At 40.1% G+C, this 67632-nt stretch overlaps 3 protein-coding genes and 1 long non-coding RNA gene across 13 annotated transcripts; 2 read left to right on the top strand and 2 right to left on the bottom strand.

The window, feature by feature from the left end:
- Nucleotides 1–21421: 21421 nt before the first annotated feature.
- LOC112193279 (zinc finger CCCH domain-containing protein 14) lies at nucleotides 21422–24736 on the bottom strand. The gene is made up of 3 exons (XM_024333354.2): nucleotides 24405–24736; nucleotides 23691–23751; nucleotides 21422–22445 (listed from the first exon to the last, which is right to left on the bottom strand). The coding sequence occupies exons 1-3, from the start codon at nucleotides 24481–24483 to the stop codon at nucleotides 21677–21679; spliced, it is 909 nt and encodes a 302-aa protein (XP_024189122.1). The 5' UTR covers nucleotides 24484–24736; the 3' UTR covers nucleotides 21422–21676.
- A 6020-nt stretch (nucleotides 24737–30756) lies between these two features.
- On the top strand, nucleotides 30757–35505 carry LOC112191350 (enoyl-[acyl-carrier-protein] reductase [NADH] 1, chloroplastic). Its single transcript, XM_024330665.2, has 13 exons — nucleotides 30757–30918; nucleotides 31441–31752; nucleotides 32350–32459; nucleotides 32600–32655; nucleotides 32790–32874; nucleotides 32960–33007; nucleotides 33596–33670; nucleotides 33754–33865; nucleotides 33965–34016; nucleotides 34097–34148; nucleotides 34273–34330; nucleotides 34784–34882; nucleotides 35105–35505. The coding sequence occupies exons 2-13, from the start codon at nucleotides 31476–31478 to the stop codon at nucleotides 35254–35256; spliced, it is 1176 nt and encodes a 391-aa protein (XP_024186433.1). The 5' UTR covers nucleotides 30757–30918; nucleotides 31441–31475; the 3' UTR covers nucleotides 35257–35505.
- A 459-nt stretch (nucleotides 35506–35964) lies between these two features.
- Nucleotides 35965–38156, bottom strand: LOC112194917 (non-structural maintenance of chromosomes element 4 homolog A). Its single transcript, XM_024335169.2, has 7 exons — nucleotides 37974–38156; nucleotides 37685–37765; nucleotides 37315–37549; nucleotides 37117–37207; nucleotides 36702–36918; nucleotides 36523–36614; nucleotides 35965–36421 (listed from the first exon to the last, which is right to left on the bottom strand). The coding sequence occupies exons 1-7, from the start codon at nucleotides 38113–38115 to the stop codon at nucleotides 36155–36157; spliced, it is 1125 nt and encodes a 374-aa protein (XP_024190937.1). The 5' UTR covers nucleotides 38116–38156; the 3' UTR covers nucleotides 35965–36154.
- A 2363-nt stretch (nucleotides 38157–40519) lies between these two features.
- On the top strand, nucleotides 40520–45517 carry LOC112194943. Of its 10 annotated transcripts, none has more exons than XR_005808484.1 (10): nucleotides 40520–40922; nucleotides 41002–41829; nucleotides 41929–41995; nucleotides 42190–42248; nucleotides 42328–42388; nucleotides 43066–43210; nucleotides 44046–44182; nucleotides 44712–44826; nucleotides 44943–45115; nucleotides 45288–45517. It is a non-coding gene; the product is annotated as an uncharacterized LOC112194943 (long non-coding RNA). The 10 variants fall into 10 exon arrangements; XR_002934211.2 differs by having other exon boundaries at nucleotides 40521–40922; nucleotides 42190–42251; XR_005808483.1 differs by having other exon boundaries at nucleotides 41912–41995; nucleotides 42190–42388.
- The last annotated feature ends 22115 nt before the right edge of the window (nucleotides 45518–67632 follow it).

Below are 67632 nucleotides of genomic sequence, written 5' to 3' on the forward strand. Positions count from 1 at the left end.
CTCTACTGTACACTCCACACATGATATTATCACTTGCAAATGTTAAGCCAAGGACTCAAATGGAACACTAAGCCAAAACTATTACAAAAGAATAAAGAATAAAAGAACTAGAACCTTGAATTTAACATGCATTTATATACACTTATTATATGAGTATAATATATGTATATATCAATGCAACAAGTAACATTCATCCATATATATATATAAAGAAGACAGAGCGTGTGTCTTCGGTAACCATCCCAAAACATAAAACAAAAATATGTAATATATATTGAGAAGAACAACATAGTTTAATTTAGGGGGGTGAAATTGGCACCCTAAAAATTGCAAACTACACCCCATTTCAATTTTTTAATAATATTTCATCTCAAATCTTTTTGCACTTCCTAAAATACCCTCAAAAATCAGATTTTCTTTTTCTTCTTTTTGGGTCTTTCCCCCCCCCCCCCCCCCCCCCCCTCTCTCTCTCTCTCTCACTCGTTCTCTTCTCCAAAATCATGACAAGCTTTCCTCTTCTCTCTTTCTTCTCCAATGTGGCTCAGTTGATAGGGCTCGACGCCGTGAAGCTGATCGAAATGATAGTTAAGGCGGCGGCCACGATGAGAATGCACAAGAAGAACTGCAAGCAATTTGCGCAGCATCGAAGCTGATCGGGAATTTATTGGAGCAACTCAAGATCTCGAAGCTCAAGAGGTATCCGGAGACTCGAGAGCCGTTGGAGTAGCTGGAGGAGGCTCTGAGGAGGTTATAAATATTGGTCAACAACTGTCAAGACCGGAGCTATTTGTATATACTTGCAATGGGATGTAATGGAGGATCGGAGATGGCATGAGTAAGAACTTGTGGGTTGCATCGGAGCCTTGTAGATAACACAGCAGCGGGTGCTAATTCTTCAAGATTCACGAGTTGGGTTGCTTTTGGATTGCCTCCAGGACCCTCATAATTCGTAGTCTCTTATCTTTTTTCTTGTTTTATTTTCAGAGCACTGAGACATTTTCACATTCTTGCTAATGGTGATTGGTGGAATGAGTTTGATTCAGTAATGGTTTTGGTGGGGTTTGTGGAGTTTTCTGAGTGATGGGTTTTAGTGTTTGTAGGTTGCTATGAAGTGGGTAGTGCTTGGAATTTTATATATGTTGTTTATATTGTTGCTCTTGGTTGGTTTCTTTTGTGGGTTGAGGAGTTCAGTTCTGTAATTTTTTTTTGTTCTTGTTCTTGCAGAAAATTGGAGGTTTCTTTTTCAGTTTTTTGGGAGTTGGATATTGATGCCTGTTTAGTGTTGTGTTGTTCTGTGGAAGTAGTATTTTCCAGCTTTTGATGCTGAGAATTGACAGCTGAAGTTCTGTTTTTGATGAACTGGGCATTGGATTTTGGTTCAAGTTTGAGTTTTTTGTAATCAAAGGGTGTTTGATTAATTGGTTCAAAGGTTTTTTGTTGTCTCCCCAATTTTGGCTTTATGGAAGTTTATGGTTATGGGGTATTGAGGCTTGAAATAAAGAGGAGCGTGTGTGGTGGTATTAAGTTAGGCTCTCTTTGTTAGAAGGGATAGTGGATATGGATTTGTGGGTTGTCGCAGGCTCGCAGCAGCTGCCGGTGCTGGATACTTGACCAAGTATTGGGAGAAACTTTCGAGGGAGAGGGATAAGGATGACTTGTTAAATGTTTCTTTTGGGGATGCAAATCTTGAGAAACCTGATGCCCAGAGATTGTCGGAAATTAGCCGAAGAGTTATTGCAGAAACAAAAATGCAGAGTTCAAATTCACCATCGACCAATCATGGTAAGGTTGATGATGAGGACGTGATGATGTATTGGGAACCAATAATTGAGATGCAAGATGAGGAAGAGGTCGGCCAATTTGGTCGGAGATGGCTGGGTTTTGTCTGGAGAAGAAAGAGAGGAGGAAGAGTTGTCGTGATTTTGGAGAAGAGAATGAGAGAGAGAGAGAGAGAGAGAGAGAGAGAGGGAAGAAAAGACTAAAAAAGAAGAAAAAGAAAATCTGATTTTTGAGGGTATTTTAGGAAGTGCAAAAAGACTTGAGATGAAATATTATTAAAAATTGAAATGGGGTGTGGTTTGTAATTTTAAGGGTGTCAATTTCACCCCCCTTAATTTACTATGAGTAAATAACAGTAAGTGCACACTAGTAACTATTCATCCTTGTTATTGAGAAGAACAACATACACACAGGAAAGCCATCAGGTAATCGGGTATAGACTATATAGAAAATGACGGAAGACTAAGAATTGAAGATTAAGTAAAACAAGCAGTCAATAGTAGACTACAAGCAATTGACATTAACTTAAGGAGCTACAATCTTCATGGAATGCAAATTGATTGGTAAACTCTAGTTTCTTCTCTGACCAATATCAACATTGATGAATTAATTTGAACATTTGAATGCTACAGGGATTCTCAGTTTCTCACCCTCGATGACGCGATTGGGATTCTCACCGAAGATAAGTATCTGGCGCTGGTGGCTCTCGCTCAAGCAATGACACTTGACGCCGTTCTCGTCGCGGCACTGCTTCTGGCACGTATGGCAGTCCCACCGGAGCTTCTGGAGTCCCCTTGGCTTGGATACGGCTCGCAATTGCCTTGGGCGTAAGAAAGTCATTCTTCCCCATGGTGATGGTTCACGGAGATTGGGATTGGATTTTGGTTTGGGGGAAATTGGGAATGGAAATCTTAACCCTAGGATTGGATTTTTAGGGGAAAGTGAAAACCACAATTTTTGAAGGTTTTTTTTTTTTTTTGATAATTAAGCAGTTTTTGGAGTTTATCACATAGGACGTGAGGCAGAAAAGATGTGATTGAGGAGGTGAAGTGAGAAAAGATAGGTGTTTTATTTTTTTTATTTATTAAAAATATATAGTGAGAGACTTATCCGTCTCTATTAGTAAAAATTTGATAAACTAGCGCTAAATATATTCTAGGCTACAAAAATTTTAATTTGGCGCCAAATCAATTAGAGAGGATCCATTCTGTCTTTATTAGTATTAGAGACAAAATTTTATTCGTCTCTCTTAATATTAGAGACACACAATAAAAATTTGTCTCCAATAAAAACAGTAGAGACAGTTTTATTAATTTGTCTCTGGGCTTCGTCTCTAAAGCCTATATTTGGTATAGTGTTTTTATTTGGCCAATGATTTGTGAAAAAATATTAACTTATATTAAAAGTAATTTGATTGAGTTGGAAATCGAACCCAATTTTTTAAATTAACTTCTATTAAAAATAGGGGTCTTGACCCCTAGCCCAATTTTTGAGAAAAACTCTCACTCAGCCCACCAATAGATTAAAATTCTCATTTACCCCATTAAAGCACGAAATGTCACTTTAGGGCTCCGAGGAATTAAGAAATTATATACACTGCCACTTCATCTCCCCCCCCCGAAAAAAAATCTTCCTTTCTCTCTCCCTTCTCTCCGGTGCTTAGATGTCGACATCTGAGCCTCAAAGATACCTACCGCAAGCGCAGGTGAGACCAAAATGGAAGCAGAGTCTCTTCCCTTTCATCGTTAGAACCTAGTTTATGCTTGTAGATCCGTATGAAATTTTGCTTGGAAAATGGAGGAATTGGCCACACCAATGCTGCCGTGACTAAGAAGAGAACACTCAAATATCCAAAATTCAATCAATTTGAAATGCCCAAAACTGAAATTTGCATAAACGAGTCAAATTTGATGGGTGTGGACAATGTCAAAATAGGTGCTAATTCTATGTTAAAGCTGGATAAATGTTGACTATTGGAGTAGTGTTACAGTGAATGTGCAGGGTAGAGAATTAATGATGGACGGTGGTGTGAAAGAGACGCCTAATGATGAATAAATTGGGACTGAGGTGCTTTAATTTGATCACAAGTTCACTATCTTTTTTTTCTTTTCTTTTTTTGGAGAAGAAATTTGATTAACAGGGCAGAGCCCAACAGCAAGCCTAGCAAAAGTTGAAAGATCGAAGTACAGAAAAAGTAAGCTAGGACCCCCATCTTAGTCCAGACGGAAAGACAAAAATGAGGCCAACAGCTCAAAAATAGACAGAACTCCAAGAGTTCCGATTACAAATCATTATCGTGAGGACAGGGCAGCCCATCATTCCTGAGGACAGAAGAGAGAGACGGTGGTGGCGTTTCCGCCCATCTGTTAAGACCCAACGTCCTTGTTCCAAGCATGGCTGCTTCGTGAGCAGCGCAATTTGCTTCCCGAGGAATCCATTCCCAAGTTACTTGATCGAAAAACCTCTTCCTCCATTTAATTTCATCAATGATCTGATAAATCCTCCAGTTCTTGCATGTGCCATTTGAGTTTAGATCTGAGATTACTGCTAGGGAGTCTGATTGAATGCTAATGCTTTTCAGGTTCAATTCAGCCGCAAAATCCATACCCAACAAGACAGCCCGGGCTTCTGCCATTTCCACATAACACGAACGCGAGCCGAAGGACCCTCCTCCAACTACCATCCCCTTATGGTCCCGGATCACTACTCCCAAGACACCCAAATTAGGATCACTCCAAGAAGCATCATAGTTCATTACCAAAACACCTGGAGGAGGAGGAGCCCAGAGCAGGGTGTTATCACTTGCTCGAATTGCTTTACTGGAAGACAAAGCTTCCAAGAATTCCAGAGCCGAGCTCATGCTTTGGTTAATTGTAAGGCAGGGGGATGGAATACCGTGTTGGTAGACGAAGTTACACCTGGTCTTCCAGATCGTCTAGCAGATAAAGCTAATGAAGGTTAGAACCCAGTTCCTTTCCTCCATATTTTTATGAGAACTAGCAATATCAGATAGCCAAACATCCAATGTTGTGATACATTGTTTATCTATCTTCAGGCCCAAAGAGGTCCCGAACCAAACAAGATCCACCCATAGGCACAACAGGAGCGTGTGCTCAATTGATTCCTCTTCTTCCCCACAAATTGGGCAAACTGTGTTTCCGGCTAGCTTTCTTCTAAAAAGATTTAAGAAAGTGGGGACTACTTAGTTCAAAGCTTTCCATAGGAACATCTTTATCTTTGAAAGTGTAGCAATCTTCCATAACAGCTTCCAACGCTTTGTGTCAACGGAGTGGGAAGATCCACTTAACTTCGGACCAAGATCTGTAACCAATTTCTAAGTGAATCCAATGGTAGCCAGTCTTCACCAAATACACTCCATCTTTTGTTAAGTTCTAGATAAATTTGTCCCTCCCACCTCCTCGACCAATAGGGATGGCTAGGATCCTGTTAACTTTAGAAGGTTGAATTAGGTGAAGGATACTGTCTAGGTTCCAGGAACGGGTATCCTAGTCAATGATTTCATCAACTATGATGGGAGCATTGCTAGGAATAGCACGGGTGGTTAAGATAAGACCCAGTACAGGGGTCCGACAATTACTTGGTAGAGGAAGCCAATAATCGGTCCAAATATTAATCGTAGAGCCAGTGATGACTTGCCAACAGCAATTCTGAGTGATGAAGTCCCTAGCTTCTAATATACTTGACCAGCCCCAAGAGGCCCTGTAGCCTTTTGTAGCCACCGCAAAGTCACAATTTGGGTAGTACCGTGCTTTGAGGACTTTAGCCCATAGGGAGTCTAGATCCTAGATTAGCCGCCAAGCCTGTTTAGCTATGAAGGCAAGATTAAAGTGATGGAGGTTTCGGAAACCCAGTCCCCCCGCCTCTTTAGGTCTCCCTAATTGATCCCAACTTTTCCAATGCAATTTATTACCAAACTCCGAAGTTCCCCACCAAAAGTTACCCAGGGTTGCATTAATATCTTCACAAACTCCTTTAGGAAATCTGAAACAAGTCATAGGATACATAGGGACTGCCATCGCAACTGATTTCACTAGAACTTCTTTCCCGGCTTGGGTAAGAGTCTTCTGTTTCCACTCGTCTATCTTGTTTGCCACCCTTTCCTTAACAAAGGCCAGAGCCTCACTCTTTGACCTTCCCCAAAAGGTGGGGAGACCAAGGTAAGTCCCAGGGTTGACCTTGACATCTACTTTCAGGAGGTGGCACATCAATCTTTGCATTTGGTCTGGAGTGTTGGGCGAGAAGTATATGGTGATTTTTCAAGGCTGATTAGTTGACCTGAAATTACACAATATTCCTTGAGAAGAAAAGCAAGCTGCCAACAATTTTGGAGATAAGCCTTCATAAAGAATAAAGAATCATCTGCAAAGAAAAGATGAGATAGAGTAGGGCATGATCTAGCCAATTTGATTCCAGTGATGCTACCTTCACAAATGGACCGACAGAGTCTTAAGGAGAGGACCTCGCTGACAATAAGAAAAGGGAAATCGGTCCAAACAGTACCTGAACTATTGCTCCTTATAATTTCGGTACCTCATGTTTTGAAAATATCAGAACGGTATCTGAGATTCTAATCCCGACCGAACTTTGGTACCTAGAGCCGTTAGCTCCGTAACGGCGTTTGTCAGCTGGCAATTTTTGAAGGACAAATTAGTCATTTTGTATCTTAATTGATTTTTTTTATCTATGCATTTTTCCCCCTCTCTCTCTCACAAGTCGTCGCCTCAGCCACCGCCTTTTCCTATTCCACTTTCTCTCTCTCATCCACTCTCTCAGCCTAAACACTTAGTATTGTTGGACTTCGATTTTCTCTCGCTGCACAACCTCACCAAACCAGTTGTGGGTCTCTCCTTCTTCTTCTTACCTTGATATAAAGCCAAAGCCTTTGAAGCCCCGCTTCATCTTCTTCAAACCCAATTCAAGAACCTCTCTGTTCTCTCTGAATTTCTGTAACTTTGGGCGCCAAATTTTCCTGTCTTGGCGACCACTCTCACTGGAACCACCAATTGGAAAACTGTGGAAATGATACATCCCCTGATTAATTAAACCCAGCTCCCAGATTCTAAGAAACAAATCTAAGCAATCATCCTCATTAAATTCATGAAATTCCTAATGTTTAAGCAAAACCCGATTGAAATCGAACCAAACCCATTACAAATTTACAATAGACCCAAGATTCAGAGAAATATTGAAACTTTCATAAACAAAGTCCTAGAGGCAGCCGACGTTCCGGCCACGACAATCACGCCGTTGTCACCCATTCTCTTTTTACGTTCATAAAGAGGGTTTTGGAGAATGAATTTCAACAAGAACAAATCGCTGCACCCAGAAACGAAATCCAACGCAAAACCCTAGAAGGAGGAATAAACTGAAAAAAGGTTGAGGCTTTGTGGGTCTTTCTCTTATTGTCACACGCGCAATGTGGTTTGCACAGAAGTTTATCAGAAAGCAACAAAGAAATTGGCCGCTTTGTTTCTCTTTATGAGCAAATGAGAACAAGGCTCAAGAAGAACAGAGCATAAGAATTGTTCAAGAAAAAATGCCAGAGACCCAATGGAAAAACAAGAATCCAAAATAGAATGGGGTCTGTGTGTGTCTGTGACTCGGAAACTGTTGACGAAAATGGGGTTTCTTTCTATAGAGAGAGAGGAGGATGAGGAATGGGATTCTTCTTCACTATCAAAATTCTTCTTTTGCATTCACTGAAAAAAAAATTATATGAAGAAGAACAATTATGAAATGTACCAAAAAGAAAAAGGGTAAATTGGTCATTTTAAGTTCAAAATTGCCAGTTGGCAGACGCTGTTACAGAGCTAACGGCTCTAGGTACCAAAGTTCGGTCGGGATCAGAATATCAGGTACCGTTTTGATATTTCAAAACATGAGGTACCGAAATATATAAGGAGCAATAGTTTAGGTACTGTTTGGACCAATTTTCCTAAAGGTAGGTGGAGAGCGGGTCCCCTCGACGAAGTCCCCTACTTGGGTAGAAAAAGCCACCTGGATTCCCATTTAGGACAATAGAAAAAGAGACAGTTGTAACACAGGCCATGATTAGATTTATCCACCCATTAGCGAAGCTAAAACTATAAAGGGCAGCCCTCAGGAAGTCCCATTCAACCTTGTCATAGGCCTTATTCATATCAAGCTTCAGCCCAAACTCATGATTACCCCCCCCCCCCCTTTTCAAGCGGAGAGATAGTGAAAAGCTTCATGGGCTAACATAATATTGTCTTGGATTAATCTTTCCGAGACGAAAGCATTTTGGTTAGGAGAGATGATCTGGGACAACATGAGTTTAAGGCGATTAGTGAGGAGTTTGGAAAGGATTTTATAGGAATTATTGCAAAGACTTATTGGGCGAAAGTGTGAGATCTTCTCTGGGTTAGGGATTTTTGGAATTAGGAGTATGTGGGTTTGGTTTTGATTGATACTTTGGACCCTAGTCTGTCCAGCAAGGAAATCAGCAGAAGCCTCAGTCACAATCTCATTGACTACTTTCCAATATTTCTGGTAGAAAAGCCTGGGGAAACCATCTGGGCCTGGGGCTTTTAGGGCCCCTAACTGAAAGCTGCAGTTTTAATCTCCTCCAATGTGAACATGCCAACAACCCAGCATTCATATCGCTTGTTATAACAGCTTCCACACCCCTAAGTACTTCTCCCCAAGGTCTCGGTCCAAAACCTTTAATGATGTGTTGGAACTGATTTTTGAATTCAGCTCGAATTTGGGCTTCACCTATAACCCAAACATTTGAGTCATTCTGGATCCTTAGAATATGGTTCCTTTGCCTCCTTTTAATGGTTGAAAGATGCAAGAAGCGAGAATTTGAGTCACTCGTAGTTAGCCAACTAACGCGGGATCTTTGGTGCCAATACTTTTCCTCCCTCAACCAAAGAGCTCCAAGTTTGCTAGTTAATTCCTTTTGTTTGTTAGAAGAGCTGAAGGGGGAGGACTGTTGTAGTTCCTCGAGTTTTATTAGACAAGCACTAATCTCACTCTTATTGCAGTTTGGAAACCGTCTCTTGCTCCAAGATTGTAGATTGTTCCTGCAAGCAATAAGGTTGGCTTTCCATTAAAACAGGCTAGGATTATTACCTTGAGGTTTCCAGCAATCCTTGATAATCTGGAGCGATTCAGCCTCATCCACCCAAGAGGTTTCAAACTTGAAAGAGGCTTTGCATTTGGTCAGAGTAGGTTCTGAGTTAAAGAATAAGGGGCAGTGATCTGACCCAACCCGGGTGAGGTGGGTGAGGCATGTATAGGGCCAAGTTAAAATCCAACATTCATATACTAAGCTTCAGTCTAAACGTTCCTGAAGGGACACCACACCTTCTTCCCTTCTGACCCATGTAAACCTTTGGCCCATGAATCCCGAGTCTAAAAGAGAATTAGAGGAGATGAAGTTTCTTAGAAAGACACTATGACCAGGATACCAAGAAGAACCACCCTCCCTTTCATGAAGGTTGGCTAACTCATTTAGGTTGCCAATTACTAGCCAAGGGATCTCATCCCTATGATTTTGATTGTACCAAGATTCCCAAAAAGCATCCTTGTTTGCCCCATAAGGGGGGCCATACATCCATGTGACCCGAACCAACGTGTTAGAACCTGGGAATAGAATACTTGTATCAATGAAGTTTGTTGAAAATTCTGTAACATCCACCATGTAACCAGGTTTCAACCAAAGGGTAAGGCCCCTAGCAGTATTAATAGGAGCAACATTATAGCCTTTGCTGAACCCAAGTTGACGTCGAACTCGATCAACAAAAAAATTGCACTTGTGTGTTTCAGACAAAAAGATAAAATTAGGATCATGAGAGCGCGTTACCTCCCTCAGGGTTTGAACTGTCAAGGACTGACCCAAACCTTGACAGTTCCAGGAGATGCAATTCATTGATCGGGTGCAGCTGCACTCGGCCAGCCGCCACAGCCGTGGAGGGGGGTTAGGTCCTCCATTCCATCAGTTGCACTATCCAGTTGTTTGGTTTCTAAAACTTTCTCCAGTGGATGGGAATCAGAGGTCATGTTTTCGGTCTCCACTAGTATTCCGGTGGATGAACGGACCTTCACACTATCATCGGCTCCGCGGCCTTTTCCTCGTCCCCTGCGGCCTCGACCTCTTCCCCTACCACCATTAGTAGATAAGCGAAGTCCGAGGCTATGTACCACCTTGGTTCGTTTTGTGACTACTTTGGGCTCCCCACAGTGTTCTTGAACATTCTTGTGCCTTCTTTTTCTTTTAACCTTTGAGGGTTGTGTGATATCCACCTCTAACTGACTTTCTGTCATGTTTATAGGCTCAATTTCTATCAGGCTGGCAATTTTGGCTTTAGGACAGCTGGCTACTATCTCATCATAGTTATCTAACTTTGCTGGCACTGGGAAATGTGGGTTGGCATTATAAAACTCAATTTTGTTCTTGAAGGCCCAAGGTGGGATACATTCTGGGTCGACCCACGAGCCCTTATTTAAACTCAGCCCTCCCAAGGCTCGAGTAACACTACCATTCCTGAAAAAAGTCCCATGTGCATCCAGATTCCAAAGTTTAGGCCTATTCAGAGGAATTCTTGGGCGTTAGAGCCTCTTTAGCGAAATAGACATGACCCTGAGTGACCAAGAAGGGCCAGATTGACAGAGTTCTGAGGATCCATCACCATCAGGAATTGAATTGTGTGCTAAGGAAGCCCTGTCACAATCATAAGCCCCCAAATTCCTAGAATTCAAACTCTGGTCAACTCTTCCCCCCTGTTAACGTTAGAATCCGAGGGGACTCTAGTTAGCTATAAATAAAGAGAGAGAGAGAGAGAGAGAGAGATTGACACAAGATGTATAGTGGTTCGCCTCCGCATGAGCGGGAGACTACGTCCACTTGAAAGCTATACTAGTGTGTCGAGCCTTGCGGCCTAACAAGATTACAAGAGATGTAATGAATGTGTTGAGTTGTGGGAGGAGGCATTCCTTTTATAGATGAAGGAATGCTTCTCATTTACTTGTTCTTCGATGTGGGACAAGCAAAGTTACTATTCTAGTCTATTTAACATGTAGAAAGCTATGTTATGGGGGCATCTTGGCAAGGGCGGAAAGGTGGCTTCCCGGTGGCGGATTTGCGACTTCCGGATACCGCCGCGTAGCCTGAACATAGGGCTACACGATGCATGTCTCGGTTGGGCCTTGCCATGTCTTGTGGATGTCCCAAAGTAGGTGTTACTTATGCTTGGTGATGTAGTAAATACTCCATATTATTGGAGGTATGTACAAGTCCCCGAAGTCCCCGAGTAAGAGTAGCTTCTTGGTTGGGGAGTTCAAATCATGAAGTCATCAAGCATAAGTAACCGGGCGGTACGGAGCCCATACAAGTCCCCGAACTTCGTAAGCAAGAAGGGACTCGTTTAATCCTGCACAATGAGACAAAAAACACGCATATGTAGAATGCTTGTTGTATTGGTTACCGTTCGTATTAATGGAATGCGAAAAGAATTCGATTTGTAGCGGATCAACAAATGGCAGAAGAATTCAATATTCCATTAATGTGTATGAACATGTAAAATATTGGTAGTTGTATATGTGGATCTTATGGCCATATAACACGCACAATAGATAGTGGCAAATGTAATGGGTGTCCATATAAATTTGTGGGAGTAGTCCCGGTGACATCGTATGAAGCGTTTGTGAACTTGGGGCTTAAGTAAAACATGTTGGACATGATCGAGCAAGTTGGGTTGTTCGAGCAAGTTGGGTGTGGTTGAGTGTGTAGGCGCTGTGCGAGCATGCGAGGCGTGGCCCAAGCGCAAGTCGTGGCCATACTCGATACCCAAGCGAGTCGTAACCCGAGCAAGTCGTTTATCCGAGCATGTTTAATTAAGTCGTAAGTGTCACAAGCTTCTAGATGCATGTCACAAGTAATTGAATTTAAGCATGTATGTGTGTAGCATGTACTTGTAGTAAAGTTGCTAATAACATTTTGTAGGCATGCTTAAGGGTCATGGAAGCATGTAAATGCATATCAAATGTGATATATTGTGGGCATGGCATTGGCATGCTAATAGCTCTAATTGCAAGAGCGTAAAAGATAAGACATAGTTACTTATCTTATGCCGATTTGGAGCGAGCGGGAGTTGAAATTGATGTAAGTACCCAAATCATGTTGGAGTTGTCCAAGCATGACGCTCCATTGTTCCGGCGAAGCACCTTAGTAGAAGGGTGATGATTTCGCTAATTGAAGATGTGATCGGTGATTATGTCTCCTTAAAACAAAATAGGTGATTAATAAGTTTATTTGTAAAATCAACACCGCAAATGAAATAACCATATAGCATAAGTGTGATGAGTGGATACATAGCGGCAATGAGTATGCTCATAAAATAATGTAAAGATGGAGCATGTAAACTCAATATAATTGTCAATCGGACATATAGGCAAACCAATGTTCTCTATCGATAATGCCATGTGCCAAGATGTATAGCCGGATCCGGGGGCGTATAGTTGAAGTCAACCATGTATATAATCTTGGAGATAAGGAATTTAGTCAAAGCACCAGCATGCCATCATATTACATGGACACATGTAGCATAATTATGAATATCCAATTAACAAGCCTTGCATGTGGCCGACACAAGGATAAGGTGAAAGCATGGCAATCTGCATGCATGACCATGCTTAATTGATCACAACGGAAACACGTACATGTCTCTATAGTTGCATGCTATCGTGGGCTTGTAACTGCCGTGTAATTATAGGCATGTAAGGACAAGCTAGAGAATAGTGCAGTGTGTATAGATTATAATCAATCAGGGATATTGATTAAAAGAAATAAGCTTATCTGGTTGGTTGGGGCGTCAACTGAGAGCTGGTGAACTGACGAAAGTCCAGCGTCAAGTTTCGACGAGTTGATGAGGTCCTCTGGCCGTCCAGCGTCAAGCCCCAAACGTCCAAGAGCTGACGTAGCGGAGGAGAGACTCAGCTGTGAATCTCGACGCTGATGCCTAGCGGAGGAGAAGCGCAGTGGAGGGTGGTCGTTGCTGGTGGGGCCTGGTAGTTGGCGGAAACTCCGAGCTCAGCGGAGACTCGACGGAATTGGAGTTTAGCGGAGCCTTGAGCTCAGCGGAAGCTTTTGGCTAGCGGAGCGGAGCTATCCGGTTGTGAACTTGCAGCGGAGCTCGACGGTGAAGTTCGGCGGTGAACTTCTAGAGGTGCAGCTCGGCGGTGAAGTCCCGGCGGTACATCCCGGCGGTGTCCTCTTGGCGGAGGAAGCCCAGCGGCGATGGTTGGCGAAGGAGCAGTTTGGCTAGCGGAAGTTTTGCTCCTAGCGGTGGTGGTGCTCGGCGGAGGTTTTGCCGCTGAGATTTGCTAGCGGGAGATGGCGGTGGATTGCTCTGCAGATGGTACACCAAAGATTGTACAGTGTGGCGGAAGATTTTCCGTTGGAGGTTGGCTAGCGATCCTCTCCGGCGGAGGATGGCCTACTGGCGGTTGCAGTAGAGCTTGCTGGCGGTGCTTTAGCGGAGCGGAGGAAGTTGGGATTGCAGCTGACAGAAGGCATGAGCGCTGAACACAGAGCTTGGACGCTGACTCGTGCCGCTAGTACTGGCGGAGCTGCAGTTGGGCGGTGGCCTGCAGTAGGTAGGGCTGTGCCTAGCAGAGGATGACGCCCGGCGGTGATTTGTCTGGCGGATGTTGCGTTCACCAGGAGCCTGGCGGAGACCACGGAGCTCAGTGGGGAACTGGAGCTCGGCAGAGACTCGCTTGGCGGAGGTGGCTATCGGTAGTCCTGGAACTCAGCGGAATCATGCCCAGCGGTTGCCGGAGCCAGTGTTATCACCGGTGTAGCCTGCCCAGTTGTGACAGCTCCGCAAACAAACTTGCAGTGGTTTGAGCCAGCGGAAATGTTGCGCGGCGGAGGCTCTGGCAGTGGTTTGGCGGAGATGGGTGGGCCTGGCGGAGATGGTGCCACTGGTGGGTGGAGCTGGGCGGAGCAGAAAAGTGATCCGGCTGAGTAGTTGGCCAAGCAGAGGCGGTGTTGAGAAGGAAAGTCGGGCGGAGCTGTTCCCAGCGGAGCACCGGAGCTGCAGAGCTCGGGGCTGGTGAGCGGAAGTCCCCAGCGTGGGGTAGTGCAGCGGAGGTTGCTGCAGTTGGCAGTTGTGCTACGGTGACCGCTGACGATACTGAGCGGAGGATACCTCCGCTGATCCGTGGAGCGGAGCGGAGCTATGGCCATGGTGGTTCCTGTCGGCGGTGCCACCAGAAGCAAGGCCAAAGGCTGGTGGTGCCTCATGGTGTGCTTGGCGGAGGTTTGGGCCAGCGGAGGAGATTTTGCTCAGCGGAGGAGCAAGTGCAGCAGCGTACCGGAGCTGAGGTGATGAATGCAAATGGAATGGGTGCCCAGAGGAGATCTCTGGGTGTCCAGAGTATCCTAGCAAGAATATTTTTCAAATTTTTTTTTTTTTTTTTTTTTTTTTTTTAGAGGTTCAGCGTTGACCAATATGGTCAGCGTTGACCAAGCCTTGATGTGCGTTGACCGACTCCACCGGGCGTTGACCAGCCATGTTGGGCGTTGACCGACTCCGCTGGGCGTTGACCGGACCCAATTTGATGTTGAATGAGCGTCGACTCGACATTTTCGGGTCAAAGTTCGTGGTAGGTGACGAAGCCTTTGTGTGTCGGCTTCCCACAGACGGCGCCAATGTTAACGTTAGAATCCGAGGGGACTCTAGTTAGCTATAAATAAAGAGAGAGAGAGAGAGAGAGAGAGAGATTGACACAAGATGTATAGTGGTTCGCCTCCGCATGAGCAGGAGACTACGTCCACTTGAAAGCTATACTAGTGTGTCGAGCCTTGCGGCCTAACAAGATTACAAGAGATGTAATGAATGTGTTGAGTTGTGGGAGGAGGCATTCCTTTTATAGATGAAGGAATGCTTCTCATTTACTTGTTCTTCGATGTGGGACAAGCAAAGTTACTATTCTAGTCTATTTAACATGTAGAAAGCTATGTTATGGGGGCATCTTGGCAAGGGCGGAAAGGTGGCTTCCCGGTGGCGGATTTGCGACTTCCGGATACCGCCGCGTAGCCTGAACATAGGGCTACACGATGCATGTCTCGGTTGGGCCTTGCCATGTCTTGTGGATGTCCCAAAGTAGGTGTTACTTATGCTTGGTGATGTAGTAAATACTCCATATTATTGGAGGTATGTACACCCCCTTACTCCAGCCAAAAAAACCGGTTGTCAAAGCGTAGGGAAACTCCGGGGGAAAGCTGGTTTGGTAAAGGCTGGTTTTTGAGGTGGTTCAGCTATTAGAGATGTATCATACCTTACACCTAGGGAGATCAAGATTGGATTGATCGTGTATCTGCAGGGGGAAATCATATGCCCAAGGCGACCATACTTGAAGCAAAAATTTCTGAGATTTTCATATTGCAAATGGATCTTTGAAGAGCTTAAGTTAGCTCTGGCGAGTTGGATGAACGTTGCCAGTGGTTTGCTGGTATCAAAATCCACTCTCAATCTGAGATACCCTCTATTACCGAGTAAGGCTGGGTCTTCAACCTCAATTACTTATCCCAGCAAAGCTCCCAACCTCCTACCATTGTTGATATTAAGTTGTTGTAAGGGGACTCCGTGGGCTTGGATCCAGTAGGAGGCTCTATTGGTCACTATATCATCAATGGATTGATAACCAGGCCAATGTCGTATTGTAAAGCATAAACCTTTAACAATCCATGGACTGTCCTCCAGGAGTTTGGAAGCTAACTTCTCCAAACCAACAGTTAAATAGAAGGTGTTTTTCTTGTCCGTCACAATGCGTATATGGCCAAGAGTCTTCCAAATACCCATTAGAGTAGCCTTAACTCCTTCAACTCCAAGTTCCTCATCAGCAATGAGGATACCCAAAGGCTGACACCCTCTTCAATGTCTACAAAGTCAGCATTGTCCTCAAAACATACTGACATTGCCTCTATAATCCCTTCATCCTCGAAAGGGATGTCAGGCTGAGGTGAGGAAGATGAGGCCATTAGTTGAATAGAGATACTAGCTAAGCGGGAGAGACAAAGCTCTAGAAAAGTCCACAAAGTGGGTTAATTCCTAACTCAGAAGAGTAGGTAAGAGATAATAAAGGCTGTGAGAAAATTAGGGGAAGAATGAATACTAAGAATAAAAGTACTCTGTAAAAGCATAATGACCAGTACCAGGATGTTGATGGGTGATATCCTTTCACAGGGACAAGGACGCATCTCTTTTGTAGGCTCCAAACTCCATTGGAGAGAAGCCAAAGCTTAGAGAAAGGTTGCTCACCTTCCTGAACAGAAGGGGCTCATCCCTTCCATTCAATCTTTCCCAGACAAACCAGAGGTGATACCTAGAAAGACTTTAGACATTGAATGCTTCATTCTTTCCAGTGCTGCCTAACTAGCCAATGCAATGTTTCATTCTTGAATCCCTTTGGACAAGGGCGTCTATGTTGAATCGGGAAAAGCCAACTACCTGTGTGGCGTCATTAAGTGACAGGTACAAATTGTTTGGCAAGCGAAAGAAGAGATTGGTGTCCAGAAGATGTGCTATGATGGCTATCATTTGAGTTCACTATCATATGAACCAGAAAATCAGTTTGTACATCAACATCTAAACTTTTGCCAGAAAATGGGGTGGATTTGGGTGTTCATGAATAAAGCTCATATCACAAGTTCACTATCAAATGAGCTTTATTCATGAACACCTAAATCAATACCAAATCCACCCCATTTTCTGGCAAAAATTGAGATGTTGATGTACAAACTCATTTATTATAGTTGATTTCACATTGCAAAATGGAGCTGGCTTTGGCTTTGGGACAAAAATGGAGGTCACAATCTTCAAGCCCAGCACAGTGTGATAGGTGAGGAAATTTAAAAGGATTTTAGCCAAAATGGAAAAAGAACAAAGTGGCCCAAAGGGTTGATAGAGAATAGGGAAAAAGACTCAACCTTTCTGTCTTTCTTGAATGAAAGAGTTAGGCAAAAGCTAAGCAAAAAGTACAATAGTAGTAAATTGCTTCCATGTTCATCAATACTCGGTTTTTGAAATCGACCATTTTGCTTCACATGGCTTTTGCCTATATTTATTAGACTAGATAGTCCTTGTTTGCTTTCAATTGTGCACTATACATATGTTGCAGATTAACGTTTGGTATACTCTTAAACAGTGACAGCGAACAAAGTAAGATTCGAGCAGAATTATGAAATCTATTTCTTTTTTATCCTCACGATCATATAATTTATTGGTGATCGAGTAGTTTATTGACTCTTAGTAAAACAAAAAATCATTTTAATGAAAGGAAAATATAAGTTAGTGATTACTCACCCTTAACAAGACTTTTATTATAATGAAGAAGATATTGAAAAAACCCTAAGGCAGCGCTCTGTGTGCAGCCGCCCAACCCTAGCAAACTGAGCGATGTACGTCTCTCCCCTTACGATCTTCGTACTGCCAACATGTCCAACATCGACGCCATCACCTCCTCCTTTGCTGCGTCGCTGGCGCTTGCTAGCAGCGACGTCATTGATGTTTCCCACACATCCGGTGGAATCCAATGACCGGCCAAGCAGTCTTTTCTCTTGGCACGTCCTCTGGTCAAGAAGCCGGTCGCCTTGAATGATCGAAAACGCGTTCTCCGGCGAGTATGGGTCCTGGATAAGGACTTTAAGATTCAAGAACGAGCACCAGATCGTTTCGTTCTGGCTTTTGATCTGAGGAAGGATCGAAATAAGGTTCTGAAGGGTGGACCTTGGAGGTTCCACCAAGCCCCGATCGTTTTTCAGGAATATGATGGTGTTGCGCCTATTGAGGACATTGCTTTGACCCTACTCTTCTTCTGGGTTCGCATCAACAACATCCCACCGCTGTTTGAAGAGCCTGACATGATTCGAAGCATTACTTCGGTGGCTGGTAAGTTCCTTGAACTGGATGATAAGCTTTTTGCGAATCAAGGCAAGGTTCGAGTGCATGTGGCTCATGATATTTCGAAACCTTTTTTTCTGAAGAAACCCCTAAGACTTGCATCTGGGGTTGAAGCTGAAATTTCTTATTTTTTTGAGAACTTGGTGGGAAAGTGTGATCATTGTAATCTGATTTATCATGAGGGTGATCATTGTCCTTTGCTTGGGCGTCATACTACACCGTATATGGGTGATCAGAGGATAGACATTGTTGGTCCTTCGTTGGGTTTTGCTGCTAACAAGTTTGTTGACGGAACCTTTCGTTTTCAAGGTGTGTAAACACCAATTCTCCCAAATATTTGCAGGTCACTCTTCCAACCCATGGAAGCAAGCAAACCACGCAAGCCTATTATACTGCGTGCAAGAGACCTCACTCTCTCTGAGACTGACGAGGAAGTCCACCAACCTTTGGCATTGGCAGTGATTGCAGCCCGGGATACTCATGTACCAAACTCTGGGCCGACAACTCTGGATGAGTGTTTGGAGCCTGAGAAGGAGTCACCATCTAAACCAGCAGAGAGCACTGAAAGCCTGAAAACTTCTGAAAACACAGGTATACCTGCAGAGGTGGAGGCAGTGGCCACGGAGAATAGGGGTGACAAGCGTCAACTACCTCCCTCTCCTACAAAATCTCCCCAAAAGCTCAAGTTCCTGCTACTGGAGCTATTCAAACCTCTCCTCCCCGAGGTTCAAGCCAAGAAACAAAAGATGCCAATGTTCACTAGCAGGTTCTCTGCTCGGTCCATAGGGATGGTTGCAGTGCCTGACAATATTCTAGTACCCAAAGAGCTGGTCTCTGCGCACTCTGAAGCAAAAAAGAAAAGAGGAAGGCCATTAGGGGCAAAGAATAAGAACCCTCCAAAATCGAAGAAGGTGACTGATGCACAAGAGACTTGCTTTGCTTATCTTTCTAAGCCTCCTAGCCCAACTTAGGGGTCGTCAACGAGCCGGGCCCTTAGGGGTTGTCAATGGGCTGGGCCGGGCCGGGCCTTGCTATATTTTTAAATAATTGCGGGCCGGGCTTTATTAAAAATCAAAGGATCCAAGCCCGTCCATATAAAGTGGGCCTTGCGGGCTTTTTCGGGCCGGGCCGGGCTTGGCCTTGCGGGTTTTTTTGGACCGGGCCTTGCGGGCTTTATTTATAAATAAATATTTAAAGACACAAGTTTTTTTTTTTTAATCAAGGTTTGGAAATTCAATGGATAATGATCAAATACAACCAAAGATAACAATCTATATAACTATATTGTACCAAAAAAAATCTATATTTATATATAGATACTAATTTATTGATAAATAAATTTTTAAAGACACTAATTTTTTATAAATCTATATTTATATATCATACACTCCAAAGAGCAACCCCTATCAATTCAAAGAAAATGTAAAAACTGACCGTTGGATGAGTTTATTACAATAAATTATGAGTGTGGTAAAAAATTTAGCCAATTTCACCATATTTTCGAATCCGATCGGATTGGTCAACCGCATTCACTTATATGTTTTATTGGTTGACCGATGGCGTGGCAACCGCGAAACGTGCTTATTTTTTCACATCACGTTTGTATATATTCAATCGATGGATGTGCGTGGACATAAGATAAAAAAAATTAATTTTAATTACAAACACATTAGACTATACCAATTTTATTCCTAAAGTTGTATGACTTATACATTGCATTTAAATTGTTTAAGTTCATTCTAAAGCAACCATGAAGTGGAAAATGAATTCAAAGAAACCAACCGCTCGATGGAGAGATTGTAATGTTTTATGGTGGTTGTAGAAAATCCAGCCAATTTGGTTCTCGTTTCGAATTCGATCAACTAGGTCAAACATAGTTACTCTTATAAACCTATATTTATATATCATACACTCCAAAGAGCAACCCCTATCAATTCAAAGAAAATGTAAAAACCGACCGTTGGATGAGTTTATTACATACATATATATATATATATATATAAATATATAACACACACACACACACACACACATATATATATATAAACACACACACAAATATATATATATGTGTGTGTGTGTGTATATATATTTATAAACACACACACACACACACACACACATATATATATATATATATATATATCTATATCTATATATATATATATATGTGTTATATATATATATATATATATATATAGATATAACACACATATATATAAACACACACATAAATATATATCTATATGTGTGTATATATATATATATATATATCTCTATCTATATATATATATATATATATTTATAAACACACACATATCTACATATATATATATATATATATATATATATATATATATAAACACACACACACACTATATATATATATATATAATATTTTACGGGCCGGGCCTAGCAGGCTTTTACGGACTGGGCCTAGCGGGCCTTTGGCGGGCCGGGCCTACGGGCCGGGTTTTTTGCTGGCTTTTTACCGACCGGCCCACTACCCACCGAGGCGGGCTTTTTAACTGGCCGGGCCGAGCTTTTAGCCCTCAGGGCCGGCGGGCCTCCATTGGCCCACGTGATCCGCAGGCTTTTTGATGAGGCCTAGCCCAACTGTTAAGGGCAAGGAGCAAATTTAATTTTTGTTATTTTCTTCTAAACTTTGCCTAATTACTATGCGCTAGTTTTCATAGTTCTTAGGCTCGCTTTTGAATAAGTGAGCACTGGTTGTCTAATGGGTGGTGCTAGCATACCACGTCCTAAACTTGTCCTTGGTATGGCAAGGGAAGGTATGTATCCGTGCCATTCTGGCTTGAGCATGAATGAAATTGATATTTGGTTCAAAAAAAAAAACAAGACTTTTATTGAGAGTCAATAAAACTTTAATAATGGGCCAATAAAAGTTTACTGATCCTCAAAAAAACATTTATTGGTGTTAATAAACCTCCTAAAACTTTTAAAATCAAGAACATCTTCATTTTCAATGATCATTGACCCTCAATATAACTTTTATTGAGAATATTTAGTATGAAGGGGTTGGTTTGCATGTTGTAGTCGCAAATTTTAACAGTAAAGTTATTATCTTTTATTGAGAATATTTAGTATGAAGGGGTTGGTCTGCAACACAGAATATGTGTTCTCAAGTTTTAATAGTAAAGTTACCATTACAAGTCAATCCCCCCCCCCCCCCCCCCCCCCCCCCCCCCCAAATATATATGCTTGTGATACAGCCCCGTTCCCCTGGTCAGCCCCCCAAATAATCCCTGGTCGCTTCTGACCAGGGGAACGGGACTCGCTTGTGATATCTTGCGAGTTGATAACACATGCCAAATGCCAGCCCTTCTAGTGAGTCGATCTCACTCTTCCTTATTTGTCAAGAACCCTCAGAGCAACCGCAACCTTGTCAGTAGTAACAATCATTTACATACAAGCATAAGGTCGCAACCTCATTTAAGGTGTTGCATCAGCTGCTGTTCTATTTGACAAACATACCATTGGCTTCTTTTATTCACCGTTCCGTTGCTGGCTTGGTTGATCTGCAAACACAGTTTTGGGGATGGTTGGCTCTTGTTTCTCAATTCTCAACAAATACTTTCATCAATAGCAAAGTTGCTTTCTTCCTTTTCAAGTTAAAAATTCAATAATTGTAATCCAAGGACAGTACTCACTTTCTGCAAGTCTCAATCAAATTAATTACTTACCAGTTTTAGACAAATAATTCACGAAATCCAGTTTAACATAAGCAACATTTAATCACATTTAGATAGCAAAATTATGCCTACAGGCTACCATACCAATAAAGGATGCGAAATGCCGAAAAGAAAAAACTCTTGATATCATAATCTTGTTAGTTCCACTAGGTTGCGCAATGCACAGCTGACAAATCAAAATAGCTCTTCCACTAATACAAGATTGATTGCAAGGAAAACCTGAACGAGCCCTTACACTCCAGGCTTGCGCAATTCAGCAGCTCCATGTGCAAAGTGGCATCTTTCTCCAAAGGTGCAAGTCCCTTTTGCAAAATTATCGCATAGCTTTGTCCTATAGTTGCTTCCTGGAGGAGCGGGGGCTCCGGGGCCTCCTCTTCCAGGGGTTTTGTTAGGGCCAGACATCAAGACGCTCTGAATTAGCTCTCTCACCAAGGCACTAGCTTGCTGAATCTGTTCAAAGGTTCCCTCGAGTTCAATGTTCCTGAGATTGGGATCTGACTCATGGTCCCGAATTGCAAGTTTGGCTCCTGTCTGGTGACAAATGTGCTTTGAATTTACACCACCCTTCCCAATAATGGCCCCTGCAAGTGAAGCATCTACACTGATCTTCGCAGTAGATGAAGCACCAAAACTAGATGCCGGCCCTTGCAGGGGTGCATGCCCTGGCTCCATCCAATTACCCATACGGCCTGGAGCAGGTGCCACGGCACGGGGATCATCATGGTCATATGACTGAGAAACGGGCTTGCCAAGTTCCCTCTCACCATGTGCAAAATGGCATTTGTCACCAAATTTGCAGCCTTCGGCAGAATTATATTTATTGCATAAGCGGGTTTTAACAGAAGGTGCACTGGAACCATTTGAATGGGATGGTGGGCCTGCAAAGTTTCTAGATGATTGAGGAGGAGGTGCAAGATTCATCACCTGAGCCACAGCATTGTAGCCACCAGGCACATAGTGCAGGAAGTGGCAACTTTCACCAAAAGGACAGCCGGCGGTGCTGAAAACAGAATCACAGAGCACTCCAATCAGATCACTTATGCAATTCAAATTACCGTCTACACAGGCATAAATACTCGGGAATTAAGGTATTACAACAAATGTTTCTATTTCACAACCAGTTTTAGACCATTGTAGATAGTTAGCTGAATAAGAATTAGCAGCAATTAGGGATACAAAAGATAAACTGTCAATAAAATGTAAAGAATCTCGCATATTCACACCCTCTTTCATACATACAAAAAACTCCTCAGCCACTGCATGGCAATGAGAACTCAATATAATATCAAACAAGCAAAAAATCTGCAGGATCTTACTTCTAATATAGATGATTGCCCTGAGAAGTAAAGGAAAATATATGGCAAAGGAACTGATCATGTCAACATTATATATGTTTCAGAGATGTCCTGGTCCAGACTGATGTGAGTTGCAGTCCTGGACCCGAATGCTATTTAGGTGTTGTTTCATCTATTGGCAATATACAAAATTTGTATCTAATTTCATAGAATATTGTTTCACTGGTACTAGACAAATACACCTATCAGATAGTTAACTGAGTGCCTACTACTGAGAAGACAAGCAGTCAATGATAGAGGAGAGACAAAAATTTATAAGACCACAGAGAGCCCAAAAACCATATGAGGCAAAATGAAAGAATTTACTGAACGTAGATCTAGTTTTGAAAGCTTAGTCTTTTCCCAAACAACACTGTACCTGAAAATTTTATTTGGGATTTAAAACATTGCTAAGAAGAGATCACATTGAAATTAACTTGCACCAATGGTTTTTACAATTATTTCTCTTAAACAGAAATTGTGAGGGGAATTAACTTAGAACTTTCCAACAGAAGAATGATAGAACAGGTTTGACAATACAGTTGGGACAAATTACCGGTATAATTGATCTAAAGCTTGAACATTAATTTATCACCACAGTTAAATATAAGTTGCATGTCAGGCTCAATCTCAATTTCATTGTAATACCATTACTACCGAATGTACAAAAGCATTTGCTTATCCTTGTAGTTATTACTAACTATTAGAATACATGCAAAATCTTCGACTTCATCAAACCAAAGCAAAGTCTGTACCTGTATAACAGCTTTAAAGTTCCAGTTCATTAGTACAGTTTGCAAGATATTATTTTGTTACAGTTGCAGGTTACACTCTTTAGTGAACTTACAAACACCTTAAACTTGTAAAAGATAAAGTTGATAATATTTATTTAGACAGGCAAAGATTTGAACCTGAAAAACTTGGTGCATGGCTTCGATTTGCTTCCTACACCAGTTGATAAGGAGTCCAGTTCTGTTACAAAACATTAATTACTTTTTCTCAGTTAAACTCTCTCTTGATCCTTAATCCAGTTAACTCGTTAATAGTTTGGAGAGAAAAAATATTAACTTGCTTCCAGTATAATACTACTCCAAATAGTATAACTTCAATATGCTTTTACATTAACTATGCAACCAACAAATTTCAAATGCTATTCCCGCTGAGCCCAACACGATTAAAGTTTTTTAACACCTTCCCCAACAAGACAGCCAGAGCACACAGAAGTACTTCCAACTACATATTTAATTGGTTGATTCGGCGCAAGAAAGTAGAAAATCACATCGTAAACTCCAACGGATTCGCATAATCACATGAAAACTCCAAGATCACGACAATTCAATAGCAGACCATGATGGGCAAATACCAATACTAAACTTGACCCATAACTACGAAGCAGATAAAATTACACATTCAAAATCAAATAAACCCCAAGTTTTAAAAAGGAAGAATCTAATCCTAGGGAGTCTATGAATCGAAACTGTCAAACAGCACAGAAAAGTAAACAGAACATACAAAAATAGTTCAAAAATCCCCAGATAAACTAAAATTTGAAGTAAATTAACAGAATTTAAAAATAAAAAAAAAAAAAAAAAAAAAAGTGAAAGAGCAGAGAGCAGAGAGCGAACCTTGCTTGTTCTTCTTGAAGCCTCCATTAGCATGAAAGCCACCAGCTTCGTTCCTCCCTCGTTTACGAGTATCCATCATTCGAGAACACAGATCGAGATCCGAAACGAGCTCAACCAACTCAAAACGACGACGAATGGTATCGCGGAAACAATAGAGGAATCGCTATTCACTCCGATTTTGAAACCCTAAGGAAGAAGAAGTTGGAAAGAGAAGAAACTAACTCCAGCCCAAACCCTAACCCTAGAAGAGGAACAAGGGTTTTGGAAGAGAGAGAGAGAGAGAGAGAGAGAGAGAGCAGCTTCGAAAACGAGAGTGGGAAAGTCCAGAACCGCAGCCTCTGGGTTATTAATATTATTATATTAATGGCATAATGCGTCGTAATAATTAACACAAAAAAATATTGTTTTTTTTGTGGTGAAAATAATTGAGGATTTTAAAATTTTGTTGTTACGAAAGCTAACAAGTCGCCGCCTCTCGGTTTTGCTTTGCTGGCCTGGACCGCCATGACATAAGCTCGAGTACAGTCTTTGGTTTTTCATTTTTTACGTGAACAAATACTTGAAATTTCAAATATATTTACTTTTGATCACTTGTGTATAACGTCATTTTTTCTGACCTAATTCTTTTCAAAGTTACTTTCTTTTTACTGTTTTTTTTTTTTTTAAATAATTGTCTCCAGAACTTTCATTAATAAAAATACAGCCAGAATTATCGTTACATATCATTCCGCTACCATCTACAGATAGACAAGAAGTTGTAATGAATAAGACATCACAGTGATATATTTCATTTGACGTATCATGCTCACTTATTCAAAGCTATTCCACTATAAACATGTAACATAGTAATAGACTAGTAATAGAAAACTAACTAAAAATGGGTATAGAACCCCAAAAGTCATTATGGACCCAAGAAAGCCAAGCCCAAAATTCGCCTTTAATGTTCCAGGCCTGATCAAGAGCTAGGCTCAGAATTGAGCTTGAAAACAGCCCAATTGCATAACCCTTGGCCAATAAAAGAGCCCGACTCCACAAAGCACTTATATCAGTTTTGGACGCCCATAGCCTAATTAATTTATGTACCCAAGCTGGATTGGGCCTCCAATTGGGTTTGGGTCTCCAAATTAATTTGGGCACCCCGTCTCTTGCACCAACATCGGTATCGACTACCACGTCCGCCACTCCTTGCACACGAGCATCAACCACGCCGACCACCTTCTGCACACTTGCACTTCTGAGCGTCAAGACGCTTGCCTTCCTCCTCTAGGCATTGGGAGCGCAACTTGGATTTGAGCGGAGCAACAATGCTACCAGGTTGCTCGCCTTCACGCCTTCAGACCAGACCATCGCTACTCCTTTATACTAGATCACAACCTCCATTGCAAATTTGACTCCAAATCTTATAAGCAGATCACTGCTTCCAATTAGGCCGTCACCATCATCCTCTGTAACTTGCCACTAGCGTCGTGACCCTTGAACGGAACCCACGCCAAGCGACAGCCCAACAGCAGCCAAGTTGTTCCCACGTTTGCGCCGTCACACAACAATGCACCTTCATCTGCCTCAACAAATTCCAATCCCCGCCACTCATGGGTCAAAGCACCGATGCCAGCCATCTGTGATCCTACATCGAGCCCAGAGTTAGGAGGCAATCTAGACGAGGAAATCAGGTTAATTGCCACCATGGATGTAGCGGTTAGCAACAAACAAAAAAACATCTTCGTTGCCGTGATTTTCGCCAGCCCAAACAATCAGAGCTCGAGCACCGCCGCTACAAACAACGACAATAGGGGTCGAATCCGGTGAAAGTAGATAGCATCTATGAAATGGGTCAAAGAAAGGGCAGAAGATCCCTGCGTGAGGAAGTCGGCCAGAGCCGTTATGTGCACGTTAGTGTTAGCGTGAGGAAACATGCTGCCAGAGAGAATAGGGTTTTCATCATATTCTTGAAGTCGTGCTTCCTTTGATAGACGAAATTGGTGGTTTTATAAAACGAACTGTAGCCTTTCTTTTTATTGTTTAACAAACAAGAAAGAAAAGAAATTTGAAAAGAATATTATGCTTTTCTAAACAAGCACAAATTAAATAAATATTTTTTTGACTAGTCTCAAAATAATCAAAATTCTGATCAAGATAAAAAAATTAATGTAACTAATAAAGTTACATAAAGTTATAAATCTAATTTTTTTATATTTGCATTATTTACAAAAATACTACTATGTCAAAAAAGCTAATGTCATTCTCTAGAACACCTTCTATTTTTATTTTTTTTTTCTGAATAAAAGAATACCTTCTATTATTCTCTCCAAAACTGCAAACATCTCCAAAAAGTTATCGCCCTCGAACCTATAAACTATTGCCCAAACCAAAAGTTACTGACCCTAAACATAAAAGCTAGTGCCCATACCCAAAAGTTACCAACCCGGAGCTTCACGCTCTTGCCTTCATGGCATCCCCAAACTCTAACGCTCTTGCCTTTCCGGCAACCTTGAGCTTCACGCTCTTGCCTTCTCGGCATCCCCGAGCTCTAAAGCTCTTGCCTTCCCGGCAACCCCGAGCTCTAACGCTCTTGCCTTCCCAACAACCCCAAGCTTTACACTCATGTCTCCTCGGCATAATATATATTAATGAAACATTGAATTCTTCTACCATTTGTCGTTTGCAACAATTGAATTCTTTTCACTTTCACAACCCATTAATACGAGCGAAAACCGAACTAACACAAATGTTTGCATATTCATTGTTCATGAGTTACAAATTCTTGCCTTCAAGGTACTCATGCAACTTACACCTCACAGACGAAACCTCGCCAACTCGACCTCGTTCATCTTCTTGCGCACATCACGCATTTATGCATCATATGCACTTCATATGCTCATTTGTTGTATGCTCACAGAACCATGTGCATTCTCAAGCTCATAACTAATCATACTCGGCACCATTCACATATATACATCATCATGTATCATGTTGTTAGACCATAATTTACATAGATATGCATTCCCCTAAATATTGAATTTGACTTGTTTTTTAGTCTATTTTAGCTTTCACTAAACCATTTTCTTATTTATCTAAGAATATTCCAAGAGTGAAGGAAATATCAATTTTGGGCTTTGAAGTGGAGAATTGGAACTAGAAAGAATGATGGTCAAATGTAGAGCAAAATGTTAAATTCCAAATTTTGGCGAACCACCACAAATTACGGCCCACCACCACTCATGGTGGTGCCATGTATTTTTCGGCTATATTCATGGAAGAGCAAGGAGGAGTAATAACATTGTACCTATTCCATTACATCCATGCATTCATCATCATTCTATCACAACCAAATCCCAAACCTTTTAGTTCAAAACTAACTCCATCCATTTTCTCTTTTTTCTACATCATCTCAACTTTCCATACTACCCAAAAGTCCACCATCATCATCACCCAAAAATCTTCCATGATTTAGGGTGTAATCACCATCTTTTCTCCATCATTACCTATCCTAACCTACATCATCACTCCCATACTCTTTTTCCTTGATTTTGGAATCTATTACCACTCTCATACTCCACCTTCATGCTTCTTACAACGCTATGACTATTATCTTTGTCTTCTAATCACCATTTCACACATCTTTCCATCTATTTAAGCACATTTTCTCACAAGGAAGAATACATCACCCATACCACCCCATTACATATTCTTTCTCTCTCAATCTCCTGCACAAAACCTCCATATCCACCTCCCAAAATCCAAACTCATATTATCCATACTACTCTATCTCCTCCATCACCACCACCATTTTCTTATCCTTTACTTCCATTAACACCACCACTACTACATCATTTCTCTACTCTCTTTTCTATCATCATTTTCTCCATCTACTCCACCTATTCACACAATACATAATACAAGTTTCACTATCTTTTATCATCAAATCTTCAAGAGCAAGAAGGAGAGGGAATCACCACCACCATCACTACCAAGACGTGAGCTTGGGGACCATCCAACACACCACTAAGCCAACTCTATCCCCTTTACATTAGATTATATTTTAGTGTTTGATTTGATTATGAAGTTAGTATATGTAATTATGAGTGAGTAGTACTTTATTGTATGGATTGATGTTATAATATTATGTGATGCAATTTTCTTTAATATGCCTACATGCTAGTTCAAGAGTTGAATGTATATGCTTAGACTTTACCACTTTGAGTATGTGTGTTTGCTATATCATGATATAATGTTTAGAGCTTGATAATCTTTGAATGTTAAAGCATGAAAGCACACAAGGTGTGTATGTAGGGGTTGTGAATTACAATCAATTAGAGTTAAGATTGGTTGGTTTGCATGATTTCTTCATATCCAAACTTTATGCACTTTGGGTAATGCACTAGATACTTAACCGAATTGAAATGCATGGCTTAAGTAGTTAAGTATTTCACTTGAGAGGTTGCTTGATTTCACAAAAGGAGCATGTCGCTTGTTATATCCGAAAGGGATGCAAAGAGAGAAATTTGTTAATTAATTTGGCATCATTCATATTGAATTGCATTGATACTTGCAAGGGAGGTTAATGGTAGACAATCTAAATAATAACTTTCATCCATTTGATCACTAGTTTAGTTTAGAATAATTTAGTTTACATATGAGCATCTAGTTGTTTTCAATCAAACACCAAAATCAACTCACTACTCCATCTTACACATACTCCCCATGAGCCTAGATTTCCTAGTGATTCTATGTTCGTGATTGTACATTTGCATATTTTAGCTTTCCTTAAGTTCACACCTAGCTAGCGAAAGGAATCCAATCCTCATGAGTTCGACTACCTTTCTTAAATCCTTACACTATTACTTATACGCCTTATACTTGAGGGTGATTATTTGGCTAACACATGCACCTCGTACATTCATACATGCTAATGCATATCAGTACAACTCACATACATTACCCAATACAACAAGCATTCTACATGAGCATGCTTTTGTACATACCTCCACTAATATGGAGGATTTGCTACATCAACAAGCATAAGTAACACCCTCCTAGTGGGCCCACAAGCCATGGTGGAACTCAACCGCGATATGCATCCCATAACCCGACGTCCAAGCTACACCGTGATTGTCGGAAGTGGCCAAGACCTCGCCGGGAAGCCACCTTCCTGGCTTTGCCAAGTTGTCGTTACAATATGGCTTCCTAGACTAGAATAGTTGTTTTCATTGGAAAATATGTAAAGGAGAGTAGCTCCATTCCTTACAAAAAGGACCCATCCTCCCACTTGGAGACCATCCCATTACATCCTCATATACTTGGGCCGCGAGGCCCAACACACGTAGTTAAACATTTCAAGTGGATGTACTCGAGAGATGAACCACTATACTTCTTGTGTCACTCTTCCCTCTCTCTCTTTCTTTAACGTTAACTAAAGCCTTCGATTTCTAACGTTAACAGCTTCTATCTTTGTTTTGCAGGTTAAATAGACCTTTCTTGCTTACGGAGTTTGGGGACTTGTAGGGGCTGGGTACCGCCCAGACGTCATTTATGCTTGATAACATCATGTTTATAACTCTCCAACCAATAAGCTCCTCTTACTTAGGGACTTCGGGACTTGTAGATACTTCCACTACCATAGCTTATTCTCTAGTTATATCACCAAGCATAAGCAACACCCTTTTTGTGGGCCCACAAGCCATAGTGGGGCCCGACCGCAATATACATCTCATACCCTGACACCCAAGCTACCATGTGGTAGTCGAAAGCCGCCAAGAGCTTGCCAGGAAGCTACCTCTTCGGGCTTGCCAAGATGCCTCTATGGTAAGCTTTCTACACTAGAATAAGGACTTTGTGTTCCACATAGAAGAAAATGTATAGGAAGGACCATTCCCTATAAAATGAGACTCTTTCCCACTTACTCCACACTCCATTACATCCTCATGTAATCCTATTGGGCCGCAAGGCCCAAACACTAGTTAAATATTTCAAGTGGCCTAAAGCGGGAGACGAACCACTAGACATCGTGTTTCTCACTCTCTCTTACTCTTTCTCTCTCTCTCTCTCTAATGCTAAATAAGACCCCTCGGTCGACAACGTTAACACATTATTTGCCAAAAAGTGAAAAATAAAGTGACAGCAATGGACCAGAAAAACTTCCCGGCTCATGGAGAATTGGACCTGGACTTCTCAACTTCTCGGTCAAGAAATTCCTAGTGTTTTTCTCTCAAGACACCCCATGGGAATGGGGCATATTAGAGCTGAACCCTTCCAATCAAGTCCAAAAGGCCCAGTTAAGCACAAGGGCAAACACGTCATTACACAGGGGCGCCAAAAGCAACGAACAGATCAACGCTCTGTTTCGGCATTTACAAAGTTTGCCAACACCGACTGACCAACCCTCCAACAAACCAAAAGCCTCAGGCTTTGGTTTCATCGAACCCCCACACAAAACCACACTCCCTCACATTTATATAAAAACCCCTCACTGCAACCCTTCCTTCTTTGCTCTCTCAAACACTATCAGACTTCGAAGGTACGTCTCCGATCTCCTAGGTGAAAATGTATGCATGCATCTCATTCATTTCTGAGCTCTGATCCGGCTCTTCTGATTGCAATCCCATGTTGTTACTGGGTTCCATGTTTGTGTTTCCAAGTTGTCTGATTTACTTGCTTTTCAGAAAAAAAGGCTTTTGTAGTGAGATTGATTCAGATTGCTCGAATGTGGGTCTACTCATTTGGTCACTTTAGTGTTTAGTGTTACTTATTAATGTGAGCCCAGCAATTTCTTTATTAGTTTTCTGGTTCCTTGTGATTATTTATTTGGTACAGTTAATGTTTCACTCATTTGAAGATTTAATCAAGTAAAGGTTAAATCTTGAGACTCATGTTCAGTGGTCTTACAATCCAGACTAGACCAGTAACTATTTGATTGCCAGTTACGAAACTATTCGCAATTTTATTGGGTTTTTTAGTGAAATTAGTTCTATTTACTGGAGTGTAGTGGTTAATACGTATGTTGCTTGCTTATGTGTAAAAGTGCTTTTCAATCTTGCAGAGTTTTGTTTTGGTTTCTGGTGATCTGTATCGAAAATGGCCACTACTGCAGCTCCTGGTTCACACATGGCAGCAATTAAGCCTTCCATATCTTCTTCCCGAAGAACATACATGTCATGTACTGCCAATTTCGGTGCTAACAGTGAAGTGGCGGTTTCTAAGGGGCTTAGAAGCTCTTCCCACATCTCATCAAGGCAACCATTCTTCCCGAGCATCCAATCAGGCCCTGCGAAGTCTGTAAAGGTTATCACAAGAGCGATGTCAGCAGCAGCTGAGAACACTCCATTGCCTGGATTGCCTATTGATTTGAGAGGTCTAGCATCTTTCTTATTGCAATTATGTTCTAAGTGTGCGTTTTTCTTTGTTTTTATTGACTTCACACCAATGATGACACACAAATATAAGCTACAGGAGTTATAAGGGTTTGCAGTTACATTCAAACTAGAAAACCAGCATCCTTGTAACCTCATTTTGACTGAGATTAAAGAAATAGCGTTCAGATTGTGATCTTGCCATATCTAGGATACTTGTATGTACCTAAACAAGCAAGTGGATTCAAACCATAAAGGCAAATATGAACTAAAAGTTATTCAAAATGAGTCAGAGATATATTTTTGAAATTTTTTGAGCATGGTTCTTGTCGTCATCCTCAGTGATAATTGATTTTCCTACAATGGTGAGGTCAACAAAGAGCTACAGATGCAGTTTGTATCTTTTGAATTTTATGTCCAGACAATGAAGAGAATTATTGCTCTAAATCAAGAAGATAGCATACGGTATTTGACTACGTTTTGAAAGATGGCTGAATGTACTGTGTTTCTGATGTTGGTTCCCTGAGTCGATAAATTGATAATTGTCCACAAGAAGAATGTAGGACTGCTGTATCTAACAATGGGACAGCTGTTTGCAGGAAAGAGAGCATTCATTGCTGGTGTGGCTGATGATAATGGATATGGATGGGCAATAGCAAAACAACTTGCTGCTGCTGGTGCTGAAATTCTTCTTGGTACATGGGTGCCGGTATGCAAATTGATCTAATCCAGTTCTCTGGTTTCCTGTTGAAATAAATAAATAAATAATAAATCTAATCCAGTTTTCAGTTGTGGAGCTTTAGTTTCTGAAAAGTTGTATAGTTTTTCATGAATTCTTATTCCTCATAGGCACTTAACATTTTCGAGTCCAGTTTAAGGCGTGGGAAGTTTGATGAATCACGCATGTAAGAGCTCTATTTTCTCTTTCCAGAGTTTCATGCAACTCTATCGATGTTTTCTAAGTATTTATACTTTTCTATTATTGCTAAGTATTTTTTTCTCCTTTTTGTTCTTTTTTTTTTTTTTTTTTTGTCTTTAGATTGCCCGACGGTTCTTTGATGGAAATTACAAAAGTCTATCCATTGGATGCAGTTTTTGACAATCCTGATGATGTTCCTGAAGATGTACAAACTCTCCTGCTTTAGTTTCTGAAGTATGAATAATGTCTAATTATACTTGTAGTGATGTTCATATTGTGGTTCTATGCAGATAAAATCAAACAAACGCTACTTGGGGTCCTCAAAGTGGACGGTTAAGGTACATCTTCCGTTGACCATATTACTGTTCAATTGTAGTTATCAACTTGGATATCGAGTTACTGAACATGACTACAGTAGTCACAAATGACGCCAAAAAAAAAAAACAGAGCAAGAGTCACGAATGACTAAATTTTTAGCTTTAGTGTGAGTCCATGACATTCAGATAAAGAAGTAAGCGGGGGCTCCTACCTCCCTCTCCCAGATAAAGAATTTGCAAACAACATATAATTTTGACATATTTCATGTGATTTAACAATTTTCAACACCTTGGACTCCCCAAAGATATACTGATAGTTTTTCTTATATAGCACCTCCACCCTTGGTTACATGGCCATTAGTTTGGTTGGCTAAATATTTCTAGATGTCTCTGGTAATTGAACTTCATGGTGAATGGCTTGTTTGATATATGTGTAGCTTATTCGCAAATCTATGTTTTCAGGTGTTTCTTGTCACTGAACTTTGTCGGCTATGTATTCTTGAATTATTGAGCTTATTTGCTGTTTTATAATGTCTAGGTTTCTAGATGATGGATTAAGAAACTCGTCCAGCTAGCAAAGTTAACTTATTCTTTAAAACTGTTTTGCAGGAGGTTGCTGAATCTGTTAAGGAGGATTTTGGCAGCATTGATATCCTAGTCCATTCCCTGGCTAATGGACCAGAGGTGAACGCTTCTTCACATTCTTTTGTTTCGCAATATTGTTTAAGATCTTCATGGTACTTAGACAGTTAATGTATCATGCACAGGTTGTCAAACCTCTTATGGAAACATCAAGATATGGATATCTTGCAGCTATCTCTGCATCAAGCTACTCGTTTATTTCTTTACTCCAGCATTTTGCTCCAATAATGAACCCAGGCATGTTTTTTCCCTACCTCCTTTTTCCAAGAATCTCGTGACATTCGAGCAAGTGTTGTTAGATAGCCTATAATCTAAGGATCAATGTTAACATGACAGGTGGTGCGTCAATCTCTCTGACATACATTGCTTCTGAGAGGATCATTCCCGGGTATGTATCTACTTGCATTGCAACTATCAGTGGGCAGCATTCTCAAAATAAATTTTGATGTTTGACTAGTGTATTTGCAGATATGGTGGAGGTATGAGCTCAGCGAAGGCTGCTCTAGAGAGTGACACACGTGTGAGTCATTTAATTGGTTTTATTTTACTTAGTTATGTTTAAATTGATCTTTTCTAGATATTTTAAAAATAAAAATAAAAACTTTTTTGTGATGAAATGTGCTGCATTTCTATGCTTGATTTAGGTGCTGGCCTTTGAAGCTGGGAGAAAACACAGACTCAGAGTCAACACAATATCTGCAGGTACTTCGATAAATTATTTTTACAGAATCAGTCTGACACTCTTCTTGCCAACATGAACATTACCATCTTGTGGCTTAAGCTTATGACAGTAATTGTTTTGATGTCAAAAGATCAATATGATGCCGATATGATATTGATGAAGTTACTAGGAGCCTTCATCTTGGATCAATGTCAATTTAACTATCGTATTTTTTTAACATCTCCCCCATCCTATTCTGTGGGTGATGTGTTTCATAGAGATAAGCAGACATCTTCTGGATAAGCTGTTCTAATGAAAGCATCTTATTTAAAGATTCTTATCAACATCTCTTGGAAGAGATGGGGTGCACTTCTTGTATGCTGTGGCTGATGCTTTTCACAGAGATAGTCATTTTCTGGACAAACTGATGATTAAATGCTACACAATTCTCTGTGTCAAATTTATTATACTCATGTTCTCTTTCCTTAATGCAGGCCCATTAAGAAGTCGTGCTGCAAAAGCTATTGGTTTTATCGATATGATGATTGATTACTCATCAGCCAATGCTCCCTTACCGAAAGAGTTGTCTGCTGGTAAGTATTCAAGTACACAACTTGTTCAAGGATCATGATATCTTTAGCGTATGATCACTTGTCGACTAGTTAGCCCAGAATTAATGCATAATTGCAATTTGCAAGAAAACCAGATGCTGGCAAATCCATTTCATTTTTTCATTCTCCATTTGATTTTACCTGGTAACTTAGGTAAGCTCTCTTTCTCTGACCTTATATAACTTTATACATGCATGGAAACAGAGGAGGTGGGGAACGTTGCTGCCTTCCTTGCATCACCATTGGCATCAGCAATCACCGGCAGTGTTGTATACGTCGACAATGGTCTAAATGCAATGGGTGTGGGAGTTGACAGCCCGATTTTTGAAAACCTTGAGCTTCCAAAAGAAGCCTAGTGCTATGCTCTATAGACTATAGAGGTTGAGATAATAACAAGGATTGCATTATTGTAGTGCTGTGCTTTCTATCAAGTATTGAGGTTAAGTGTAGGTCAATCTGTACTGTGGAACAATTTTCTCATCTTTTTAGTTAGAATCCATTTTTGCTCTTTGAATTTTGTATCATGTATCCAGAATAACATCATAAGACAGTTATCGTTTTTAATGTAATCGCAATTCAGGCCCGACTCAAAGCCAACGTGAAGATATGCAATGAAACTTGCACTATCAGCTGATGGTTTATATTCTTGTTAAAGAAGCTCGTCATGGGCAGGCATGGGAGCTGCAACTCTTGTCAGTCTAATCTAATGCCCCTACTTCATGACCTCCATCATAGTGTACTCCAGGTCACCTGGTAGACTTACGGTTAACCACATTAGGATCCAAAACTTGGTAAAACATGAATTCACTGAGCCACATGGCGAATGAGATAACATTTGGCCATTTAGATAATTCTCCTACGTTCACCCGACTCCTTCAAATACAGTATTGGGCAGTACCGCTTGTGGAAATTCAATATCCACCTGGGCTGAATCTAATAAAGGTGAAACCAAAGATTGCATTAAATCCTAACTATTTTCAGTACAAGCATCAACTAAAAAAACAGAGAAATCGGACAGGAGGAAGGACAGAGTCCTAGTGAGTCTTTATATATGCATGAACAAAAATAGTGCATAAAATTCTGACTAATACCCTAAAGGACTTGTAGTTAGAGCAAATTTTACAACTAATATAATTGTATTTTCATACAGCAAGTCCTTGATGTCAGCTAAGTGACTGCTAGTTGTAACTTGAAAACCAAAGTTTCTAGATGCTAGAAAACAGTAAGTATATATACAACATCCATGGTAAAACTTCATATCAGTTTACGCTTCCCTTTACGAGTGGCAGAAGCGCTTGCAGCATAATCACATTCAGCGCTGTCTTCAGCAATTGATCTGCTGCTACTATCAGTCCCAACGTGCTGCTCCCTTATAACCAAGCCTCTGTTCCTTGAGAACTTCCTAATTGGTGTTGTACCTGTTGTTGCTTGAGGTTCTTCCAGTTGCGAATTGTTTGATACATGGTCAGCTGACCTATGTGGCATCAGCTCCTCCCCATTCCCAACAACTTCTTTCATTAACTGAGCATTCCGAAAAAAGCAGCGGTTAAGTAAAGGGAAATCCTTCTTTACTGATCAATCAAGACTATTATAAACATTCAATCAATAAAATCTTCAAGTACCTTCCAGTCCTTGAAATCAAATCTGAAGATTAAGTGGCAGTAAGTAACAGCGCCTGAGGCAATTGCTTCGGCAGCAGGAGCATTCCTTGGCGCTGACATACCAAACACAGAGAAAAACTACATGAATGACCAAATGAAACATAGAAGCAAGTAAGAGCATTTGCAAAGTACGAACTTACACACTAGATGATGGCCTTCCTCGTTCACTTTTATTTCGACTCGCCCATCTTTAACAAGAAACGATAGGGCAAACACATTTTCCACTGTCTGTGAAAAAGAATTTCCATTCAAAACTAGATATTCAAGCCTGACCCTTCTCTTTTTCTTCAAAATATTAAACATAGTTGCCACATTTTTAACAGTCTCTGTTTCCTCTTCTACAACAGCATCACCAAGCTGCACACAAAGTTACAGTAAACTTTAGCTAAATGCTCCAAGTGCCCCGAAAAAACAGTACATAATCCAACTTATTGAAATGTTAATGATTCAGCGCAATAGATAAGTAAAGATGCTGCAATCTTTCTGGTAAGTGAGCAAAATGCAATCTTGTTCTGAAGACACAGTATAACTTTAACTTCAACTTAAGTCTCTCACCTCTTTAGGGGTATCATTGTCTGTAGGATTCCCACGTTTTTGACGTTGATAAACCTTTCGTTGCTTCACAACAGCATTCATTGGCCCAATCCTGAATGAATAGAAAACCATACAAGTAAGCATTCAACGAATTCAGAACAGATGGAACATGACCAAAAAAATAAATAAATAACATGAAAACAATTCCATCGTTATTACATAGTGCAGCATCGAGGGCTTCTCTGGAAAACATGCGATACCGCATTCCCAATGTCCCTCCAAGATATAGAGCTGCTGCCATTACCACTCGGTTTCCTGAAGTCACTAAGAATACAGTTGACGAAACCCGAAGCTGTAATTCCTTCCTTGTTATGTGCCAGTACAGAGGTCATCAGGGTGCTTGCAATATCCAAAAGCGCCTCCGCATCCGCGACTTGCTCTCTTGGCTTTGTTACTGTAATGCATTGCAATTAAACCATGCCACCATTCAATTAAGCATCAAACGGATACAAAATTACTTTACACACAACTGTGCTATATCATAAAAGGAAGATCAAAACCAATATCTATGACAAACAAGTAGAAGTACCCAGCTGGTGCAAGCTCTCCACTTCCTTAATGATCGAATTGAACTTCTCCGAATCTGCTCTTGTGAGATCCTCTCTTTCATCTTCAAAGAAAGAACATCAAACTCAGTTTCTTCTTAGTTTCATTACTTCAACTCTAAGAAAATTGACCCAAATTCTCTTTAGCCTTTATTCTCATGTGATACAAACTAATCATCATACAATAACTCAAACCCCAAACTAGTGTGTGAAGCCAAACATGAAACACATACAAGTAGCTAGATAGCAAGAGAAGTAAGAGATTGAAGATACCGTAGAGGATGGTCTTGACAGTGTGGTAGCGTGATCGGAGTACTCTAGGGTCAGCCACCGCCGGCGTCGCGTGATCAGTTTCGTGCGTTTCATCTCCTCCGCTACTAGTACTAGTAGCACAACCCAATACGCGTTTCACCATCCCTACAACAACTTGGGAAACTTCTCCGGTAAGGTATATATATTCTCGGTGATTTTTTTAGGTTTCTAATTTCGAGGAATATATATGTATGTTACTAGGAGACGCTATTGGAATCGTACAGGGCAAGACTCGGGAATTTGAAGAGTTGTTTCCCTCTTCCACTTCTTCTATCCGATAGACGGCTCAGATTTCGTGACATTATTATTTCGATATTAAATGGCCAAAGAAAAGACTCCTAGATTGCAATCGACGCCATTCCGGCTTTAAGCATTCATATGTCGCGAGGGTTGGTCTTAATTTATGCGAAACCATTATTTTTCAGATTGAACATCTTATTCCTTTACATTTTTTTTTTTGGGTCAAATTTGTCGATAAAAAAAGTAACTAAAATCTAAATATAGGGAATTATGGATATGTTGCTCCAAATCTCCAATCACACTCAAAATATTCGGAAATCATAATTGATTATTGTAATATATTTATTGACCCATGGGCCATGGCCATCAATTTACGACGGCAATAGAGGTCTAGAGGTAGGTATGTGATCAATCCTTGCCTTAGGAGCGATCTTTACCTCTGGGTTCAAGCTACAATCATCAACTATCCTGGGAGGTATTTTTGGGCTCAAAATTACCAACAACGGTCTTTGTTCTAGCAGGATTTAACTTTGTTTCTTTCCTTGAAATGTGTCAAAAGACATTGAACTTCGCAACATCATTTTTTTGTCGAAACTATGAGGTTCATGAGGTTATATTAACGAGTTAGTAACACCTACACCCAGTTAGTATTCTGATCGAGGTCCATGAGGCTATTTCCAATAAAGTCAAACTAATCATTCTTCGCAGGCGCACGAACCCGAAGACCCTTCAAATCTGCTGGCCACAAAGTAGTGGGAGTTGTGACTCGAATGCTAGACGTGAGAATTCCATGCATGTTAGGCTTCTCGACCAACCGTACCACACCAGGTGATTGAAATATATTAATTTATTGAGGGTTGACCTCGTACGTATATGAGTAAATTAATATTTGGCACATTCATTTTTTTTTTGGTAATGTGACACATCCGTCAGAATGAGAGAAAATTTGACATATTATTTACACTTACCACATAGACATTTGACTGAAATTTGACATATTTATTTTGATGGATTGCTTGGAGATGCTATAAGGCCTCATTTGGTTCACCAAAAGGAAATCAATTCATTAGGAAATTCTATGAAAAAGGAAAACAAACTTTCCACTAACTTTCATTTCCACTGTTTGGAAAACTTGGGAAAGCAAAGAGAAAATATATGTTTGTTTCCATTCTAGTGTTAGGTTTGTGTAAGGAAACAAACAAAATCATACTACTATTCCATTTATATCCTCATATATTAAAATATATAGTTACACAAATCTCATAAACTTTTAACGGTGGCTGCTGTCAACGGTGGTTGATGCACCGGTGCAAGTGGACTCGGATGTAGGAACCAGTTTGCCGGTGGGTTCGGTGGCTGTAGAGGAGTCTGGGGTCTTGCCGGATGGAGATGGGCTGCTTGCAGTGGTTAGGTAGCATGGTACGGAGGCGGAGCTGGGTTACCCATCTCCGGTGTCGCTGGTCCCCTTGGCGTCCCTGAGTTTTTCGGTGGCAAACCCTAATTTTGAATTAGGGTTGACCAATGGGCCTGGTTTGACCAAGGTGGGGGTTAGTGGACTGGCTGTTGGGCCATTTGGGCCTAAAGGCGGGGGCTGCTTTTCATTTTGACACCGATATAAGGTTTTGGGTGTGCGACGGCTCCGCGAGGAGGATTGGGTTGAGAATGGGAAACGTCTTAAGCTTGCTGATGGCTTGATTGAGGTCCCTGGGAAGGTTCCAAAGACAAAAGGGCTGACCTTGGGGGAGTAGAAACAAACCTAAGCCTGCACCTGCGTCAAAGGTTGTGGACCCAACTAAGGAGGGGTTGGAGAAGAACAGCCTATCTCGAGAAGATTAGGGTTGCAGTCCTACATTTTCCCTGGTGAAGCTGATGCTGTGATGTCACTACACCAAAAGTTGGCTTTTACTGCGCGAAATTTACGGCGCACAAAAAAGCACGCCGTAAATGACATATATTTACGGCACACATTTGATGTGCGCCGTAAATGTATATAAATGTATATACATTTACGGCGCACATGTATTGCACGCCGTAAAACTCATGGGTGTTTAGTCTTTTACAGCTCACATTTTTTGCGCGCCATAAATGTTACAATACAATTACGGCGCACATCTCTTGCATGCCGTAAATATATATACACATTTACAGCACTCATTTTTTGCATGCCGTAAAAGGCATGTATGTTAAGTTTTTTACGGCATGCGTCAAGAGCACGCCTTAAATGCCATAGCCCGCCCATTTTATTAGCTAAAAGTTGAAATTCCCTCCGGACTTTTTATTAGTCTCAAACTCCATTTTCAGTCCTCTTCTTATTCTATCACTTAGAAGTTAGAAGCCGACCTTTTCTTTTCTCATCTCCCCTTTCCCTCTTCCTCTACCTCACTCTCTTCCCCACTGCCGATCCTCACTCTCTTCCCCACTCCCCACTGCCGATCCTCCCCACTCATCATCTTTGCCGTTCCATTCCGCCGTCCCCTCCTCCACTGCTTTCGTCGAACACCTTCTGCCCGAGCAGGAGGAGGATTGGGACTTGAACAATATGGCGCAGAGCGACGCTTTCTATCTCTAGATCCACCGAAAGCCCAAGAGATATTCAGAAGTCCGATGCCGACACAAGGACCGATGATGCTTCTGGTCGATGACGGTGACGAGGAGTAGCGATGTGAGCTCGTCGGTATCGTAAGCCCTCTTTCCATTCATCTGAAAACCCTAAGTCCAACCAATCAAACCAATTGTTTTGGATTTGTAGGTGTGAGCATCGGAAAGGCAGGGTATCACCAAGGAGGCGACGGATTGAAGTTGCATTGAATTTGAGCTTTTTTGGAATTGTTTTAGTTGCATTGGATTGAAGTTGATTGCGATTCTGTTTCAATTAAGTACATTACACAGTTCGATTTGAGCGGCGACAATAGGGGGACGCCTTTGAAGTTCACTGTCAGTAGAGGTGAGGGAGTTCATTGACAGTAGGGCGACGATAGGCCCTTGTTCTTCAGATTCTCTAAAGCCAACCCCAGTTGCACAGAGATCCTGTACCACCACCACCACCAGGACCCTCCTTCTCTCTCTCTCTCTCTCTCTCTCTCTCTCTCTCTCTCTCTCTCTCTAAGTAAAGATTGGTATTTTACATGTAATCCTCTAAATTCTGAAATCAAAATCTCATCTTTATGATATCTTCACCTGTTTTTTTATTTTCCCAATTTTCTGGGCCACCACCCAGATCGCTTAGCTATCTCTGTTTCAATTTGTATATGCTCATCTATTCCGTTTGTTGTTTTCTGTGGTTGGATCTTGGATTCGGATTCGGATTCAAAACCCATTCTTGTTTATGATTAGATGTTTTTGTATATAATTTGTATCAATGATTCTGGTGTGAGAAATATTCGTTGTCTATTGCACCAATCGGTCTTTCTTTACTCATTGGTTTTTGGATTTCTCAACCTTCTCCTTCATTTGCTAGCTTCACCATTGTATCAGTTGTCTGCTATTTCCTTGCTAATGGCTTCATAGCCATTCTGATTTTGATATCCCAGTTCGCCTTTTATGGGGCTGCTCTGCTACATATTTTCATCAAGAAAAGGTCAGTAAGCTTGCTTTATTGCTCTTTATACAAAATTCGATAAAAGATTACGTGTTTACTAGTGCCAATAATGGAATGATAGGAATTATTTTTTTGCAGGTTTCAATTTGGGGGAAAAACTTCTCAATGGTTTGTGAATATAGCCTCTGTTTTCTGTTCATGGAAGGTAAACTTTATCTTGTAGTACAATATCATCATTACCAGCTCAAGCATTTTTATGAACTGGTGTCTTGCACATGTAGCTATTAGAAACTGTGTTTGAATGTCTTTATATCGCTGTGTTTGGTGATTTTGTGCACTTCCAATTTTAAAAGATTATACCCCCCTTTGACTATTACTTCCCCTTTTTGTTTCCTTCAGTTCTTGAAAAAGGTTGAAATGCTGACTCATGAACTTTGACACGACTCTTTTATGAACAGGTGGTAAGGGTTGTAAGAGCTAATCCACTAATGCTTACAGCACTTGCTGCAATTACTTTGGCATGCTTGGTTCATCCAGGTTTGGGTCTACTTGTTCTCTTGCTCTCTCATGCTTTGTGCTGTCATACTGCTCTTTGCAGGTATGTCCCAACTTCGATTGCCATGTGGACTTGGACGAGTTATAAATATATTTTCTGTCCATTTATTGTATTCTTATTTTATATAAGTTTTTATTATTGTTTCTTGTTGATGCATAAAATTGTAAACTTCATGAGTCATTTCCTACAGTATCTGGAAAAAAAAAATGATCCTAAAAGAATATCAGCTTGTTATTCTTTTGCTTCATCCCTTTGAAAATGTTAATCTTATTTTGTTTACAATATGTCATGTCATCTCCATACCATTCATGTGCAGGCTACAAAATTTGTTCATCTAGTCTCCCTGTATTCGACAAATACTATGTTAATTTGCATACTAATCCAGTTGTGTACCTTCTGCGCTATCCCTATAGTTGCTAAATTTGGTGCAATTATAAGAAAGTAAGATTAAGTTGCCCTGGTAATGAATTACTATATTACACGGGAAACTTAAATCTTACATGGTTGCCTCTCCTTGTTTCTGTTTTACTTGAACAATTTAGCTAATCAGTTTTAAGTACTCTGTGCACCTGTTTTATATGACTGAACTATGGCTTTGTAACAGTTATGTGTTATCTACATATGCTCTATCAAGTCCATTCCAAATAATGTAATTTATTCTGAGATTTGCAAAATTGGTGCTGGTATTTTTTCTCACATTTGGTTCTCTTGGAATATAGAATAATGGAGTGCGAGAAGCAGCTTAGCATACTTTATCAAAAACAAGGTCGTGCGACCCAGTTTCCAAGTAAAGCTGCTCGTGACAAATGGCTTCAAAAGGAAATTGATGATCTTGAACGAGTTCTTTCTTCAAATTTGGCACAGGTATGACCTACTTTTGGAGTATTTTGTGTGCCATATATGTCATATCATGGTGTTGCTCATGACATATGAGTATATGGTGGTTTATGTATTGCATAATCACAACGGCAGATATATTATGCCACTCAGAGCCAATTGAGGAGTTCCTCAGAAAAATTACTTTAATTTATTTTTAAATTGTTTCTTTTGTTTTTCATTTTAAATTGTTAATCTTATCTCAAAACTTTCTTCAAGCATGCTGGCTGTAATGGAAGTCAATTTAAGTTAACCGATTATGGGATTCAGATCATAAATCTGAAAATTTGATTGAACCAATAAATTAATTTCATATAAATAAGTACAGATTCGGAGCAAACTGTACACATGGCTACAATTATAAATAAGTACAATTACTTTCATATAAAAGATGCATAGGCATATGAACCAAACCACAGTCTTATTCCTAGTATTTAGAAACAATCGTGTTTCTCTTAGTATTTAAAAAATTTATTACTATAATACTACTGCAGATGCAAAGAAAGCTAACCTGGAGGGATCCACTTTGAAGTACTAATTACCCTAAAAAGTCTGTGTGTTAATTTACTACTTTGCAATCATGATCTGTATTGTTTGTTAAAATGGTGGATAAACTTTAACTTATGGTTTTTGCCTATTTCCTTTTTGTTCATCTTTGAGCTATATTTCACTGGCACAAATTAAATGCAAACAAATACTTTTTCTAGGTTCAGGTTTGGTTGTGGTTTTTGTTGATATTGTACTTTTTCTAGGGTCAGGTTTGGTTGTGGTTTGTGTTGATATTGCTTTTCATTAAGCTACTTGGTCTTTTTCATGTGACAAGCTTCTTTGAATGAGAGAAGAGGTTGATGCGGAATGAATGAGTTAAGTCAGAAGATTCTGGGAGGATTGCAGAGGCTAGGACACTAAATCAGTAGACAATGATTTACAATATTCAGCTAGTATTAAGTACCTTATAAGGTGAGCATGTCATTTGCTTTTACAAGGATATCTTTTGTTAATAATGTGCTCTCTTTGATGTTTCATATTACTTCTTTTCAAATGTAAGGATTTTGTAATATTTGTCCTCTTGAAGTTTTTAGATGTTTCTCATAGTCCTGTTCATCTTTCTTAAATTTGGAGAACTTTAAAATTTTGAGGGAATTGGGATAGAGGCGTATCCTATATTTATTAGTATTTAGGTAAATATCCTTTGTGATAGACTATTCTATCTATATATTCTTTCTAGTGTCTGTTGATTGCTTTCTTTTGTTTGTCATTTTCATGTTTGGTTTTTATGTTTCTTCAAGGTTGGCTGTCAATACAATTCTATCAAGTCCATCTATTAATTTATTGTTTTGATATTCATTGAAATATGCACTAGTATAGCTTTCAGATTATCTTTGTAGTGAAATCAGGATCTATGTTATTTTGTTCTTTTCAAGAAGCAGCTAGAGCAATTGACTCATTGCAAAATTCATGTTGCTATTTTGCATTCTGTTATCCAAAGAGGGCATGGCCAACCATTTCAGATCCAGTGCTATATATTGGCAGGGATTGCTTCTGCTATGGCAGGGTTGAGTGCACCATCTTGCTGGGATATACTGTGCAATAGTTACACTCAAGTGAGGATCATTTCTGACTCTTTTAGCAACCTTATGAATTGTCACTTTATATTTTGTTTTGTCTAAAGTAGTGTAATATGTGTAATGTGAGAAATCTAACTTTTACCAACTAATAGCCATAGGTCGGAACGATTAAAGAGAGCCCAATCTGAGAAATCATCACTTCTGGAAAAAGCTGAGGAACTTGCAGATCAATTGGCAGTGGATATCCTCATTTTGTCAAAGTGATGCTTCCATCAAATGTTGCTGTAGGCTTCTAGCTTCAACACGTCCAGGTGCTTAGAGAAGGGTAAATTCAAACTTGTATTGCATTTCAGTTGCTCATTGTTCTACATTTATTGGCAGTTAAAATCTATAATAATTGAATATGAACTTCAGTTTATTGAATGTGAACTTGTACTACATAAGATCTTTGAATCTGATATAGTTGAAATACATGTTCACCATTTTTTTCTTTATAGGATGAGCTTGTTGCCAGCTTTACCTTCAACCCGTTGCTGAAAGCATGGATAAATGAATGGCTTCAGTGGTGTGATATTAAGTCTTACAAATTTGATTTTGTACTCATCTTATTGAGTTAAGTGTAAGAAATATGTAGTGGCATCTGTTAGGGATGAAAATTTTATGAAGTGTTTCTTTTACATCCAGCTTCTTATATATATGATATGAGCCTATGAGGGTAATATGAATATGATATTTGAGCAATATAATTTTTTTTTTGTTTGAAAAGACCTCATTTACGGCGCGCATAGTGCGCCTTAAATAGGAATTCAGTCACTCTTTTACGGCGTGCAGGGGTATGCCTTAAATAGGAGGTCTTTTACGGCGTGCAACATGGGCAGTAAATGACCTTAATAACACTTGTAGAACCACTTTTACGGCGCGCTAATTGTTCTTTTATGACGCATTTTTGCGCGCCGTTAAAGACATGTGGTCTTTTACGGCGCGAGCTTTTACAGCGTGTTTTTGTGCGCCGTAAATAGGCTTTTACGGCATACATGGTGGGCCGTAAAAGACCATTTTTGGTGTAGTGTGTTGCAAAGATGTACACCATATGGGTCTTAAGCGTCAATGATTCATACCAGTTGCTTTGCTTGGGGTTATGTAGGTCTGCGTTTTCTTTTTCTTTTTTTTCCTTTAAATAATCCCTTCACCTTGTTCTGCCCTCTGTTTGGGTTAGATAGGTGTAGACGTGCATTTGTTTTCTAGTTAGGTTTTTTCTGTTTAAGCTTTATGATTATCTGCGTTTCGCAGTCTACTTTGAGCACTGATTTGTATTAGGAGGAATCTCGTATCCCTCTAGATTGACGGAGAGTCGTCGTTGATATTTATTTAATGGAACCTGATTCCGTTTCCCTCAACAAAAAAAAAAAAAAAAACTCATAAACTTTTAAAATAAAATGGTCAATAATAATTTTCAACAAGGATATAATCGTATTTATACTATGTAATTAATGCAGGAAGGTGGAAGGGAATAACATCATAAGACAGTTATTGTTTTTAGGGAAAAATGCACAAACAGTGTCCGGACACTGTGAGGACTGTCAAAATGATACCTGAACTTACAAAGTTATCAATGTGATACCTTGACTCATTTTTTCGTATCAACATAGTACCTACGACCAAATTCCATCACGGAACTGTTAAATTTTGCACGTGCCACGCACGTGAGTCACTTAATGAAGGCAAAAAGACTGATTTACCCTCAAAAGTTTTTTTTTTCTTTTTTTCTTTATTTATTTCTTTTTTGTTTCCTTCTTTATTTCTTTCTTTCTTTCTTTCTTCTTCTTCTGTTTTTGGTTTCTTCTTCGGAGTTCTTCCCCTGATTTGAATCATCAAGATTCAAATCATCTCAGTAGCAGGCCATTCCGGCTACATCATGGCCTTGAAGAACACTGGCGCCGCTGTGAGCCCCGGAAAAGTTTTTCGAGCTTAAATGAAATAGTTCGCTAATTGACTTATCGATTTCGATAAAAGTTAAAGTACTCGAGAATATTTTCAGAAAATTTCATGAAGTGAAATCTTCAATTTAGAAGTTGGATAATGAAGTACACGTCACGACGAGTTCGTGGAAATTTTAGGAGAATTTTTCGGTGACCCGAGCTTTTTAACTATTTTCCGAAGTTGAGGAATTTTAGAAATTAAATTAAGAAATTAGGAAACAGATGGCGTGATCCTAGCCATCCACCGACTCCACCTCTTGATCCTAGCCGTTCATCCTTAATTGGGTCAGTCTATTTATCTATGTGTGCTCTGTTGGGAGATCCAAATGGATCGAGAGAGAGGAGAGAATCAGAGTTCTCTCTCTGACCCGAAACGAAACCCAGAAACCGGCAACAGGGTCCGACCGGCGCTACTTCGTCCGGCCACCGATCGACGACGGACGACCACCATCTTCTTTGCCTCTTCGTCGCCTATAGCCTGATGCTCTTAGATCGTCCATGCACCTGACAAGAACGAAGAGCAGACAGTGAAGGTCCAAGCTTTCGCCGGCGATCTCTGCAAGTTTTCGGCCACCATTCAAGGCGCATTCGGTATGGAAATTCATCCCTTCGTCATAATATACACGATTTGATACTTAGTTTTCGGATTGGAGTAAGTTCTGATGAATTGGGTTTCTGGATTCCTCTCGGTTCCGGCTCTGCTTCGACGCAGGCGACTTCTCTGGCCTCTCTTGGTTCGCTCTTCATTTCGTCTCCACTTGTTGATGCTTGTCGTTCTAAACTGAAGCTAAATTCCAAAGAACTGTTAGCTGGTGTTGGATTCCCAGTTCGTCATCATCCCTGTTCAATCGAGCTTGCTCGAAGTAGCTTTTGAAGGTATATTTCAACTCTTGAACCAAGTTTTGATCTTGGTATGATACTTGGAGGTTAGATGAACTGAATGGGTCGTTTGGCTGAGATTGTATTACGCTTGTTCTAAGTTTGGTTGCTCAAGGTTGGTTTTGAAAATGAGTGGATAACCTGTTGTTGTGGCCTTGAAATGGATAGTTGGTTGTTTGAATGTGTATAAGCTCGATTGCATGTGCAGAATGGGTTGTGTGTCGATGTGAATGGATTATGACTATCATGTTTGATTGTGGTTGTTGTTATTTAGGTGATAACAGTTTAGAATTTATGAATTGGTTGTGGAAAAATCAAAAATGTGGTGAAGCTATAAAGCTTGGGTGTCCATAGTAAATTCCGTGGAATTACTATGCGGCAAAACGGTTAAGTAAATTCGAGATCTTTGGTTTGCTTGTGTATTTCGTGGTTTGATAATAAGTAAGGAAAGAAATTAATGTTTATACATGCATTGGGTGGCCTTAGTAATCGGGTGCACTCAATATATGTTTGGTCGATAACGTAACTTCAAGTCAATGTTCGATAATTTAGGTAATTATCGAGTCTACCTCGATTGGTCAAACATGGTCAAAGTGGTCAACCCTTGGTCAACTCCTGATCACACCAGGAAAAGTTGGTTTGGATGATATATTAATCGTTGAGATTTCGTTTAACTGTCCAAAAGTTATTAACTATCGAAAAGTCGGAATCTAGGACTCCAGTTACCCGAGGAACAGAAGGTTCGCAACTCTCGGAGTACGTGAGAGAAAGCATCGAAATCCAGGTAGGGATTTAGGACTCTCCTCAATTAGTTGTTTTCTTATATCTTGTGTTAAAATGATGCATGATGGGTGGTACGGTTTGGTTATGTTAAAATGCAATGCATACTAACCAAATTGTGAGAGATGTGATGGCTTGAGAGCGAAAGGGGCACTGACTTCCTTGGGTTCGATCCCCTAAACCTCCGGAGGGTTAGCTATACCGGTCGTCCGAGTATCTGCAATCACGGACTCGGTACGCGTGTGTAGCTAGGTAGTGGACGTTCTCGCTACGCTTACCTGGTGATAAATTAAATTGAGGTAAGGTCGTGCAGTGGGTCTATGGGACCGGTCATCAGGTAACACTTGGAATTGGTGCCGTGTTTATTCAAACATCATGCATCGGTTTTCACGTTGAAAAACATTAAAGTTTGTCATTCATTTTAAATACTTGGTTTAAGCCTATTTTCATACTAGAGCTCCAAAATTTATTTATTGGTTTCAAGCCTAGTCAAGTTAGAGTTCCTGTTGAGTAGCGAGGACGAAAGCTCACCCCTACAACAGTATGAATGCAGGTACTGTGCACTGGTGACGGGACATTAGCGGACGGAGTTTGGTGTGCATAACAAGTTCGGTAAACCCTTGTCTGGAGTTGTGCTAAATCTTATTGCTCAAACTTCGTGCTTCGGAGCTTGTTGTTATCTAGCCTCGGGTTAAACTCAGTTGGATTCTCTTTCATTGAAATCCGTACCCCGTGTGCGTCTTTATCCAAGTTCTGAACAAACAAAATAGTTGCTAGCAATTCAAGTTTTCACCTCAAAAATAATTGTAGCTTCCGCTGTGTTTTACAAAAAGTTTTTCAAACAAAATGCCTAGCGGTTCTCTAGGACATAAATCGAGTGTTCGGTTTATGTTTTAGAGACTCGCGGCACTGTGACGTGCTTAAGCTGGTGAGGTGCAGCTTGGGGCGTTACAGCCGCCTTAAGCGATTACGGCCACGGTGAATCACAGCAGACACCTCCTCACCCTGCTTCGCCTGTCGAACTGCTCGTTCAAGTTCACCCCCGCCGCCGCCGCCGCCGACGACTTAGCCACCACCACTCTCGTTCTCTCCTCCGACCCCCTTGTATACACCATTGATCAGAAACGTAGACCCCGCCAGCCCTCCACTCTCAAATCACAACTCCAATCCTACCCCGCCATTCTCTCCGTCACTCCCGACATGCAACACCACCTCCACACCATCAACACCACATGAACAACCTCTCCGTCATTCCCGACATACAACACCACCTCTATCATTCCCGACATGAACAACCACACATACAAAAACTCAACAACCCATCCATCAAATTATAAGATCCAATTCAAACTCAAATCACCCAGAAAACTCATCAAACGAAACACAGCACACATTGGGCAAGCATATATTCAATAATTTCCAATCAATTTGAGTACCTTCTAGAGCTGATTGTATCTGACATCGTCGAGATGCTTGGAACAAAACCCATTGGGCGAAGAGAGAGTGTAAATGGGTGAAGCCCCATCACTGAATTGGTCGTCCCTCTGAGCTAAGCTAGGGATTTTGGGTTCAATCAGAGGCAATTGTAGGCCAGAGAATTGAGAGTGAAGTCGGAGGCCAACGATGCGAACGAAGGTCTGGAAAACGAGGATGCAGGGGGTTAGGTTGCCCATTGCTGAAGAGGACGAGGGTGAAGAACAAGAGGACCATGAGGAATAAAAAGGGTTTCGCCGGAGATCGAGAAAGGAAATGGGCTCGATGGGCACGGCGGTGGTGTTGGTTGAACTGATCGACTGGTGTGGTCTGGTGTTGGTTGCGGTGGTGTTGGCGAGGAGAGAAGGAGAGTGAGAGGAGAGAGAGAAGGAGAGTGAGAGTGAGAGGAGAGAGAGAGAGAGAGAAGAAATAAGAAATTTCTTCTGTTTTTTTTTTTAATAAAAATGTGTAAAAAGACAATTTTACCCTTAAATTTAACGGTTCCGTGACGGAATTTGGTCGTAGGTACTATGTTGATACGAAAAAATGAGTCTAGGTATCACATTGATAACTTTGTAAGTTCAGGTATCATTTTGACAGTCTCACAGTGTCCGGACACTGTTGGTGCATTTTTCCCTTGTTTTTAATGTAATCGCAATTCAGGCCCGACTCAAAGCCAACGTGAAGATATGCAATGAAACTTGCACCATCAGCTGATGGTTTATATTCTTGTTAAAGAAGCTCGTCATGGGCAAGCATGGGAGCTGCAACTCTTGTCAATCTAATCTAATACCCTTACTTCATGACCACCATCATAGTGTACTCCTGGTCACCTGGTAGACTTACGGTTAACCACATTAGGATCCAAAACTTGGTAAACATGAATTCACTGAGCCACAAGGCGACTGAGATAACATTTGGCCATTTAGATAATTCTCCTAGTTTCACCCAACTTCTTCAAATACAGTATTGTGGAACTTCCATATCCACCTGGGTTGAATCTAAGAAAGGTGAAACCAAGGATTGTATTAAATTCTAACTATTTTCAGTACAAGCATCAACTAAAAGAAAAAACAGAGATATCGGACCAGACAAAGTCCTAGTCAGTCTTTATATGCATGAACAAAAATAGTGCATAAAATTCTGACTAATACCTAAAGGACTTGTAGTTAAGAGCAAATTGTACAACTAATATTAATTGTTTCAAAAAAAAAAAATCTGAATTAAAATCAGAATTTTCTTTTTCTTGTTACAGATTATACATATCACCATAGAAATAATACTGATATGTAAGATTGAATAACAAGCTAATTGAGAATCAATATTTTCACTACAAACCTCAATATATTCAGTAAATGTTATTATTCATATCAACTACATCCAAAGAGTATCAAAATTAAAATGAAAAGTTGTACAAACTGTGCAAAAGGCCAACCCTCTCCGTGTTTCCAATACCTGCCAAAGAACCAACAGACATAATTGATCCTAATATCAAACAAAGGATTTCATCCACCAAGTAAAAATAGAAGGTAATAAGCTATAAGGAGTGTTGGATTGATTTATAATAGAACCAAACATCATGAAAATATTTTTAATGACGTTTTCATAACGCCATGGCCTATTGTCATTCTTGACACTTACAACGTTTTCATGATGTTTGAAAAACGTCATAAGAGTGATGACAGTTTAAAAAAGTCATCAAATAGTAAGACTTACAATGACATTTCGAAAACGTCATAAATTTGAGACTAAATTTTGATCAATGACGTTTCCATTAGAAAACGTCATAGAAAGGGTATTTAATGACGTTTTTGAGCAAATGTCATCTAAATATTGTCATTAAATGTCATATTTGTAGTAGTGACACTTACATTAGAAAACTAATCAAGCAATAATAAATTAAACAGGTATAGAACTCAAGGGACATTATATATTGTTTGAGAGCCTGCACTAATAAAGCTAACGAGAATCAATCACTTCTAACAAAAATATAAATTTTAATTAATTATATTCTTTCGTTTTGGTTCTTTTTTCTTTCTTTCTGAGTTTTCTTAAATACCTATGCAAATGCATCAAAACTTCAAAACCATCGATTCAATGGTTTAATCGATTTGAATTGCATCGGTTTAATTCAATTTAGTGCAGTTTGTCAGTTCTAAGTTTCAAGAGTACACCCTGAATATATATATATATATATATATATATATATATATTGGAGGCAATATTAAAATTCTTCACCTCAGACCGTTAAACCAAATAATCATTACATATTAATAGAGAAAACCACTAATAATTAATATTAAAAATATTAGTAACCCCCACAAAGAAATAAATAAAAGATATTTTAATTTTAAATCATAAAATTTCCAATCCAAGTAAATTAATATTTTGACCAAATTTCAAAACATTGAAATTCATAACTTGACCTTCAAACAAATTTTTAACTTTTTAGAGACCAATACGACCAGAAAACCCTAGCAAAGGAAAACGTAAATAGGGAGTCGCTCTTGTCCGGCTGCGCGCCCTCACGGCATCGTCGTCGGACGAGATAAAAGGGACCTAGTGTCCGGGTGTAAGCGGTCCGGTGGGAGAAGCATTTGTGGGGGGTTGACGGCGCTCTCCAAATCGCTGGGATCTTCTGACGGCAAAGGGCATCGATGGTTGGTGAGCGTGCAGGTGGGGTCGTTCTATCCTACAGCGGCGCGTGGACGGCGTTGTGGGTGGAGGGATCGGAGGCTTCCTGGCGGTGGTGACTGGGTGGCGTTGTTGGGTTCCTCTGGTGTCCGACCCGATCAAGTTGTTTCGATCGGGTTTGGGCCGTTTTGCTCAGATATGGGGAGGGGTGGCCCAGCTTGCCGGAATGATGGGGGGGATGGAGGGTCAGATAGTGCCTGGACGTCGTCAAGTTGGCGGTGAATCTGGAAGTGCGACAACGATAACAGGGATTCTAGGTTCAAGGTGGTGGAAACTAGATGTGTAGCAGGGATTAGCTTTTGCTCGGTGCAAACTAGCTGGTGGATTTGTGTTTCGATCCAATCGGATCGTGACGCAAATCCATTGGAGATTGGGGTTTCAATTTCTGCGGCAACGGTGGTCGAAGGAGGGTGGATGGCAATAGGTTGTTGGGCGGTGGGTATGGCGGCCCGCAGCATGGATGGGGGTTGGGCCGAGTTTAATGTTTGTTGGGCTCTTGATGGTGGACAATTTTTACTAGTTTTTAGGGTTTGGTTTCTTTTGTTTTGTTTTTGAGCAATAAGTCACTTTCAAGGTTTTGTTTTACATATTAGCTGTTGGGTCGGGGGCACTGCAATTTTGGCTTAGACAATCTTCTATTCGGCGGTCTAGAGGTCGGTCCTGTTCTAGAGTTGGGTCAGCAGCGGTGGCGAAAATGTCTGGCGGTGGCATACTGTCATAGACAATCATCCTTAGCCTTCTAGTGGGATTGTTCATGTTGATTTCGGGTGGAGGTGATGGCGACTTGGAGCATGTGTGGATTGACGTTGTTGACATTTAGGTGGCAATGGTCTTGGGTTTAATTTAGTCTCAGGTCTGACGGTCCAGCTTTTCACTTTGGTTGGGTTCAAAGTCACAACGAGTGTAGACTTGGTCGATCAAAGGCAGGTCAGGAGGACTCTGGGTGGCGAGTTAGTGTTGACAAAGTTATGTGTCAACGATTCACTGCTCCTGCGCATATTGTTTTTGTCTTTTAATTGTAGTGCAAGTTCTAAGTCTGTAGTTGAGTCGGAACCTTTTTTTGGCTCCGTCAGTCAGTCATTTTTGGAGTTCCAGTGTGAAGTCCAGTGGTCATTTCTATGTATGAGATGTTGCCAAAACTCATTGTATCCAGTTCATTATTAATAAAGTTTATTATTGATAAAAAATAAAAAAAATTGTTGACAAAAGTAGTAAACAAAGGACGTCCTATATCTAAAATCTCTATATTAGTAATTGGCTCTGATTTATTTGGTTATATTGGGCGTAAACCATACTCCATCTAAAAGATTCTCACAATTCAACGAACCATGGCAGGTGAAGAATTTTCCGCAATAAAGTCCAAGAAAAGCATCATCTATGGTTGTCGTAAATGACTTCAACTTTGATAGTGAGGTGCTGTCACTGCTGTGTAAGGCGACGAAGACTACTTCGTCTTCAGCAACATCATTCGTCTCCGAGTTGACCCAAACAGGATAACAACCACTTTTATCATCCATCTTTAACGCACGAAATTTCCTGCCGGGCCACCAGAGCCGCCAAACCAGAAAAAACTCACCTTTGGAGGACCAGAAAAATGATGGTCTATAAATGATGCACCGCGGCTCCTCTGAAGGGATTCCAGCTAATATTGCCTTTTCCCTATAAGCAATAATTTTCTCACATCTGCCTTTGCCTTGACATTGATTTAACGGATCTAAAACTGGAACAGAAACAAGAACAAGAACAACAAGTATATAATGATTCACACCAGCCTGTTGTAATACGTATAACTTGCCATCCTCATGAAATTTAACGCGGAGTATATGATATTTTTTCCCTTCCCAAGGACATGATTCATGACTACTTGGCCTGCAAAACACCAAATCACTATCTACAATTGCAACAATGCAATCAGAACATCTTGGATCTGAAGAGGCCGAGGAGCTCCGTGGGATGATTCCGGTCAGCTGGGGAAGCTTAATACGATCACCTGTCATTGGGTTCAAGAAATAATTGATGGACGTCCTAGCAGAGTGAATCATATTCTTTTTCTTTTTCGATGTCCATTCAGACATTATCAACCAGCCATCAATAGAGCCCGAGCAACGTATCTTATCACTACGTGAAGCATCCAACTTATTATTTTCTCTTCGAAACTTGAGGTCGTAGTCTGTGTCTTCACTTGGACTGTAGATATTATAATTCACAGTTTCTGAGTCTAGAAACACACTCGACTTCAAGAGCCATGGAAGTCGCGTTACTCGTTGAAACCATTGTGATGATACACTTCTCCAAGAAGGACACACAGCAGCGAATCTGATTGAATCGACTAGGGTTAGACGCTTCACAATCATTTCAATCAATTCATCAGGAAGATCCTTGGACCACCTGTTGAGGTCATCGATTGGGCGTGGTCTGGAACTCATACTCGATAAAAAAAAACAGAGGGAGAGAGACAGAGAGAAACCACGATACGAGAGCACGGAAGAGAAGAGGTGGAGATAGAGATGCAGGCCTGTTATTTATAGGCTTCAAACTCCTAATCATATAAGTGACGTAATTGAAACAGGTGTATAAGGGAGAAATATGTTGTCTAATAAAAATAGAATTCAACGAGAGTTTGATCGGTGTCAAATACAAAACAATGCCGCGTTTATCGGAGAACCGAAAAGAATAGTTTCGTTTTCTAAGAGTCGCCGTCTGCGTTTCAATTCTAAGAGTGTTGTAAGTGAAACAGATGTATAAAATGAATTTGATAACAAGAGGCGAGATTGTCATCGGCGTCCATCGGAAGACCGCAGATCTGCCACAGCCCCCTTCAATTTCTGTCCGATTGTTTGTGCAGCAGGCGGCGCTGAAGAAGGAACAGCTATTGGGCTTTGAGAACAAGTCCAAATCGAGGTCACTGAATACCAGAGGGGAGGTTCTCCAAGTGAATTTTGTTATAAGTCCCCGGCAAGGTGACTACCTTCGCCCTTATTCTCTATTCAATTCAAATTCCAAACCTTTAAGCTTCTGGGGTGGGTCGTCGCAATTGTTGCTACTATTATATATACGATTTGTGTGTATGAAATGAGTACAAAGAACCTTGCTTTGTTATGACATTTAAATCAATCGCGTAATTGTTTACAATATATTTGAAATCATTTTTCATATATATATGCAGCCTATCAGCGGTTTTGGCGTGGCTAAAGTTTTGGAATCTGGGGATGCAAAGTTTAAGCAAGGCGACTTGGTTTGGGGAATGACTGGCTGGGAAGAGTATAGTCTCATCACTTCCATTCAGTATTTGTTTTAAGATTCCCACCACCGAATCGGTGGCACCCCTATTATACTGGAATTCTTGGTATATATCCCTGCTACCCCTATTATTTCAATTGCTATTACTACCACTTTCTAATTCTTCTTCTGCAAAATTGCCTCTGCTTGAAACAAAAAGTTGGTGCATTATCTTTGTATGTCACTCATTGTATTTATGCTGAATGGTGAGACTAGTGAATCTAGGGTGAAACAGGATAAGTCGGTCAGCTATGAGTAGAGAAGAGGCAGTGACAAATAATTACATGAATGCTGTAAAATATGATGCAGTAAACATGTAAAATGTTTTGTCATTAATGAATTCAATTTCTGATAGCTTTCAGTTCTCCTTACAGTTTTATGTCCATGCATCTTCTTGGTAGTCTCTGTATATAGAAATTTCTCCTAAAAAAACATCGGTTTTCTTTTCTTTTCCTTGATTTCTTACAAACCTGAAAGTAGATATCTATTTGTTTTCTGTAAAGTTCAGAAATATAGAAGTGATCATACTGGTATGTGTTTTTGATTCATGAACTGGTTTTCAGTATACTATAGTGATGGAGTTTTAATTTTTTTTTTTTTTACTTAAGGTGTTAAAGTTAGTTCCTTTAGATTGAGCAAGTGATCGAAGTTGTAGTAGAAAGAAGAACATGAGAGATTGGTCTGGGTTGCCCCCAAAACGCGTATGGATCTCTCTGCCATTTCCCAAGTTTGAGACTTTGTACTCGCCTTGACTGCGGGTATGTCATCATTTAATTTTCTCTATTATTCTTTAGTTTCTGTATTCTGTTAGGATCGTTGCATCAATTATTGCTGTGCTTGATCTGGATTGCTGCAATTACGGTTTGTTGCATCAATATGAAATTTATTGATTTTGATTTCTTCAATTGGAGTTTTAGATCAGTAGGGTTTGGATTTGAGTAATTGGATTTTGTTTGATTGGGGGTTGCTAAAAAAGGGGATAGAGGAGTGGGATACGCCTTCTTCTGCATTATTCATTCATTCTTCAATTGCAGTAGTCAAACTCTGATTGCTTAATTTTGTTTTTTAGGGAGATTGCTTATGAATTAATAACAGATTACATATAAGTTATTGACAAACGTTGACTTAACAGATACATCGTTTATTATCAAATTAAGACTCACTCTAAAAGATAGCTAGCAGCTAAAGGAATGAATATTGATGCTTCCTTTATGTATATATTCTCCTGTGTGTTTCTTTATTCCAAAACCTGAGGGAGATGGATTGACTTTAGCAGGACAGGACTGTTTTGGTTTTTTTGGGTCTCCTGCGTTCTTAATTCCTGAAACTTCTAGAGTGATATTATTCTCTTTGTATCTATATAGGATAGGATTAGTTGCTAACATTGCTTCTGGGGTTTTGTACTTTTAGGCTACTTATAGAAGTTCTTTTGCATTTTTATTATTCTTAGGCTCTATAGTTTAGAGGAGGAAAAATCACATTTCCTCTGGAATTGGTGTAATGGTTATTTGCATCTCAGGGTTTTGTTTTGTTTTGTTTTGATTGCAGAAGAGGTTTGTTTTTTTTTTTCGTAATCACAGCCCGATTTGTTTGTAGGTTTTGGTTTTGGTTTTTTTTTTTCTTTTTCTCCCCCCCCCCCCCCCCCCCCCCCCCGGGGTTTCTGTGTTTGCATGCTTTTTGGGATCATTTGAACTATGGGTTTGATTGTATGAGCTTAATGTCTCTGTTCAAGGTGTGCAAAGTGGTGGATATATAGAATTTCAGATTAAATCTCCTCCAACACAGCAGAGTGCATACTGTAGGGGTGGGCAAAAAGGCCCGTAAGCCTGAAAAACCTGCCCGGCCCGACCTGGCCGGTCTGGGTTTTAAAAAAAAAATTGTAAGTTTTTTCGGGCCCGGGCCCATATCTATAAATTTCGGTCCCGGCCTTGAAATTCAGTTTATATTAAGCCCGTTAGGCCCGAACCAATACCTTTATGGCTTTATGCCATACTTTTGTCTGATTCCTTCTCTTCTTCTTCTTTTCTGGAACGATTCGTTAACCTTTTAGTTTTTTCATCTCTCTTCAAGTAAATCCAAAACCAAAAAACTCCCAAGTAAACCTTCATACTGACTCCAGTTTTTCTTTTATAATTGGTTTTTGATAGTATTAAATACTTCTTATCCCCTGTATTCTTTTATAGACATTCCTTCTTTGCTTTTCTGTCTGGAAAGATGATAATATTTGTTACAAATGATACTACTTGCATTGACGTATTGTCATACATGTTCCCTGCTTTATACTAGTAAACGAACTGCGGAAGCTTGGAGCAAAAATTCAAGTCTGTGCAAGCTCTGCTCTGGTTTCGGGAAAGATAATAGAAAGTATGCAAAATCCTTCAAAATATATCTCTTAATTTTATTTATTTTCTTACTTTTTTCTCTCTTTTTTTTTTCTTTTTTTCAATTGGACACTAAATGTCGCTAATTAATGGTTTCTATTCTGCTGGCAGTGGTTTGTCTGGTTCCTGCCTTGCTGCAACTGACCTCAGAGGTGGGATATCATTGGCATTGGCTGCAGAAGGTGCTACTGAGATCAGCGGTGTTGCTCATATTGACCGTGGTTATGAGAATGTAGATACAAAAGTTCATATGCTGGGAGCCGATATCAAAAGATTAACGGTCCCTGCTTCTTCCTAGTGGAACAAGTACATAATTCTTCCCATTATAATTTGTTATCTTTCTGGACTATTGGACCATTGTGAGTTTGTGACTGACAAGAGGATTTTGACAAAACTACTCCTTCGCTTGCTAAATATCGTGTTTCAAAGCCAAGCTAAGAATGGGTTGTGAGACAGGTGACAGGGCTATACATACAGATCAGAGTGAAGAAGATTCTAGGATGGTTATAGTAGTGTCACAGGTTAAAGGTCCTCAGTTTCTTCATAGCTGTACAGTGCAAACCCCCGAACCTACATCATTCAAGGCTTCATCACCCTCCTCCGTATAAGCCCATTCACAGATTTGATCTCAAGTTCAGCTATTGACAAAGCTGTATTTTTGGGAGATATAGGTGCCTGCACATCCTTGATTTATTTTCTTTGTTGCTTTTCAAACATTTCATCAACTTTGCTTCTCTTCTCGTGTTCATGCTCTTATTATTTTTTTCTAGTTTCGACCTAATGTTTGTCGAATTATTCTCCTGTCCAGGAGGAATTTGGTTAGGCTTTAGAGTGAAATTGCTCTCCTACAAATTCTTTGGCTGACTTCAACCTCCCCTAGAAGACTCTTCATTTGAGGATTTGGTGATGGCAAATCCCGTACAGCAAATGGCCAGCTATTTGAATCAAGAAATGGTCAATATGAGATGTGTGTGCATGTATATACATCCACCCAGGACTGAGTACACAGTGAAGCATATCCTTATGAAAAAGATTAGGCGTTCTCTTCTCCAGCTTGATCAAAGACCAACGATGAAGAGGAGTCTAGAAGAGTGAGTGTACTTGTTGATGAAATCATAATAGTCTCGATGTGTGTTGAATTATTAAAAATATGATAATCATATCCTAGGATATGTCTAGAACTTGAGAATTCTGCAGGTTGTCCCATGCTTTACATGTAAACTGTATACTGACATTGTCTATGGCATTCCAGCGAGAGGCCTGCACTGGACACCAAATCGTTTTAATATTTGGATATCACAAATCCCATTATACATATAGCCGTGAGAAAGTCGACTAATTGAATGCTCGGCTTTGTTTCTATCAAGCCAAATCATAAGGCAGATGTAAAACAAGCCAGCTCTTTCAATTGAGGACTAAAGACAGCGGAGATCTATAACAAGAATGTTTTAATTCCGAAATCTACATTTTATATTGGACTCATCCATCCAATTCAATTGTAATAAGACTGTATTGGACCGGATTTGATGCTTAATTGGATTGGATAAACTTCAATTGTAATTGGATTGGATGCGGATCCTTCACTACAGGTCGGATGGGAACCGATACACACCATGATCCCTAGAAGATATGTTGTAATATGTTGTACTGGGGTGGTCATCAACTGTCAACTTTGTTCTGTTTTTGTAAGCTTCAGCGGTTCGTCTTAAAAGCCTAGAAGATTATGGAACAATTACCGTTGGTTCTATTACTCTTGCAAGTACTGCTTGTCCTATTTCTGCTTTCAGAAGATAACACCTCCTCGAACAATTAGTTCCTGTTCTGATGCCCTTGCTTGCAAATTAAGTTCTTACCTCCCTCATCCTGAAATGGCATTGTCTAGGAAAAGCCAAAAGGATTTCAAGGAAATTGAGACTTTGCTAGATTCAAAGAGTGAGACTTGTATATAGTTGGTGAAAAGTTGTTGGTTACCAGACGCTAACTCGTATAAAGCTCTTTAATTTATGGTGCCGCCAGCAGGGCCGGCCCTGGGTATAGGCCTAGCAGGCCTGTGCCTATAGCCCCCAAGTTTCAAGGGCCCCCGAAATCAAATTAAATTTTATATATGTTAAAAAAAAAAAAACTGGAGATATATTATTATATCATGTCAATATATACTGTCATTTTTTACTTCTTCTCTGACTCCCAAAGTCGTCGTCTTGTTCTTTGCCAACAATCATCATCATCTCCACTTCTCTAGATTCCAAAATCCCAAATTCTCCCATCTCAAATCTAACAGGTAATTCATCATCAAAGTCTCAATTTCTCCCCCTTCTATTTCATCATCTGCAATCATCATCAAAGTCTCAATTTCTTGTTCTTCATATGTCCGTTGTTTTTTATTGGTTTTTCTGAATTTCTGGTAGATTTGAGAATTGGCAAGAGCCAAGAAGGATTTTTGAGTCTAACACAACAATTTCGTTGGGTAAGTCTGTAATTTTTCTTTGAAAATTCAAATAATTGTCAATGAATCAATGATTAAGATTTTGGCTCTGTTTTCTTCACTATTTTTCCTTATTTGATTCGTTTGAACTAATGGAGTTATACAGATCAAAACTAATTATGATATAAGTTCATCCTTGATTCCTTGTTAATTTTAAATGGAATGATGGGTAACTGGTACTAGTGTTGCCCTAGTGGTATCAATGATGCAAGCTAGCCCTCTTCTTATTTTACATATATCATGAATATATGATCAGCCTTCTTTGGTATAAAGTCATCATATTTTAGTCCTATATGCTAAATTTTGAAGCTTTTTGGGGGACCAAGATAAGTTGTTTAGTGTGCAGAAATATTCTTTTGGGCTAAATTTTTGTCTTTCACTCGTTTTGCATTTTATAATATCATGGCTCCAATTAGAAAATATTCTTCCGGTGCTCAAAAGAGAAAAGAGAAGCAAAAGAGAGATGCATTAGTTAAGCTTCAAGCCGGATCTCTTAGTAAGTACTTGAGAATGAGAATGAGAAGGATGTTGAAGAACATGATCAGTTAATGACTGAAAATGAGAGTGCATAACTGAGTCAAGGTCTTAATGCCAATGAAAAGGATGATCTTAGTCAGCCTATACATGAAAGTGATGGTACAGACGAACCAAATCTTCCAGTGAATGAGGAAGAAAATATTATTGCTGAAGATGATCGAAACAAAAATTCAAGTGCAGAATTTGAATTAATATAAAATTTTGGTAAATGATTTTGGGATTGCTATATTGCTATGTTACACTGGGGAGCCCCATTTTTCCTTTTGGCCTAGAGCCCCTAAAAACTCAGGGCCGGCCCTGGCCGCCAGTTTAAGAGCAAGTCCAACCAAAGGGCAAAGAATAAGGTTTAAAGAACATGGCATGGATTGCAATCAATTTGAGTGAATATACACTAGTAACTTGTGAGAAAAGTTAATGTCATTTTTATCTACACTTTCTGGAAAAAATACTAGGGTTTTGATAGTTTCATATAAATCCAGAAAGTAGAAATTAGGTCTTGAGTTGCATATAAGTGTGCTCGTACAACATTTGATTGAAGCTTTGAGCATTTCTGATCTTTCCCCTCCAGTCTTCTAAATGTTTTCATTGCACTTCCTACAAAGCCTGAAAATAGAACAAGTTTTTGCATTAGCAACATGCAGCATGTATTTATCCACAGAAGAGACTCTGAAAAAAGGAGGATTTAAATCATTTAATGGCTTACAAGGTCCGCAAGTTGACCAGATAACTAAGCTCAGAAGGAAGAGTGCCAGAAAATTGATCGAGTATTAATTAATAAATACAGCGAGTCTCTTCGAAAAATAGAAGATGAACTTCATGCTAATCAATCTAACAACCCAAAATACGAGGAAAAGCCCAAAATGCAATACATCAGAGACCCAGATCAAATCCATAAAACTGATTTAAGATTCAGCAGTAAGTAATTTCCAAAAGAAAAGCGAAGCTAAATGATTAAACTGTAATGAGTAAAGGATTTCATTATCTGGTGCTGCATATCAGAAAAGTTCAAAACTTTAAGAGCCCAGATCGAGTAAACTTGAAAGAGAAATAGGGTCTAACCTCAAATGTGTTCTTTAGCAGCTCATCAACTGTAAAGTTAAAAAGCCAAAAAAGACGAACGAAAAACAGAGATCAAATTTCAGATCAAACAAAAGGATGATCCATTTACATATTTGAAATGGATTGTTCAAACTCTACCTTCCTCCATTGTCAATTGAAACTGCTTGATCGCTACTGGATTAGGAATACCCATCTTCTTTTCTGTCAGTTCCCTTTGCAGATACTTAAACATAAAGAAAGACTGCAAATTTTAGTTCAACTACCGTAAACCCGAAACAAATTGCAGAAGCATTTCAATTCCATATTAATAAAATTCATAGACATCCCAAATTCAATCAATCTAATGCTTTTATACATCAATTCCATATATTCATCTCCACCACAAAATTACAGATTTAATTAACCTCAATATCCCAACAGAAACACATTCACAACTCAAAGGCTTGGAATTCTTACCTTGTACCATTTCTTCCGAGACAATAGTCCCAATGTCTGATGCTTCATGCAATCCTCCTTAGTTCCTCATCATCCCTTTAAAAATCAATTGAAATCAAGACCAGAAGCTCCCCTTCACATTTCAATTTCCCCTGTTTCCTCCAAGTACGAAATTCAAGAACAACAATCAAAATAGCCGAACATTAATAACTCCATTACGGTGAAATTGAAACTCAGCCTATTAATGAATGAGAGGCTTGGGAGAATGGGTGACCAGAACGAAGAGGATAATCCGGCTGCGTCCGTGGCGGCTCTGGTTGAAATCAGAAGTCGGGCCCTTGGTTTTGATAAAAGGAGAGGCACTGACTCCATTCTTGGAGGTATTGGAGCTCGATTCGATTTGGAGAAGGAAGACCAGAGAAACCCAGGGTCTAGGATTCCGGCGATGGAACGTGGGGGATCCTTCGAGGTACGGCCGGCGGCGAGGCTTCTGGATTTTAATGTCCGGCTTGTGTTCAGGAAATGGCCGAAGCTTGTTGAGAGCTAGGGAGCAGCGCCATCGCGACTTTGATGGTCACGTGATGAGGCTGGCGGCGATGGATGGCAGTGATCTTCTTGGGTTTTGATCGGAACTGGGTCCAGAATCGATTGGCTGTGGCGCTGTTGTGAATTGGTGGCCGGAAATGGTGGTCTCCGATGATGGCAGAGAGAAGTGGAAAGGAGAGAGAGGAGAGAATTAGGTGTGCGGCCGAAAGAGAGCGAGAGAGAGAGAGAGAGATTGTCTTGAGTTTCTAGGGTTAGTTTCTATAAATACTAGTGGACATAAAGGTAAATTTGGTCCGGTGGAGGCAAAGAATGGAAATTGAAAATTGAAAAACGCCGCCGTTTTATTTTATTTTTTTTGGAGAAATTAATATCAACTTCATTAATTACTGTTAAATAATGCACGGTTTGCGTCCACAGTCAAATAGAAATTAGACAATTTATTCATGTCATACCAATTTACAACTAACGATATGAATCAACAAAACTAAAAATAACGACATGGTACATCTCAATCCTTTTAAGCAATTTAAGTAAAACTTGTTTATTAGGGTTATTCAAAACTAAAACCCTCCATGAGCAAAATGGGGGAGGAAATATAATTTTTAAAAATGCACCGTTGGATGTTGTCCGCATACGCATATATGGTAGTAGTAGAAATTTCAGCGGCTCTGGTTGGGTCTCGATCTACCCGATCAACTCGATACCCTAAATAGAATATAAAACAAATATGCTCGTAACCGGTCCTTGGCAATTTAATTTTTTTCGATCTTTCAGCTCCCACCCTCTCGTGGGTAGGGGTCTACTTACGGATGTAAAAATTCCGGGACGTTTGTCCTCGCATGGTGTCGCTCCCCTTAGGGAAGTTTGCTTGTGCAGAGCGTTGACCGCTCCGTTAGGTGCTTTATTCACGGTGGATCAGCCTAATTTTTTGACACAATACCTATCTGTAATACCCCGAAAAATCCAAATTAAATTCTGTGGATTTTTAGAATTGATTTCGCGGTAATAGGAGCGAGTACGAAGCTTGGAGAAGTTGTGGAAGTAGTTCGAACGATTTTATTTTCGAAAACGAACGTTATTTAGGGGGGGTCTCAAAAAGTGACTTTTTATACGTATGGAATTTGAGATAATTTCCTTCATTAAAGTTGTAGAGCTCGTCGATACGATCGCGTGCATATGCGGAACGCAAAAATCGGAGTTTGTATGAATTAATTATGATTTTTTGAAAAAGTTTCCAATTTAGTATAAATCTTCCATTTTCGGAAATTTCCGAAAATAATTTCATAAACTTCCAAAAATGGAAATCGAGCTGTAGCTTTGTTCCCCCGGCCGGAAATCGCCTCAAATTTTCGATCGACGATATTTTCCTCCTCCGGCCACCAATCCTCACCAAACTTCTTCCATTGGCTTCGTATGGTCCTTGCGCACCTGTCTTTGGCAGCCTTGCACGGCGGCGCGGCCTGTAGCAGCGGCGGGGAGCTTAAACCGATTTGAGTTCGATTTTAATCAACGCCGGTTTTCTCCTAGCTTCGGCCACTAAAACTTCCGATCCTTAGCTTCCTGAACTCGCCTCAACCTGCTGATCATCATCCCAGAAGGATCGCACCTGGAGTGACCGGATTCACGTTCGTCGGAGCTCGGCCGGTTTTCGATCGAAAACCAAAACCTTTCGATCGTGATATCTCGAGCTGTAGTGCATCGTTTTGATTGATTCTTGAACCATTCTTGATGTTCTTAACAACTCTCCAGAAGGAATCGAGGCCTGAAATTGAAGTTTTTACGTTGATAGGAGACTCTGCCGGATTCTGGAAATTTTCCGGCAAAACCGTGCATTCAAGGTAACTTTTCGACCACTTCCGTTCATTTTCAGACTTTGTGCTAGTTAGAAAAGTGGTTGGGCTTGATGAGATGAAGAGGAGCAGCCTGGCCCCGACACCATTGGCGGTGGTCAGCGGCGGCTCTGACCCTAACTCCGGCAGCCCTTTTCGGCCACCTCCGGGGGTCAAAAATGTGTTTTCTTTATATTTTTAGATTCTACGTTTCAATACGATCGTTTGCATATATAATTTATAATTTTTGGATATCGTATGATTTAGTTATGAATTTTACGGTTTTGATTAATTTCGATTGTTCGATTAATGATCTGTGAAGATCGGACCGTCCGATGGACTTGCAGTTTTGATATGTTGAACGTATGACTGTCCCAGTGACCATGTGTGGTCATGGGTGAAGATCCGACCGTTGGATCTTCGTATAATTGCTAAATAGTGATTCGGAGTGCGGTTCGTGAGAATCCGACCGTCGGATTTTCATAAAATTTTGTGGAGATGTTTATAAGGACGATTCAGGAAGATCCGACCGTTGGATCTTCGTGATAATTTTGGAGGATGATCCTAAGGGCAATCCGTGAGGATCTGACCGTTGGATCATCATATAATTTCGATCCGACCGTTGGATCACCTTTATTTTCGAATCCAACCGTTGGATCGTCTTTATTTTAGAATCCGACCGTTGGATCGTCTTTATTTTAGAATCTGACCATTGGATCGTCGTTTAAGTTTATTTCGTGTTTCGTTTACTAAGCAAAGACCGTACTTGATTAGGTACTTGACGGTTTGAGTTGACGAGCGTTTGGAATATTGTTATATTTGACCTTTTAGAAGACGCAGCTGGATTAGAGGTGAGTAAACCTCACGTGTTTCATATTACGAACTGAATAAATTTAATTACTTTATTTTTGTCGTAATTGTGTGAAAATATTTATGGAATAAATATTTGTTTTAAATCATATGGACTTGATCAACTACGGTCCATAGGTAAGTAAAATGATTTTATTATACAAATGAATTTCACGGTTTTTATACTTGAACTATAGTTGGTATTAGTGGTCATTCCTGAGCGGATGATTACGTATATATATATTTACTTGAAATATATATATGTTAATTGGCGTGTGATTGGTATGATGAAATGATTGAGAATTGATTGGATATTATTCAAGCTATTGATATCTCATTTAATTGTTGAATAATGAAATGTTGATCATGTGATGTGAAAGCTATTTTATATGGCCAGTTGTGAATATGTGGAAATTATTTTAAGAAGTAAAGATTTGTCTTGAAATAATATGTCTCTTTATATGGGTGTACATATACATTTATACGATCTAAAATTTATAAAGATTGTATGTTGTGAAATTGATTATGTCTGAAAAGTACAATTGTGAAGCCGGGTGATTACAACAACCCCGTGCTTAAGTGAATTACTGGTAAAACTGTTTTGGTGTTATGAGGAGTTAAGCTGTGGGCCCTAATCCCTTCAGATAGTGCACTATTATACTCTTAGGAAGGGTGTTACTTTGAGTATACATACTTTGGAGGTGTCTTTGGTATGCTGCGGCTTACCCATGCTTTGGTATTATGGACCCTAGCATGTGGATTCCCGTGCTTTGGTATTATGGACCCTAGCACGCGGATTTATGATTTGTGGACCCTAGACCCTAGCACGCGGATTCAGATAGTGCACTATTATACTCTTAGGAAGGGTGTTACTTTGAGTATACATACTTTGGAGGTGTCTTTGGTATGCTGCGGCTTACCCATGCTTTGGTATTATGGACCCTAGCATGTGGATTCCCGTGCTTTGGTATTATGGACCCTAGCACGCGGATTTATGATTTGTTACCAGTCAACCTGGTTTTCCCGTGTTTTGGTATTATGGACCCTAACACGTGGATTTATGATTTGTTACCAGTTAATCTGAAAATTCACTAAAAAGAGAAATGTACTTATGTTATTTTGATCACATATCTATCCATGATATATTTTGAATATGTGAAGGTGTTAGTGAAATTGATCAAATATCTATCCATGATATATTTTGAATATGTGAAGGTGTTGGTAAAAAGAAAATCAAGCATGCATTGCTTTAATGTTATTTCACATATTAATGATGCAATATTTGTTGGTTGAGTTTTAAAAGAGAGTATCGAAAAATACTTACTTTTATGTTTATGTGATTTTTGGAGTTACCTTGTGAGTGTGTTGATTGTTTACCTGAGTTATAATAATTGTAATTAAATCAATCAACAGTTCTTTCTTGTTTACTCATACGGGCTGTCAAGCTCACCGGGTTTGTGTTGTTGCAATCCCGGTACACGATTCAAATTGTGTAGCGGGTAATCTCACAGGTCAGGAGAATCAGAGCAGTGATCGTGCGGTTTAGAGTATTAGTATTAGATTTACAGCATTTGTTTTGTGAGGAGAATTATACTCATTTGAGTTTTACAAATTTGATTTGGTGAGAGTGTGCTGTAATA

Source organism: Rosa chinensis, chromosome 3, assembly GCF_002994745.2.
Source record: "Rosa chinensis cultivar Old Blush chromosome 3, RchiOBHm-V2, whole genome shotgun sequence".
Taxonomy (NCBI): domain Eukaryota; kingdom Viridiplantae; phylum Streptophyta; class Magnoliopsida; order Rosales; family Rosaceae; genus Rosa; species Rosa chinensis.

What these genes read in the sequence shown, in the direction of transcription:
- LOC112191350 (XM_024330665.2), top strand. Translation starts at nt 31,476, where the DNA reads ATGGCCACTACTGCAGCTCCTGGTTCACACATGGCAGCAATTAAGCCT. An exon ending in ATTGCCTATTGATTTGAGAG is followed by an intron (nt 31,753 to 32,349) that starts GTCTAGCATCTT and finishes AGCTGTTTGCAG; the next exon opens with GAAAGAGAGCATTCATTGCT. An exon ending in TGCTCCAATAATGAACCCAG is followed by an intron (nt 33,866 to 33,964) that starts GCATGTTTTTTC and finishes TTAACATGACAG; the next exon opens with GTGGTGCGTCAATCTCTCTG.
- LOC112193279 (XM_024333354.2), bottom strand. Translation starts at nt 24,483, where the DNA reads ATGATGGATACTCGTAAACGAGGGAGGAACGAAGCTGGTGGCTTTCAT. An exon ending in CTTCAAGAAGAACAAGCAAG is followed by an intron (nt 23,752 to 24,404) that starts GTTCGCTCTCTG and finishes GTTTTGTAACAG; the next exon opens with AACTGGACTCCTTATCAACT. An exon ending in CCATGCACCAAGTTTTTCAG is followed by an intron (nt 22,446 to 23,690) that starts GTTCAAATCTTT and finishes TTCTGTTTTCAG; the next exon opens with CACCGCCGGCTGTCCTTTTG.
- LOC112194917 (XM_024335169.2), bottom strand. Translation starts at nt 38,115, where the DNA reads ATGGTGAAACGCGTATTGGGTTGTGCTACTAGTACTAGTAGCGGAGGA. An exon ending in ACAATGATACCCCTAAAGAG is followed by an intron (nt 36,919 to 37,116) that starts GTGAGAGACTTA and finishes CTTTGTGTGCAG; the next exon opens with CTTGGTGATGCTGTTGTAGA. An exon ending in GGAAGGCCATCATCTAGTGT is followed by an intron (nt 36,615 to 36,701) that starts GTAAGTTCGTAC and finishes TTGGTATGTCAG; the next exon opens with CGCCAAGGAATGCTCCTGCT.